The sequence below is a fragment of the Pristiophorus japonicus genome, chromosome 25 (genome assembly GCF_044704955.1).
Source record: "Pristiophorus japonicus isolate sPriJap1 chromosome 25, sPriJap1.hap1, whole genome shotgun sequence".
NCBI lineage: Eukaryota > Metazoa > Chordata > Chondrichthyes > Pristiophoridae > Pristiophorus > Pristiophorus japonicus.
The window spans coordinates 17,598,355-17,670,443 of NC_092001.1; the positions used below are offsets into that span (position 1 = coordinate 17,598,355).

Consider the following 72,089-nt stretch of genomic DNA (forward strand, 5'->3'; position numbering starts at 1 on the left):
TAGAGGTGTACCGATGGATGTGGTGTATTTAGATTTCCAAAAGGCATTCGATAAGGTACCACACAAAAGGTTACTTCCGAAGATAGAGGTACGCAGATTCAGAGGATATTTATTAGCATGGATCGAGATTTGGCTGGCGAACAGAAAGCAGAGAGTCGGGATAAATGGGTGCTTTTCAGGTTGGAAATCGGTGGTTAATGGTGTGCCACAGGGACTGGTGCTGGGACCACAACTGTTTGCAATATACATAGAGTGTAGTGTAAAATAATTTGCAGACAACACAAAGATTAGTGGGAAAGCGGGTTGTGTAGAGGACACAGAGAGGCTGCAAAGAGATTTGGATAGGTTAAGCGAATGGGCTAAGGTTTGGCAGATGAAATACAATGTCGGAAAGTGTGAGGTCATCCACCTTGCGAAAAAAAGCAGTAAAAGGGAATATTATTTGAATAGGGAGAAATTACAACATGCTGCAGTGCAGAGGGACCTGGGGGTCCTTGTGCATGAATCCCCAAAAGTTAGTTTGCAGGTGCAGCAGGTAATCAGGAAGGTGAATGGAATGTTCGCCTTCATTGCGAGAGGGATGGAGTACAAAAGCAGGGATGTCCTGCTGCAACTGTATTGGGTATTGGTGAGGCCGCACCTGGAGTACTGCGTGCAGTTTTGGTCACCTTACTTAAGGAAGGATATACTGGCTTTGGAGGGGATACAGAGACGATTCACTCGGCTGATTCCGCAGATGAGGGGGTTAACTTATGATGATAGATTGAGGAGACTGGGTCTTTACTCGGTGGAGTTCAGAAGGATGAGGGATGATCTCATAGAAACATTTAAAATAATGAAAGGGATAGACAAGATAGAGACAGAGATGTTGTTTCCACTGGTAGGGGAGACTAGAACTAGGGGGCACAGCCTCAAAATACGGGGGAGCCAATTTATAACTGAGTTGAGAAGCAATTTCTTCTCCCAGAGATTTGTGAATCTGTGGAATTATCTGCCCAAGGAAGCAGTTGAGGCGTGATCATTGAATGTATTCAAGTCACAGATAGATAGATTTTAAACAACTAAGGGAATTAAGGGTTACGGGGAGCGGGTGGGAAAGTGGAGCTGAGTCCACGGCCAGATCAGCCATGATCTTGTTGAATGGCGGAGCAGGCTCGAGGGGGTAGATGGTCTCCTACTGTTCCTAATTCTTAAGTTTCTTATGTTTCTTATGGAGTAGGCGTCTACTACAACCAAAAACATTTTTGAAAGGACCTGCGTAGTCCTCATGGATGCGTGCCCAAGGCTTGGTGGGCCAGGACTAGGGGCTAAGGGGGGCTTCCCTGGGCGCATTACTCAGCTGGGCAAACGTGTAGCACCTGCGAACACAAAGTTCCAGATCTGCGTCTTTCCATGGACACCAAATGTGTGACTTGGCAATTGCCTTCCTCATGACAATGCCCGGGTGCTCATTGTGGAGTTCTCTGATGAACACCTCTCTGCCCATCTGGTTTCTACGCGGTTTCCCCACAGTAGGCAATCGGCCTGAATCGAGAGTTCTTCTCTGCCCTGTCCGTGGCTGCCCAGTCCCATTCAGGACACATTTCTTGACTGGAGACAATAGCGGGTCTCTATTTCTCCAGACTTTAATCTGACAGGCTGTCACGGTTGAGCCTTCACTTCCGAAAGCTTCAACAGCCATGACCATCTCAGCACCATGCTCGGTAGCCCCCTCAGTGGTGGCTAGTGGGAGCCTGCTGAGTGCATCGGCGCAGTTTTCGGTGCCCTGTCTGTGCCGAATTGTGTAGTCATAGGCGGCTAACGTGAGTGCCCACCTCTGTATGCGGGCCGATGCATTTGCATTTATGGCCTTGTTGTCGGCCAAAAGCGACGTTAGTGGTTTGTGATCTGGCTCCAGCTCAAATTTCCTGTCAAACAGGTATTGGTGCATTTTCTTTACTGCATATACACATGCGAGCGCCTCCTGTTCTACCATCCCGTAACCCCTTTCTGCCTGGGACAGACTTCTGGAGGCCTAAGCTAGCGGCTGTAACTGACACTTGGCATTGACATGCTGCAACACACACCCGACTCCATAGGACGACGCATCGTTACACAAGTTTCTTACATAGGTCATATAGCGTTAACAGAGTGTTGGAACATAACAAATTGCGAGCTCTAATAAAAGTCCTTTCCTGGCTGTCCCCCCAGACACATTCGTGACATTTGCGTAGGAGCACGTGTAGCGGCTCTAGCAGCTTGCTCAATTTGGGAAGAAAGTTACCAAAATAGTTCAGGAGCCCCAGGAACGAATGCAGCTCCGTCGTGTTACGGGGTCTGGGTGCTCTCTGGATCGCTTCCGTTTTGGAGGCAGTAGAGCTGATCCCGTCTGCTGCTACCCTTCTCCACAGGAATTCTACCTCTGGAGCTATGAAGACGCACTTCGCCTGTTTCAGTCGCAGCCCTATCCGGTCCAGTCTGCGTAGCACCTTCTCCAGGTTGTGGAGGTGTTCTTCAGTATCGTAACCCGTAATGAGGAATCGTTCTGGAAAAACCACCGTCCCTGGAATCGACTTGAGGAGGCTTTTCATATTTCATTGGAAGATCGCGGCAACCGAGCGAATCCCGAACGGACATCTGTTGTACGCAAACAACCCCTTGTGTGTCGTGATGGTCGTCAGCTTCTTCGACTCACTCGCCAGCTCCTGGGTCATGTAAGCTGAGGTCAGGTCTAATTTTGAAAAAAGTTTGCCACCGGATAGCGTCGCAAAGAGATCCTCCGCTCTCAGTAGCGGGTACTGGTCTTGGAGTGACACCCGATTGATGGTTGCCTTGTAATCACCACATATCCTGACCGACCCATCCGCCTTGAGCAGCGGCACAATCGGGCTCGTTCAGTTACTGAATTCAACTGGCGAGATGATGCCTTCCCTTAGCAGGCGGTCCAATTCGCCTTCTATCTTTTCCCGCATCACATACGGCTCAGCCCTGGCATTGTGGTGTACTGGCCTGGCGTCCGGTTTTATGTGAAGCACTACCTTGGCCCCCATGAAAGTGCCAATGCCGGGTTGAAATAATGAGTCAAATCTGTCGAGGATCTATGAGCATGATACTCGCTCCACAGAGGAAATTGCATTGAGATCGCCCCATTTCCAGTTCATGACAGCAAGCCAACTTTGTGGGTCACGACTACCGTGGCGCTGCCGAGCACCTGAATGATCTCCTTTGTGTACGTTCGTAGCTGTGCGTCAATCGGCAATAATTTTGGCCTCTTGGCCTTGGACGCCCACAACTTTTCGAACTAATTGATACCCATCAGGGACTGGCTGGCCCACGTGTATAGCTCCACTGATACTGGGATGCCATTGAGGAGCACTTTCATCATTATCGGTGGTGTCCTGGTGTATGAACTGTATACGTGCTCCACATGAACTCACTGAACATCACCTTCCAGCGATTTCCCCCAGTGTCCATTTCTGCAATTTCTGCAGGTATTTTGCTCATCTCTGCAAACTCCGGCTGAGTGTGTGCCTCGAAGCCTCCAACATGAGCTGCTGTTGGAAACAAAAGGTCTCTTGCCAGTCGATCGTCACTGACTGCCCCGTGATTGTCCTTGAGTGCACCATTAACAGGTGTTGATGGCCCCATTACTGGCCGCATTGTCCGTTGCAATGACGTGAATTGCCGTTCAGTTTGCCCTTGTCACTGTCGAACTCCCCCTCTGGGTTCGGCTACATATTGGGGCATGCCTGACTTCCCTTGGCTGCCTGGAGAACTGTGTGATGCTTTAACAATGTTGAATCTCTGTCCCAACCATTGCTTAACACAGTACCTCTCGTCTGTTCTGCTAGTGGCCATGCTCGCGTGGTTTAAATCCCAGTTTCTCGTCGCCATTAATACGTCCTTACTGTACAGTGTAAATGCACACGAGGCCCATGCTTCAGAGAAGGTCAGTCTATGACCTGTCCTTTATTCCTTAGCACTCAAGTGATGGAAGTGGGTGGAGCTTCCCCTTTTATACCTGAAGGTCCAGGTTAGGAGTGTCTCCCACAAGTTCACCACCTAGTGGTCATTGTTCTCACAGTGTACAACATCGGTCAGATTATACATGGGTTACAATGCTGGTTGAATACATGACAGTCCCGGCCTCACTCACTCTGGAGCTGGTGACGAGCGATGAGTCGATGGATTATTTGCGGCTTCGATCTGCTGTTGTGAAGCGAGGCGGAGATGCAGGATCCTTTAATAATCTCTCCCAACTCAACTGAATGCAGCCGGAACGTGCAGCTTTGAGAGGGTCTTTCTGCACCGTCAGGGCTGTAAACGGGAGGGAGTGAGAGACATTGTGTGGAGTTTGAGTGTGTACAGAACTGTACAGAGAAACCAGCCAATTTAACAGTGCTGTGAGACACTGCATTTTGTTAATAGTATAGTATTAGGCAGTCCCTCGTATCGAGGATGACTTGTTTCCAGTCTAAAAAGCGATAAGTTAAAAGGTGTTTCGATGAGAGACCTGACAATCTAGGTCCAGAACTACATGCTGAAGGGTGGAAGATGCCTGTGGGTGGATTGTTTTAACTTGGGGTGACCGTTGCACACCAACCACCACACGAGCTTGACAGAGCTAGGTCTTGGTCCAGTGGCAAGGATTACACAAGACGACCATAGACCAAGCTCTGCTGCATGGACGTAATGTGTACACATGCGCCGACTATCCATAGATCGCAGTGTGGGCTGGCCCGTGGTGTTCCTGGGCCCTCGCCTCTCCTGAGCCCCGATCACGCCGCTCCTGGGCCCCGATCTCTCACCGCTCCTCCGCCCCGATCAAAAATGGAGCAGTCAGAAACAGAAAATCAAACAGTCTCTCTTATCATGGAGACATTAAATATCAACACTGTTATTTGAAATATCAAAATATTAAACTCCAGCCTAGTTGAAGGGTTATTAACATCAGCAGAAACAAACACCAACTTTGTTGATATTGAACCATTAATGTCAATTATTCAATTTTTTCTAATATTTAATTGAACAATGTTCAAAATCTTCCCACCCGGTTTCGAACGGGGGACCTTTCGCGTGTTAGGCGAACGTGATAACCACTACACTACAAAAACACTGCGATTGACACAGTGCTAGGAACATAACCAGAGCTTTATCCTACACAGCTGGCCGATACTTCAGGAGCTGGTTTTAAGAGAATAGAAGTAAGGTGCTATATTTCGGAAGGCTGTGAGTGTGGCAGGAATTGATCTCGTGTTTCCCAGACTTTACACATAGGACCAGGAGCTGGCCATTTAGCAGCGTGTGGTTAGGATCTGGAATGAACGGCTTGAAAGGGCGGTGGAGAGAGACTCAATCTTATCTTTCAGATGGGGGTTGGATAAGTGTCTGAAGGAAAAACAATTGCAGGGCGATGGGGGAAGGGCGGTAGTTGTGGGATTCGCTGAGAGTCGGCACGGGCTCGATGGGCCGAATGGCCTTCCGTGCAGTAACCATTCCATGATTCGATAAGTTAGTGGCAAATTTCATAGTGTGGGTGGGAGCACAACATTGCAAGGGACATGGATTGAGTCGGCAAAACTAGAGGCATATGATTCAGGAGATTCGCGGGGCATGGAAATTCGGGAGTTTAATGTCTTTGAAAGGAACATTTTTGTTTTGTGCCGTTTCGGTCATTGAAATGTTTCTGAAAGGAATGTTTTGCAGAAAGGGATGCAGCATTTAACCTACTGCCTTAACACTTTCTTCTGGGTGTCAGCTCACATTTCGTTTCGATGTTATTCTTCCAGAATTGCTATTTTCTTTGGTGTTTCACAATAACCAGACCCTTTCTCTAAAGTCAGTCTCAATGTTTCCACAGGCTCCGATTGTTGTTACCAGCAATGATCATTTTAACCCAGACCCCGAAAGCACAGTGCGTAAAATGGTTTATGGTTTCAGAGTTCAATTGCATAGCACAGAAGAAATTATTCAATTGTGGAGTTCCTTCAGTTAGCATTTCTTTAATTGTGGAAAAGAAGATTGCGGGTTAATTAATGATGATTTTCCATGAAAGCAACATTAAATTAAAAGAAATGCAATCGCCCAACATGGGGCTCAATCCCACGAACCTGTAATTAATAGTCTCATGTTCTACCGACTGAGCACGCCAGGCTTCTGGATAACGCTGGATTTTATCGCTCATTGCAGCCAGGCGCCTGTTGGCCACCCGCAGCCTGGATACACTAACGTCCCAACAGCTCATTGACTGTCGGAGTGGGACCGTGCGGTGCTTCAGAAGACAGTTCGAAAAAGCAAAGTCACTGATTCCGTCCCATGTGCTCCTCCGATCAAGAATAGCAACACACGAAAAATGCTTCAATAATATTTACACCTGAGCTCTACATTTGTCAAGTAGCTGGCTCGTTGGTCTACTGGTATGATTTTCGCTTTGGAGTTGTTACTTGAAATTTGCCAGAGGTCCCGGGTTCAAATCCCCGACAAGCTCTCAGTTTACCCACGAATTTTGAAATTGCATCGAACTTTTGCAAAGAAGGACTTACATTTCTTCAACATCTTTCAGGAACTCATGGCGCCCCAAAGCGTTTTCCAGCCGTTGAATTATGTTTCAAGTGTTGTCGTGTGGGGAAATACGTGCACAAATCACCCCATACGAACCGCAACACTTTGCGAAGGAGTTCGGTGCAAAAAATCAGATATCTCAGGGACTTGGACTTTCTATGAATGAGTTCAGCTTGTCCCTGCAATCAAACTTGAAACAGCAACTGGGCTTCCATCTCACGGGAGCAGCATGTAGCAGTTAGTGAGTAGGTGACCAGGTTGATGTGCGCCGCTTTCAATCTTTGAAATTTCACCAAACAAAGAAACGGTGAATCCAACTGTCCCTGTAAGCGACAGATTGAAGGGATCGGTGCTCCAAACAGAGCAGGAAAACGCGCAGTACAATAATAGGGTCCGCAACATTAAATGTCACAGTTATTAAGCAGACAACAATTAAACATACACTTAACGACAGTAATTACACCCAAACATTGCGAATGTTCGCCGATGAACTCAAACACGTTCCAGTTCCCAGCTCAGTGCACAAATTGATCAAACATTAATCGGATTCTAAAATATCTGTTCCAAATGCCACATTTTATATATTTTCCTTATCCCTGCTACGTGACAATTGAAACTTTTAATAGTATGACCTAACACAAGTGCCCAATTTCTGATGGAAGGTCATTAACCTGAAATGTTAACTCTGTTTCTCTCTCCACATATGCTGCCTAACCTGCTCAGTGTTTCCAGCTTTAATCTTTTTATTCTCCAAACTTATAATCAGAAAACCACTTCCCTTGTCATCTAACTACACTCCTTCCTGATATGTAGCCTTGTCCTACAAACCAGGCTCCTTTCGGATAATTCAGGCATTCATTGGAATTATAACTTCTTAACGATAACAATTATGTGAAGTATGTAACTCTGTAATACTTGCCAGCAGAGGGCGCGACTTTTGGATTCCTAATGGTCACCTGCCCACACGTGCAGGGCCAGTATGAAAGGTTGGCTACCATGTTGTTCAGGCACCCTGCAGTTGTAATAAAGAAGACTAAGGTCACACTATGTTTAGCTCACAGGACTCAGCCTCGGGGAGTTCTTCGATACACAACAATTGGCGACGAGTAACAGAATACGAACCTTTACACAACCATGGCTGCTGTTGGAATATTAGAGAGATCCATAGAGGGTGATGATTGGGAAGCCTTTGTCGAACAGCTCGACTAGTACTTTGTGGCCAACGAGCTGGAAGGAGACACTAACGTGGCCAAGCACAGGGCGGTTCTCCTCACTGACTGTGGGCCTAAAATATACACCCTCATCAAGAATCTGCTCACACCGACAAAACCAACGGAGAAGGAATATTCAGAGTTGTGCACACTGGTTTGGGACTACCTCAAGCCGAAAGAGAGTATCCTCATGGCCAGATATCGTTTTTACATGCACCATCGCTCCGGGACCAGGACCTGGCGGATTATGTCACCGGCGGAAAGATCTTGAAAACTTGACAATGGTCCGAATACCTGACTCCTGTTCCGAATTCTTACATTCTTATGATATCTTGACCTTTCACAGAAGAACAAACTCTCCTCTGAACATGCATGAGAAAGCTCCAGAAAATATTTTCCCCCGAGGTGCATTCACGTGTGAGGCGAACGTGTTAACCGTTACACTGCGGAAACATCTCCACTTTCAGCAGCAGATTACCAAAATTAAACCCAATGAGATCGGGATAAAAGTTCCTCACATGCTCAGAGCAAAATATATGATTGATGGTCTACAAAAGAATGAACAAACTTCAGCACCAGGTCACACGGAAATGTTAAGCGAGCAGGTGGACTGCTGAATCGCACTTTTAAGGAGTTGGTGGTGACAAAATAAATGGGTTTCGCTTAATGATTAAATGTAAGAAATGGGACATAAACTCACATCTCCAGAGGAGACAGTGACTTGAATACAGCACTTTAGACCGCTCGGCCATCCTGACTATTCAGTGCTCTGTGTGGCCACCTGCAGGTTGATTTTGAACTTTTGTGTCCTGTCACATGAAATAAATGAGGGCAGCAGGCGTATCTCTGCCTGACACCGGGGAAACAGTGAGTCAGGCCTTGGAGCAAGGGTTTGGTTATTTCGACACAGCAAAGGAAATATTAATTCTGGAAGAACAATATCCAAAAGAACAATGACCAGTGAGCTCCCGCTGTGCTGATCGGGAATGTGTTGGCTCTACTTAAACAACTTCTGTCCCACACTGAAAGTTCTCACTCCTTCTCCTCCGGCGCCCTTTACAGAAATGTCACCAATCACCCAGCCACCGTGTTCAATTCCTCACAGTGGGGCCACAGAGGCTCCGACCATCTCCCTGCGATCAGCGAACTCACTCAGTTTACAAAATTAAACCCCAAACATGTGCCTGGCAAAGGGCAGGAAAAGCAAGATAGTCTGTAAGTTCGGTCTATCATAGAAAGTATTGGTATTCATGGTGATTACAGCAATTATTAATCGTCTCACAGACCTCAATTATTTTTATGCGATGAAATAATCGAGGATTGAAACCAGGTTAGTGCGCTGGATCTTAACTCCTTGACCACCAGGGAACAGTTACGATACATGTCGATATATTAATATATATTTATATATGAACCTGAATGTCAATGGCTACCTACCTAGACCTCGTGGTGCCCACGGTCGTGTGTCTAAATTTGAGTGAGAGAAACGGTTCCACATTGACACCTGTCATGTGTCCTACATGGTTATTGCTTTTACTATTAGAAGTTGTGCACCAGAGGGCACTCAAGTGGGAGACTTGTAGCTTACCTGTCCTGGTGTGCCTGGCCTAGTACAAAAGGCAGACCACCAGGTGTGATCCTCACTCTGTGGTTATTAATAGAGGACTAAGGTCACTACAGTTCAAGCATGACACATTGTCTCGTGGAGTCATCATCAGAGCATCTGAAGGTATAACAATTGGCGATGAGATTACGGACCTTCACACGAAAATGGCTAACCTTGGTACGTTGCAGCAGTTCGCCGATGGTGATGATTGGGAAGCCTTTGTGGAGAGGCTCGACCATTAATTCACAGCAAACGATCTGGCAGGTGACAACACGGTCACACTGGCTGATAAGTGCAGAGCTATCCTGCCAACCAGTTGTGGGCCCACCGTCTATGGCCTCGTCAGGGACTTGCTGGCACCAGCGATGATAATGACCAAGACGTACGAGGAGCTTGTAACACTGATCCAAGAGCAACTCAAGCCCAAAGAGAGCATCCTCACAGCCAGACACCGGTTTTATACACACCGACTGTCCGAAGGCCAGAAGATCACGAAATATGCTGCAGACCTCAGGAGGCTGGAAGCACCGTGGGATTTTGGTGACCACCTCACCGAATCACTGCGGTATATCTGTGTCATCGGAATCGGCACGAGGGCCTCCTTCTTAAGCTACTGTCAGCGGATACCACAGTCACACTGCAGAAGGCCATCTCCGTGAGCCAAACATTAATGACCTCGACCTGTGGCTCTCGGCGGATGACTCCTCCTCAGGTCTCAAACCCGGCAAGTACTGTACATAGAGTGGTGCCTTTTGGAGGCTGGATTATAGAACGTGAACCTTCTCAGGGGAGAGAGAACAGACCCCCGAGTCCCTTAACGCAGACTCAATGGTCAGATCAGCCATGATCTTATTGAATGGAAGAGCAAGATCGAGAGGCCGAATGGACGACTACTGTTCCTATTTCGTATGTTCTTATGTTAATCATTGAAGGAGCTTGAATCATTGATGAAGTTTTCTTCCCTATCTGACTTTATACACTCTGTGTTTAGGAGACTGGTTTAAAATATTCACTGCTCATGCGACAAGAAACCTTGGGCGACTTTTGTTCAATATATTTGCAGCAAAAGTAGCCTCCAAAATAATATTTCCACCTGGGCTTGAACCAGGAACTTTTCGCATGTGAGGTGAATGTGATAACAGCTACACTACAGAAACGTTGTGGTTAAAGCAATCTTAGTAATATATCCAGAGATTTAACCTACACAGCTGGCCGATACTTAAGGAGCTGGTTTTACGAGAATAGAACGACGGTGTTGGAGTGGATTTTCAGACATAGCAAAGCATGATGGGGTAAGCCACCACGAAATGAACTTTGTACCAAGAAGCCTATCTGCTGTCCCTGATATGAACTCTGCAGCAACAAGTGATTCCTGGCCAGGTGCAGGCCACTGTTTCATCGAAAGCTTTGCAACAGAATAACGAAACACAAAATAAGATAAAGAGGAAGAGTTCCAAACTCGCACCATGCTATCAGATTTCACTAACACTAAAAAGTTGAATGCAAATGAATTGCGTTGCCATATGGATCGATTGGTTGTATGTAAATGAACTTAAATGATTGTATTCCGCCCCCTTCTAAACTGCTTATAACCCCGCGGCACAAGGCACTCGGGGAGATCGCTGGATCTCAACTCTTCTCCCAGAGCTCTGTTAGCAATAACGTTGTCTCTCTTACCTTACCAGAGTCTATGTGAATTTATTTTCACTAACAGTGGATGCAGAGAGGATGTTTCCACCGATGGGGAGACTAGAACTAGTGGCATGATCTTAGAATAAGGGGCCGCCCATTTAAAACTGAGATGAGGAGGAATTTCTTCTCTCAGAGGGTTGTACATCTGTGGAATTCACTGTCCCAGAGAGCTGTGGAAGCTGGGAAATTGAATATATTTAGGACAGAAATAGACAGTTTCTTCAACAATAAGGGGTTAAAGCGTTATGGGCAGCGGGCGGGGAAGTGGAGCTGAGTCCATGATCGGATCAGCCATGAACTTATTCAACTGTGGAGCAGGCTCGAGGGGCTGGATGGCCGACTCCTGCTCCTATTTCTTATGTTCCTTTGACTAATACACATCAACATCCTGGGGGCTGTCATTGATGAAGGAGATGTGGGCAAGCCTGGCTAGATCAGTCTGTGGTGCATGAGATTTTTAATTTTAAGGTCATGCGTTCGAGCCCCACCTTGCATGAATTATTTTCCTTAAACTTTTATGTTACTTTCACGGGAATTAACCCACACATTCAAAAAGGAGTTAGATATGTCCCTTATGGCTAAAAGGATCAAGGGATATGGAGAGAAAGCAGGAAAGGGGTACTGAGGGAATGATCAGCTATGATCATAGTGAATGGCAGTGCAGGCTCGAAGGGCCGAAGGGCCGACTACTGCACTGTTTTCTATGTTTCTATGTTTCCCCTTGTGGGGGAATCTAGAACTTGGGGGCACAGTTTCAGAATAAGGGGTCAGAAGAACATAAGAAGTCGGAGCAGGAGTAGGCCACATGGTCCCTCGAGCCTGCTCCACCATTCAATACGATCATGGCTGATCCCCATAACCCCTTATTCCCTGACCGTTTCAAGGTCGCCCATTTAAAACGGAGATGAGGTGGAATTTCTTCTCTCAGAGGGTGGCGAATCTTTGGAGCTCTCTGCCCCAGAGAGCTGTGGAGGCTGAGTCATTGAATATATTTAAGGTGGAGATAGACAGATTTTTGAACGAGGCCATATGGATTCAATTGGAGAACAGAAAAGTAGCGATCACACGACTGGAAGTGTACGAGAGACCCCGGAACATCCAGAGGGAGATATTGGGTCTGGTTATTGTGATTCAGCAAGGAAACTATCGATCCTTGAGGACAAATACTCTGTTCCAAAGGAAACGGACCCAGCCTCTCCAATTGATCAGTTAATTAATGATGTTTTCCCGTGAAAGCAACATAAACTTTTAACAAAACTTACTCACGCAACGTGGGGATGGAACCCACGCCTCTGAGATTAAGAGTCGCATGCTCTATCGACTGAGCTAGCCGGGTTTGGCAAAAGTGGAATCCTTGACGTATGTCAAATGTTGTGGGTGGATTAGTGATGATTGAAATCATGATTGAGTATCTCACAGACTTGAATTTTGGAGTTCCTTCAGTTAGCATTTCTTTAATTGTGCAAGAGAAGATTGTGGGTTAATTAATGATGTGTTTCCATGAAAGCTGCATTAAATTAAAAGAAATGTAATCACCCAAAGTGGGGCTCGGACCCACGAACCTGAGATTAAAAGTCTCATACTCTACCGACTGAGCTCGACGGGATTCTTGCCAACGCAGTTTTTTATTGCTCATTGCAGCCAGGCGCCTGTTGGCTCCGCCCCATATGTTGAAACTTGCTGTTGAAACTTGTGCTGTGTTTATCACGTTTGCTTTGCACGCAAAATTGGCCTGGTTCAATCCCGGGCAGAAACATTATGCTTAACCTTTCTGTGGATGAACAATCCGGGCGAGTTTAGTCTCCCGGCAAATGCTGCCTGACCTGCTGAGGTTTCCAGCATTTGCTGTTTTTATTTGCTATTTATTCTCCTCGCAAAAGGGCTGCCTTATTTATTAATTGCTCTTTATTTCACTTCAATAAATGGATAACTTTGACTGAGAGAAAACGGATCCTTTTGCGTGTGAGGCCAACGTAATATCCGTTACACTGCAGCCCATCAAAGGACGAGAAACCACTGAAAACAAAGGATGAGTTGACAGATATCAGGGGCAGTGCAGTCTGGTCAACGTCAAACCCTCCTTTCTTATTCAGCAGTGGCATGAACGGCGGTCAGACGCCACAAATTTTAATTGAAGACACAAATACAAGTAACACTTGCAAATCTTTTCATTGTAAAATTCTTTCACTTTATTTGAAATCCTATTGGGTTGAATCTGCAAATATGCACAGTGGGATTGTATCTTCACAACTGATTACATTTTTTGTGCACGATAGGTATAACCGGTGCTGTTAAATTTGATAAATGTTGCCCCAGATCACTGAAGACTTTGAACCAGAAAGCTAAAATACAGTGTGTAAAATGGGATATGGTTTTCGAGGTAAGATGCAAAGCACAGGAAAAATGATTGAAGTATGGACTGTTCCAGAGTTAGCATTTGTTTGATTGTGCAACAGAAGGTGAGGGGTTAATTAATGATGGTTTCCCGTGAAAGCAAGAGAAAAGTTTCAGATGAAATCATACGGTGCCTGTCAGGTGAGCGCTGCTTGTGACATCTGGTGGGAATGGGCGGGGATTTTAAAGACCCTTGTATTGCAGAATCTTCATATAGACGAACATCGCCAAGTCACTGTGTAGGTCTCATGGTGCAACGGTAGTGTGTCTGACTCCAGCTCAAAGAGTTGTGTGTTCAAATCCCTTCGGGGTCACTGTTCTCTTGGATATTTTTATTCCAGAATTAATATTTCCTTTGCTGTTTGGCAATAACCAGACCCTTGCTCCAAGCTCTGTCTCACTGTTTCCCCGGTGTCAGGCAGACATACGCATGCACCCCTCATTTATTTCATGTGACAGGACACAAAAGTTCAAAATCAACCTGCAGATGGTCACATGCAGCACTGAATAGTCAGGATGGCCGTGCGGTCTCAGGTGCTGTGATCAGGTCACTGTCTCCTCTGGAAATGTCGGTTTAGATCCCACTTCTGACATTTCTTATGTTTAATCATTAAGCGGAACCCATTTGTTTTGTCACCACCAACTCCTTAAAAGTACGATTCAGCAGTCCACCTGCTCGCTTAACATTTCCGTCTGACATGGTGCTGAAGTTTGTTCATTATTTTGTAGACCGGCAATCAGATATTTTGCCCTGAGCATGTGAGGAACTTTTATCCCGATCTCATTGGGTTTAATTTTGGTAATCTGGTGCTGAAAGTGGAGATGTTTCCGCAGTGTAACGGTTAACACGTTCGCCTCACACGCGAAAGCACCTCGGGGGGAAATATTTTCTGGAGCTTTCTCATGCATGTTCAGAAGAGAGATTGTTCTCCTGTGAAAGGTCAAGAGATCAGAAGAACGTAAGAGTTAGGAACAGGAGTCAGCCATTCGTGCCATTTTCAAGTTTTCAAGATCTTTTCGCCCGGTTTCAGACCGGGGATCTTTCGTGTGTGAGGCGAATGTGATAACGACTACACTACGGAAACACTGTGATAGAATCTATCTTAGGATAAAACAACAGCTCTAAACCTACACAGATAGCCGAGAATTCAGGAACTTGTTTTCAGAGAATAGAATGATGGTGCTACATTAATGAAGGCTGTAAGTGTAGCCTTCGACAGCGTGGATCATTTTCCACGCCTCGGGAACCTACTATCAGCAAGGGCAGACATCGATGACGAGGTCCAAAACGGCCTCCAGTGTGCCAGCACATCATTCGATCACCTGAGGAAGAGAGTGTTTGAAGACCAGGACCTCAAATCTGGCACCATGCTTATGGTCTGCAGGGCGGTGGTGATACCTGCTCCGCAGTATGGCTCCGAGACATGGACTATACACAGCAGACATCTCAAATCACTGGAGAAATACCACCAGGGCTGTCTCCGCAAGATTCTGCAAATCCCCTGGGTGGACAGACGCGCCAACATCAGTGTTCTCGCTCAGGCCAACATCCCCAGCATTGAAGCACTGACCACACTCGACCAGCTCCGCTGGGCGGGCCAGATTGTCCACATGCCCGACACGAGACTCACTAAGCAAGCGCTCTACACAGAACTCCGACACGGTAAGCGAGCCTCAGGTGAGCAGTGTCATTTATTTCACACTACTCTATATAACTGTACCTTACCATGCTATACATGACTGTAAATAGATATGACCTGTAACCACAAGCATACGTTACCACCAGGGGTGCACTTGCAGGAGACACTGCATACCTGTTCCACACTGGTATATAAAGGCATGTCTCTGGCAAGTGTGGCACTCAAGAGCTGTGAAATAAAGGTGCAGGTCCAGAGTGACCTTGACTTCAGCATGTACTGCAGGGTGAGGACTTTACAGTGGCGACGAGTTATGGGATCACGGAATCCATAGAATAGCTACCAACGGCTCAGATGAGAAATATAAAGCCGGAGACAATTGGGAGGACTTTATAGAAAGGCTCCAGCAAAGCTTTGTAACGAAAGACTGGTTGGGCGACAATAAGCCAGACAAGAGAAGAGCCCATCTCTTGACCAGCTGTGTCTCGAAAACATACGCCTTACGAAGGACCTGCTGGCACCCGAGAAACCAGCAAGCAAGTCGTTTGAGGAGTTGAGCACACTGGTGAGAGACCACCTGAAGCCAGCGAGCAGCCGACACATGGACAGACACAGGTTCTACAACTACAGACGCTGTGTGGGCCAGAGCATACCAGACTTCGTGGCGGAACTTCGGACGTTGGCGAGTTTATGTGACTTCTCCAATGAACTAAGGAGAGAAGTACTGCGAGACTTTTTTATTGAAGGAATAGGCCACACAGGCATATTCCGAAAGCTTATAGAGACCAAGAACTTGAACCTAAAGGCAGCAGCACTGATCGCACAGACATTCTTGGAAGGAGATGAATTAATAAGGTTGATCTACACTGCGGATACGACAACTAACGAAACATAGGAACAAGGGGTTCACAGCGTGAAACAAGCCGCTACCCCCACACACAGACAAAGGCAGGAGAGCAGGCCTTCAACAGCAGGCAGTGGCCCCAGAAGCCATCAAGGGCCACATGGACGTCCTTTCACACCTCATCAACCCACAATGCGAGCAATCAACTGCAGACTGAGAGAAGCTCAAGAGAGATTAGCCAGACGCAGCTCATCCTTCGGAAACAATGGAAGCGGTCTGTTAGAGATGTGGGGGAAGGCACTCAACAAGGGGGTGTCGATTTCAGCATGCTGTTTGCAGAAACTGCAACTATACAGGACATCTGGCTCACGTGCAAAAAAACAGCAGCTCGGCTGGTATACGAATCAGAATGGTTGGAAAGCGGACCAGAAGAAGTTGGGGACAGTGCCCGGGACACCGATGTACAGCGGGTCAACACGATCAATGTCCACTGTTCTTACAACAAGACGCCTCCCATAATGATGAGGGTCCTAGTCAACGGGATACCCGTCAACATGGAACTGGACACGGGAGCAAGTCAATCCCTCATGAGCATCCAACAATTTGAACAGCTGTGGCCGCACAAAAGCGACAGACCAAAACTCACAAGGGTCGACACCAAACTAAGGACCTATACCAAAGAAATCGTCCCAGTCCTTGGCAGCGCCATGCTCTCTATCACACACAAAGGGACAGTGAACCGATTTCCGTGTGGAATGTCCCCGAAGATCTCCCAGCATTGTTGGGAAGAAGCTGTCTGGCAAAACTAAAATGGAAATGTGATGATGTGCACAGCATGCCGTCAGAGGAACGGACCTCCTGCTCAACAGTTCCAAATCGTTTTGAACATCTCTTTCAGCCTTCAAAGGGGCGAAAGTTGAAATCTGCGTCACACAGGATGCCAGACCGGTCCGTCACAAGGCTAGAGCTGTGCCTTATGTGAAGAGGGAAAAGATTGAACACGAACTGGACCGGCTTCTTCGGGAAGGCATTATCTCACCCGTGGAATTTAGCGACTGGGCAAGTCCCATCATCACCGTCATGAAGCCTGATGGATCCGTACGGATCTGTGGGGATTATAATCTACCATAAACAGTGTCTCCCGACAGGACCAGACCCCGCTGCCCAGAGCGGAGGATCTATTTGCCACATTGGCTGGAGGAAAACTTTTCTTGAAACTAGATCTCACTTCTGCGTATATGACGCAAGAACTGACCAAAGAGACTAAGCAGCTCACCACCATCAACACACATCGAAGCCTTTTCACGTACAATCGATGCCCATTCGGCATCAGGTCGGCAGCTGCTATATTCCAGCGCAACATGGAGAGTCTGCTCAAGTCCATCCCGGGGAAGGTTCTATTTCAAGACGACATACTTATCACGGGCAGGGACACCGACTCCCATCTCTGCAATTTGGAGGAAGTACTAAGTCGATTGGTTCGGATAGGCCTAAGAGTTAAGAAATCCAAGTGTCTGTTTCTCGCGCCCGAGGTTGAATTTTTGGGCAGAAGGATTGCCGCTGATGGAATCCGCCCAACAGATTCCAAAACAGAAGCAATTCGCCTGGCACCCAGGCCCCGGAATTTTCAGAACTGTGCGCCATTCTCGGGCTACTCAATTACTTTGGGAACTTTATGCAGAACTTAAACATGCTGCTGGTGCCTCTCCATGTGCTACTCAGGAAGGGGTGCGATTAGTTTTGGGGGGACACCCAGGGACGCGCCTTCAATAAGGCATGCAAACTTCTATGTTCCAACAGTGTTTTGGTTTTCTTTGATCCAGGTAAAAAGCTAGTTCTCACATGTGATGCGTCAGTGTATGGGGTCGGGTGCGTTTTATAACATGTCAATGATGCGCGTAAATTAAAACCCATAGCTTATGCCTCCAGTTCACTTTCGCGGGCGGAGCGCGGGTACTGTATGGTTGAGAAGGAGGCGCTCGTGTGCGTGTACGGTGTCAAAAAGATGCACCAATACCTTTTCGGGGCCAGTTTCGCGTGAGAAACTGACCACAAACCCCTCACATCCCTGCTATCCGAGTGCAAGGCAATAAACGCCAATGCCTCGGCGCGCATTCAGCGGTGGGCTCTCATGCTAGCGTCTTACGACTATACAATAAGTCACAGACCAGGCACAGACAACTGTGCCAACACACTCAGCAGGCTATCCCTGGCGACCACGGAAGGGTCCGACGAACAGGACTGTGAGATGGTCATGGCAATCAATGCATTTGAATCCACAGGTTCACCTGTGACGGCTCACTAAATCAGAGCTTGGACGAGCAGCGACCCCACGTTATCCTTCGTCAAAAGATGTGTTTTAACTGGTGACTGGGCAGAGGCTCGTGATGCCTGCTCCGAGGAGATCAAACCTTTCCTTGGGCGCATGCATGGACTATCACTACAGGCAGACTGCCTGATGTGGGGCAGCCGAGTAGTTATGCCCATGCGAGGTAGAGAGGCGTTTGTCCGGCACCGTTCAAGCCGGCCTCCAATAGACAGGCGGAGCGAGCAGTGCAAATCGTGAAACAAGGGATGCTAAAAATCCAAGGTCCCATGCTGCAGAGCCGCCTGTCGCGACTGCTGCTGACATACAGACCTCGTCCGCATTCGTTGACTGGGGTTCCCCCGCGCAACTATTGATGAAACGAACCTTAAAGACGAGACTCCCTTTAATCCTCCCAGACATGCATGAAATTGTTGAGGCAAAGCGCCGGAAGCTAACTGAGTACCATGACCGAAATTCGAGGGGGAGGTGGAATGAGATAGGGGACAAAGTGTTTGTGCTGAACAATGGCCGGGTTCCCAAATGGTTTGCAGGGACAGTAATAGATAAGGAAGGAACAGGCCAATCTGGTACAAATGGACAATGGCCAAGCCTGCCGGAAGCATGAGAGACTGAAACTATAAAGAAAATAATACCTTGGGGAAGGGCTATGTCATGTATCTCACACTATTGTATATAACTGTACCTTACCATGCTATACATGACTGTAACTAGATATGACCTGTAACCACAAGCGTTCTTTACCACCAGGGGTGCACTTGCAGGAGACACTGCATATCTGTTCCACACAGGTATATAAAGGCAGGTCTCAGGCAAGTGTGGCACTTGAGAGCTGTGAAATAAAGGTGCAGGTCCAGAGTGACCTTGACTTCAGCATGTGCCACGTGTAAGTCTGTACTGCAAGGGTCAGGATTTTACAGGCAGAGGAAATGTTTCGGGCACACCCTCAAAACCTCCCTGATAAAATGCAACATTCCCACCGGCACCTGGGAGTCCTTGTTCCGCGGGTTGAGTTGCCTGTGCTGCATGATAGATGCCGGATCGATCATCCTCTGCCACGTGGTATGTCACAGCACGTTTGCACATTCACTGGAGGTACCTCATCGTTGTGCAGCCTTTGCACACGTAGTGCTTGAATCGACATTGATGGGCACGATGATCACCCCCGCAGCACTAACACGGTGCTGATAGATTCACATTCATCCACGATGGCGCACTCTGAGTCATCACAGGTATTGCAGCCATAGACATACAGGCCCTGCCATAAGCAGTTCGGCCTGCTAGCGACATCATTTTATGCACAGTACTTGCCGGTGAGCTTCGATGTTGAGAAGGTATCTGTTTGGTGTTCTCGTCCGTGGCCATGCATGCCTGGGCGATCGCGATGGCTCTGCTCAGGTCTAGAGTTTCAGCAGCCAGCAGCTTTCGAAGAATGACCTCGTGGCTGATGACCAGCACGTAAAAGTCCCACAGCATTTGCCCCAACGCAGCTCCAAAATCGCAAGGTCCCGCGAGGTGTCTCAGGTCGGTGACATAATCCGCCAGGTCCTGGTCCCCGGAGCGATGGTGCGTGTAAAAACGATATCTGGCCATGAGGATACTCTCCTTCGGCTTGAGGTAGTCCCAAACCAGTGTGCACAACTCAAAATATTCCCTCTCCCTTGGTTTTGTCGGTGTGAGCACATACTTGATGAGGCTGTATATTTTAGGCCCACAGATGGTGATGAGTACCGCCCTGTGCTTGGCCACGTTAGTGTCTCCTTCCAGCTCGTTGGCCACAAAGTACTGATCGAGCTGCTCGACTCAGGCTTCCCAATCATTACCCTCTGCGGATCTCTCTAATATTCGAACAGCAGCCATGGTTGTGTGAAGGTTCGTATTCTGTCACTCGTCGCCAATTGTTCTGCAAAGAAGAACTCCCTGAGGCTGAGTACTATGATCTAAACTTAGTGTGACCTTAGTCTTTTTTACTACAACTCCAGAGTGCCTGGCTAGCTCAGTCGGTAGAGTATAAGACTCTTAATCGCCGGGCCGTGGGTTCTACACCCATGTTAAATGAATTATTTTCCTTAAACTTTTAAGGAGCTTTCACAGGAAAACATCATTAATGAACCCATAATCTTCTTTTGCACAATGAAAGAAATGCGAACTGAGGGAGAGTTGATCATTTAATCATTTATTCTGTGCTCTGTATAAGAACACAAGAACCTGGAGCAGGAGTCGGCCATTTGGCCCTTCGAGCCTGCATTCTTTTGCACTGAAACAAATTATAACCGTGTTTTTAAATGAGCAGTGCAAGATATTTAGAGGGCACATTTCAATGCTTCACAAACCATTCCTTTCGCGACAGCCACCCAGGATCGATTCCCGGTTTGAGAAGTAACTTTGATATCATTGTTTGTAATTGAATTGGGGTCATTTTATTCAGTTCGATGGATGTCCCAAAGCACTTCAGAGTGGTGTCCAAACAAATGAGTTTGTAATTAAAAACACTGAATGTCAGGATTGAGATTTGAACCCACGCCTCCAGAGGGGACAGTGACCTAAACGCAGCGCCTTCGACCGCTCGTCCATTCTGACTGTTGGATATTCCAGTTGCAAGTTATTACACTGGAAAGTTTCAGAACGGGCAGTTGTTCAGTGTTGCTGGAAGGCCCAGTGACCGGGATATCCTCTCCCCCGGGGTTTTCCTGAGCCTGTGCTCGGTGTCCGACGAGCTTTGACACGGGTCCGAAGTAGCTTACATGTGTCGGCTGCTTGCTGGCTTCAGGTGGTCTCTTACCAGTGTGATCAATTCTTCAAACGACTTGCTTGCTGGTTTCTCGTGTGCCAGCACGTCCTTCATTAAAGCGTATGTTTTCGAGCCACAGCTGGTCAAGAGATGGGCTCTTCTCTTGTTGGCATTATTGTCGCCTAACCAGTCTTTGGTTACAAAGCTTTGCTCGAGCCTTTCTATAAATACCTCCCAATTATCTCCAGCATTGTGTTTTTCGTCTGAGCCGTTGCTCACCATTCTTTGGATTCTGTAATCCCGTAACTCGTCGCCACTGTAAAGTCCTGACCCTGTAGTACAGACTCACACGAGGCACATACTGAAGTCAAGGTCACTCTGGAGCTGCACCTTTATTACACAGCTCTCGAATGCCACACTTGCCTGAGACCTGTCATTATATACCTGTCTGGGAAAGGTATCCAGTGTCTCCTGCAAATGCGCCCCTGGTGTAAGGTAAGTTTGTGGTTACAAGTCTTCTCTGGTTACAGTCATGTATTGCATGGTAAGGTACAGTTATGTACAGTAGTGTGAGATACATGACAGTATTGGTATTCATGGTGATTACAGCAATTATTAATCGTCTCACAGACCTCAATTATTTTTATGCGATGAATTGATCGAGGATTGAAACCAGGTTATTGCGCCAGATCTTAACCCCTCGACCACCAGGGAACAGTTACGATACATGTCGATATATTTATATATATTTATATATGAACCTGAATATCAACGGCTACCAACCTAGACCGCGTGCTGCCCACGGTAGTGCGTTTAACTTTGAGTGAGAGAAATTGTTCCACAGTGACACCCATTTCATCTTTTGTTCCCTTTTAAACACAAGAAAGTGATTCAGGGGAATAAATAGAGAAATCATAGCACACGGTTATAGACAAGAGAAAGAGAGAAGGGGAAAGATACTGTCCCCTCGCTGAACTAATGCAGAAACCCCTCTGCTGTGCTCGGGGTGACCACCCACAGCCTGTATACACTGACGTCCCAACAGCTCATTGACTGTCGGAATGGGACTGTGCGGTGCTTCAGAAGACAGGTCGAAAAAGCAAAGTCACTGATTCCATCTCATGTGCTCCTCCGATCAAGAATAGCAACACACTAAAAATGATTCAATAATGATTACACCTTATCTCCACATTTATCCAGCAGTTGGCTCGTTGGTCTAGGGGTATGATTCTTGTTGGGGGGTTGTTGCTTGAAATTTGCGAGAGATCTCGGGTTCAAATTCTGGACGAGCCCTCAGTTTACTCAAGAATTTTGAAATTGCATCATACTTTTGCAAAGAATGACTTGCATTTCTACAACAACTTTCAGGAACTCATGACGCGCTAAAGCGCTTTACAGCCGTTGAGTTATGTTTGAAGTGTTGTAGTTTGGGGAAAGATGTGCCCAAATCACCCCACACGAACCGCAACTCTTTGCGAAGGAGTTTGGTGCAAAAAATCAGGTGCCTCAGGGACTTGGACTTTCTATGAATGAGTTCTGCTTGTACCTGCGTTCAAGCTTGTAACACTAACTGGGCTTCCATCTCACGCGAGCAGCGTGTAGCGGCTAGTGAGTCGGTGACCAGGTTGATGTGCGCCGCTTTCAATCTTTGAAATTTCACCAAACAAAGAACCGGTGAATCCAACTGTCCCTTTAAGCGACGGATTGAAGGGATCGGTGCTCCAAACAGAGCTGGAACACACGCAGTGCAGGAATATGGTCCGCAACATTAAATGTCAGAGTTATTAAGCAGACAATAATGAAACATACACTTAACAGTACTTACACCCAAACTTTGCGAATGTTAGCCGAAGAACTCAAACACGTTACAGTTCCCAGCTCGGTGTACAAATTGATCAAACATGAATTGGATTCTAAACTATCTGTGCCAAATGCCACATTTTATATCTTTTCCTTACCACTGCTTCGTGACAATTGAAACTTTTAATCGTATTACCTAACACAACTGCCCAACTTCTGATGGAAGGTCATTAACCTGAAACGGTAACTCTGTTTCTCTCTCCACAGATACTGCCTGGCCTGCTCAGTATTTCCAGCATTTAATCTTTTTATTCTCCAAACTTATAATCAGAGTATCACTTCCCTTCTCATCTAACTACGCTCCTTCCTGATATGTAGCCTTGTCCTACAAACCAGGCATCTTTCGGATGATTGAGGCATTCAATGGAATTATAACTTCTTAACGATAACAATTATGTGAAGTATGTAACTACGTAATACTTGCCATCAGAGGGCGTGACTTTTGGATTCCTAATGGTCACCTGCCCACACGTGTAGGGCCAGTATAAAAGTTTGGCTGCCATGTTGTTCAGGCACTCTGGAGTTGGAATAAAGAAGACTAAGATCACACTAAGTTTAGCTCACAGGACTCAGCTTCCTGGTGTTCTACTTTTCACAACAATTGGCGAGGATTTACCGAATACAAACCTTCACACAGCCATGGCTGCTGTTGGAATATTAGAGAGATTCACAGAGAGTGAAATAAATGAGGGCAGCAGGCGGATCTCTGTCTGACACCGGGGAAACAGGGAGACAGACCTTGGAGCAAAGGGATATGGATGGAGACGGCAAAACTCGAGGCATCTGATACAGGCGAGTCGCGGGGCGTGGAAATTCGGGAGTTTAATGACTTTGAAAGGAACATTTTTGTTTTGTGACTTTTTGTTCAGAGAAATGTTTGTGAAAGGAATTTTTTGCAGAAAGGGATGCAGCATTTAACCTTCTGCCTTAACACTTGTTTCTGGGTGTCAGGATTACATTTCCTTTCAATGTTATTCTTCCAGAATTAATATTTCATTTGCTGTTTGACAATAACCAGACCCTTGCTCCAAGGTCTGTCTCACTCTTTCCCCAGTATCAGGCAGAGATACGCCTGCTGCCCTGATTTATTTCATGTGACAGGACACAAAAGTTCAAAATCAACCTGCAGGTGGCCGCACACAACACTGAATAGTAATTATGGCCACGTGGTCTAAGATGAGGTGCGCTGGTCACTATAGATAGTATTCGAATCCTATGTCAGACATTTTTTATATTGAATCATTTGGCAGAACCCATTTGCTTTGTCACCACCAACACCTTAAAAGTGCGATTCAGCAGTCTACCTGCTCGCTTAACATTTCCGTCTGACCTGGTGCTGAAATTTGTTCATTCTTTTGTAGAACGACAATTATTTATTTTGCCCTGAGCATGTGAGGAACTTTTCTCCCGATCTCATTGGGTTGAATTTTGTTAATCTGGTGCTGAAAGTGGAGATGTTTCCGCAGTGTAACGGTTAACACCTTCTAGTTTTTTGAGTTCATGCTCAACTTTCTCCTTCAGTGCATATGGTACGAAACGGGGCTTGTAGTAAACCAATCTAGCGTCCTTCTGTACCCTGACCTCGCCTTGAAGCCTTCGATCGGACTGTCCGTTTCGCAGAACACCTTTGGATACTTCTTGATAACCTCATCCGTTGATGATAATCTCGCTTCCACACAGGAAATCTGAGTACAATCCAGCTTCAGTGAGCTTAATCAATTTAATCCTTGTAAGGCAGACTTGTCTCTTTTCACTACTATTAGAGGCAAGTTCTGAAATTGATCTTTATATTTCACCGATCGGTACAGTGATGTGACCAACCACAGGTATTTACTCTCCCGAGTAGCCTCGCAGCTCTATATTGGGTTTCTCCAGTTAGAAATCACGCAATTTGTCGCGGTACAGTGACTCCGGCATTACACTCACGGATGTACCCGTGTCAATTTCCATTGGTATCTTGAATCCAGCAACATCGATGTGGATTTTGATTCTTTCCGAATCATTGTCCGTTAAAATCTTGCTCCTGATGATGTGTAACTCTAACATCTCATCCTCCTGTTGTTGGTCTTCCATACTATGTAGTCTCTTGGGATTTCTATTCATAGCTTTGAACGCTGGACTCATAGCTTTAACAACAGGTTTTTCCCTTCAGTCAGCATGCCTTCGCAAGATGCCCAGTCTTTCTGTCGAAGAAACACTCTGCATTCACGTGTGGACAACTTTGAGCAATGTGTTGTCCCAGGCACCAACAGCACGACTTCGACGCTCTGGTAGAATTTCCAGTTTCTGAGGCTTTGGGCTCCCTTATTATACCTTCAAATGCTCTGATAATGACTCCACGAGACAATGTGTCGTTCTTTAACTGTAGTGACCTGAGTCCTTTATTGATAACCTTTATTGGTGGCCTGACTTTTATACTAGGCCAGGCACACCTGTGCAGGTAAGCTACAAGTCTCAACCCCCCGCAGTGCCCTCTGGTGGCACACCTTGTAATAGTACAAGCAGTCACCATGTAGAACACATGACAGGTGTCACTGTGGAACCGTTTCTCTCACTCAAAGTTAGACGCACGACGTTGGGCGCCACGAGGTCTCGGTCGGTAGCCAATGACATTCAGGTTCATATATAAATATATATAAATATATCGACATATATCGTAACTGTTCCCTGGTGGTCGAGGGGTTAAGACCCGGTGCACTAACCTGGTTCGACATGTATCGTAACTGTTCCCTGGTGGTCGAGGGATGAAGCCCCGGCGCACTAACCTGCTTTCAATCCTCGATCAATTCATCGCATAAAAATAATTGAGGTCTGTGAGACGATTAATAATTGCTGTAATCACCATGAATGCCAATAGCTTCTGTGATAGACCGAACTTACAGACTATCTGGCTTCTCCTGCACTTTGCCGGGCACGTGTTTGGGGTTTAATTTTGTAAACTGTGTGAGTTCGCTGATCGTGGGGAGACGGTAACAGCCTCTGTGGCCCCACTGTGAGGATGTGGAAGTGAACACGGTGGCTGGGTGATCCGTGACATTTCTGTAAAGGGCAGCGGAGGAGAAGGATTGAGAACTTTCAGTGTGGGACAGAAGTTGTTTAAGGTGAGCCAACACATTCCCGATCAGCACAGAGCGAGCTCACTGGTCAGCTCCTCGCTGTGGGGACTGTTGTACTAGAGGTTTCTGTAGTGTAGTGGTTATCACGTTTGCTTTACACGTGAAAGGTCCCTGGTTCAATCCCAGGCAGAAAAATTATGTTCAAAGTTGCTGTGGATGAACAATCGGAGGCGAGATCAGTCTTCCTGCAAATGCTGCCTGACCTGCTGAGATTTCCAGCATTTGCTGTTTTTATTTTCCTGGCAAAAGGGCTCCCTTATTCATTAATTGCTCTTTATTTCATCAATAAATAGATAACTTTGAGTGAGAGAAAACGGATCCACCGGGGACCTTTTGCGTGTGAGGCCAACGTGATATCCGCTACACTGCAGCCCATCAAAGGGCGAGAAACCACTGAATATAAAGGATGAGCTCAGAAATATCAGGTGCAGTGCAGTCTGGTCAATGTCAAACCCTCCTTTCTTATTCAGCAGTGGCATGAACGGGAGACAGACGCCACAAGGTTTAATTAAAGACACAAATACAAGTAACACTTGCAAATCTTTTCAGTGTAAAATTATTTCACTTTATTTGAAATTCTACTGCGTTGAATCTGAAAATACATACTGTGGGATTTTATCCTCACTACTGATTGTATTTTGTGTGCACGGTAGGAATAATCGGTGCTGATAAATTTGATAAAAGTTGCCCCAGATTCCTGGTGTCATCGGCAATGAACACTTTGAATCAGAACGCTAAAATACAGTGAGTAAAATGGGTTAACATGCATACGAACATAAGAACATAAGAAATCGGAGCAGGAATGGGCCATACGGCCTCTCGATCCTGCACCTCCATTTAATACGATCATTGCTTCTGATCATGGACTCAGGTCCACTTCCCTGACCGCTCCCCAAAGCACAGGCCAAGTGATTGAAGTATGGAGTGTCCCTGAGTTAGCATTTGTTTGATTGTGCAAAAGAAGGTGAGGGGTTAATTAGTGATGCTTTCCTGTGAAAGCTAGAGAAAAGTTTTCGAACAAACCATCCGATGACTGTCAGGTGAGCGCTGCTTGTGAAAACTGGTGGGAATGGGCGGGGATTTTAAAGCGCCTTGTATTGCAGAACCTTCATATAGACGAACATCCCTTAACTACTGTGTAGAGCTTGTGGTGCAACGGTAGTGCGTCTGACTCGAGATCAAAGGGTTGCGTATTCAAATCATGTCGGGGTCACTTTTCTTTTAGCAATTGCTGTTTCACAATAACAGACCCTTGCTGCAATGTCTGCCTCACTGGTTGGCAGTGGTAGAAACATCGGAACATAGAAAATAGGTGCAGGAGTCGGCCATCCGGCCCTTCTAGCCTGCACCGCCATTCAATGAGTTCATGGCTGAACACGCAACTTCAGTACCCCATTCCTGCTTTCTCACCATACCCCTTGATTCCCCTAGTAGTAAGGACTTCATCTAACTCCTTTTTGAATATATTTAGTGAATTGGCCTCAACAACTTTCTGTGGTAAGGTTGGGGACAGCATCAAACAAGAAAGAAGCGATGTGTGCAGTGGTGGGACAGCAGTTATCATGGGTGACTTTAATCTACATCGTGATTGGGCTAACCACATGGTAGTAATGTGGTGGAGGAGGATTTAATGGAGTGTATTATGGATGGTTTTCTCAACCCAGAAGAGAGCTGGCCATCCTTGACTGGGTGATGTGTAATGAGAAGGGACTAATTAGCAATCTTGTTGTGCGAGGCCCCTTGGGGACGAGTAACATAATATGGTAGAATTCTTCATTAAGATGGAGATTGTCACAGTTAATTCAGAAACTTGGGTCCTGAACTTAAGGAAAGGTAACTTTGAAGGTATGTGGTGTGAATTGGCTAGAATAGACTGGCCAAGGATACTTAAAGGGTTGACGGTGGATAGGCAATGGCAAACATTTAAAGATCACATGGGTGACTTCAGCAATTGCACATCCCTGTCTGGAGTAAAAATAGAACGGAGAACGTTGCTCAACCGTGGCTAGCAAGGGAAATTAAAGATAGTGCTAAAACCAAGGAAGAGGCAGATTAATTGGCCTGAAAAAGGAACAAACCTGAGGACTGCGAGAAATTTAGAATTCAACAGAGGAGGACTAAGGGTTTCATTAGGAGGGGGAAAATGGATTATGAGAGGAAGCTTGTTTGGAACATAAAAACTGACTGCAAAAGCTTCTTTAAATATGTGAAGAGAAAAAGATTAGTGAAGACAACTGTAGGTCCCTTGCAGTCGGATTGAGGTGAATTTATAATGGGAAACAAAGTAATGGCAGACCAATTGAACAAATACTTCAATTCCGTCTTCACGAAGGAAGGCACGAATAACCTTCCAAAAGTACTAGGGGACCGAGGGTCGAGTGAGAAGGAGGAACTGAAGGATATCCTTATGAGGTGGTAAATTGATGGGATTGAAGGATGATAAATCCCCGGGGCCTGATAGTCTGCATCTAAGAGTACTTAAGGAAGTAGCCCTAGAAATAGTGGATGCATTGGTGATCATTTTCCAACAGGCTATTGACTCGGGATCAGTTCCTATCGACTAGAGGGTAGTTAATGTAAAACCACTTTTTAAGAAGGGAGGGAGAGCGAAAGCGGGTAATTATACACTGGATAGCCTGAATCAGTAGTGGGGAAAATGTTGGAATCAATTTTTAAGGATGAAATAGCAGCGCATTTGGAAAGCAGTGACAGGATCGGTCCAAGTCAGCATGGATTTATGAAAGGTAAATCATGCTTGACAAATCTTCTGGAATTTTTGAGGATGTAACTAGTAGAGTGGACAAGGGAGAACCAGTGGATGTGGTATATTTGGACTTTCAAAAGGTTGTTGACAAGGGTCCACACAAGAGATTGCTGTGCAAAATCAAAGAACATGGTATTGGGGGTAATATACTGACGTGGATAGAGAACTGGTTGGCAGACAGGAAGCAGCGAGTTGGGATAAAAGGGTCCTTTTCAGAATGGCAGGCAGTGACTAGAGGAGTGCCTCAGGGCTCAGTGCTGGGACCCCAGCTCTTTACAATATACATCAATGATTTGGATGAAGGAATTGAGTGTAATATCTCCATGTTTGCAGATGACACTAAACTGGGTGGCTGTGTGAGCTGTGAGGGGGACGCTAAGGGACTGCAGGGTGACTTAGACAGGTTAGGTGAGTGGACAAATTCATGGCAGATGCAGTAATATGTGGATAAATGTGAGGTTATACACTTTGAGGTCAAAAACGTGAAGACAGAATATATCTGAATGGTGGCAGATTAGGAAAAGGGGAGGTGCAATGACACCTGGGTGTCATGGTTCATCAGTCACTGAAAGTTGGCATACAGTTACAGTAGGCAGGAAAAAGGTAAATCGTATTTTGGCCTTCATAGCTTGGTGATTTGAGTATAGGAGCAGGGAGTTCTTATTGCAGTTGTACAGGGCCTTGGTGAGGCCTCAACTGGAATATTGTTTTCAATTTTGGTCTCCTAATCTGAGGAAGGACGTTCTTGCTATTGAGGGAGTGCAGCAAAGGTTCACCAGACTGATTCCCGGGATGGCTGGACTGACATATGAGGAGGGACTGGATCAACTGGTCCTTTATACATTGGAGTTTAGAAGGTTGAGAGGGGATCTCATCGCAACATACAATATTCTGATGGTACTGGTCAGGTTAGATGCGGGGAGATTGTTCCCGATGTTGGGGAAGTTGGAGCAGGCTCGAGGGTCGAGATGGCCCACTACTGTTCCTAATTCTTATGTTCTTATGTTCTTATAGCAATTCTGGAAGAATAACATTGAAACGAAATGTGACCTGACACCCAGAAAGAAGTGTTAAGGTAGAAGGTTAAATGTTGCATCCCTTTCTGCAAAAAATTCCTTTCACAAACATTTCTCTGACCGAAACGGCACAAAGCAAAAATGTTCCTTTCAAAGTCATTAAACTCCCGAATTTCCGTGGCCCGCGAATCTCGTGAATCAGATGCCTCTAGTTTTGCTGACTCAATCCATGTCCCATTGCAATGTTCTGCTTCCACCCACACTATGAAATGTGCCACTAACTTATCGAATCATGGAATGGTTACAGTACGGAAGGCAATTCGGCCCATCGAGCCCGTGCCGACTCTCAGCGAGTCCCACTCCCCCGCCCTTCCCCCATCGCACTGCAATTGTTTTTTCCATCAGACACTTTTCCAACTCCCATCTGAAAGATAAGATTGAGTCTGTCTCCACCGCCCTTTCAAGCCGTGCATCCCAGATCCTAACCACTCGCTCCTGTTCCAATGTGTAAAGTCTGGGAAACACGAGATCAATTCCTGCCACACTCACAGCCTTCCCAACTATCGCACATTCATTCTATTCTCGTAAAACCAGCTCCTGAAGTATCGGCCAGCTGTGTAGGTTAAGGCTCTGGTTATGTTCCGAGCAACATGTCAATCGCAGTGTTTCTGTAGTGTAGTGGTTATCATGTTCGCCTAACACGCGAAATGTCCCCGGTTCGAAACCGGGTGGAATCATTTTCGACATTGTTCAATTAAATATTAGAAAAAATGGAATAATTGACATTAATGGTTCAATATTAACAAAGTTGGTGTTTTTTTCTGCTGATGTTAATAACCCTTCAACTAGGCTGGAGTTTAATATTTTGATATTTCAAATAACAGTGTTGATATTTGATATCTCCAAGATTAGAGGGACTAATTGATGTCCTGTTTCTGACTGCTGCATATTTGATCGGGGCGGAGGAGCGGTGTGAGATTGGGGCTCAGGAGAGGCGAGGGCCCAGGGACAGCACGGGCCAGCCCACACTGCGATCTATGGATAGTCGGCACATGTGTCCACACTCGGTCCATGCAGCAGAGCTTGGTCTGTGGTCGCCTTGGGTAATCCTTGCCTCTGGACCAAGACCTAGCTCTGTCAAGCCCGTGTGGTGGCAGGTGTGCAACGGTCACCCCACGTTAAAACAATCCACCCACAGGCATCTTCCACCTTTCAGGATGTAGTTCGGGACCTAGATTGTCAGGTCCCTCATCGAAACACCTGTTAACTCATCCCTTTTTAGTGTGGAAACAAATCATCCTTGATCCGAGGGACTGCCTAATACTATACTATGAACAAAATGCAGTGTCTCACAGCCCTGTTACATTGGCTGGTTTCTCTGTACAGTTCTGTACACACTCAAACTCTACACAGTGTCTCTCACTCCGTCCCGTTTCCAGCCCTGACGGTGCAGAAAGACCCTCTCAAAGCTGCACCTTCCGGCTGCTTTCAGTTGAGTTGTGAGAGATTATTAAAGGATCCTGCATCTCCGCCGCGCTTCACAACAGCAGATCGAAGCCGCAAACAACCCATCGACTAATCGCTCGTCCACAGCTCCACAGTGAGTGAGGCCTGGACTGTCATGTATGCAACCAGCATTGTAACCCATGTATAATCTGACCTAATTTGTACACTGTGAGAACAATGACCACTTGGTGGTGAACTTGTTCGAGACATTCCTAACCTGGACCTTCAGGTATAAAAGGGGAAGCTCCACCCACTACCATCACTTTAGTGCTAAGAAATAAAAGACAGGTCACAGACTGACCTTCTATGAAGCATGGGCCTCGTGTGCATTTACATTGTATAGTAAGGACGTATCAATGGCGACGAGAAACTGGGATTTAAACCACACGAGCATGGCCACGAGCAGAAACGACAAGAGGTTCTGTGTTAAGCAATGGTTGGGACAGAGGTTCAACATTGTTAAAGCGTCACACAGTTCTCCAGGCAGCCAAGGGCAGTCAGGCATGCCCCAATATGAAGCCAAACCCAGAGGGGGAGTTCGACAGAGACAATGGCAAGCTGAATAGCGATTCACGTCATTGCAAGGGACAATGCGGCCAGTAATGGGGCCATCAACACCTGTTAATGGTGTACTCAAGGACAATCACGGGGCAGTCAGTGACGATCGACTGGCAAGAGACCTTTTGTTTCCAACAGCAGCTCATGTTGGAGGCATGGAGGCACACACTCAGCCAGAGTTTGCAGATATGAGCAAAATACATGCAGAAATTGCAGAAATGAACACTGGGGGAAATCGCTGGAAGCTGAAGTTCAGCGAGTTCATGTGGAGCACGTATAAAGTTCATACACAAGGACGCCACCGATAATGATGAAAGTGCTCCTCAATGGCATCCCAGTATCAGTGGAGCTAGACACGTGGGCCAGCCAGTCCCTGATGGGTATCAAATAGTTCGAAAAGTTGTGGGCGTCCAAGGCTAGGAGGCCAAAATTATTGCCGATTGACGCACAGCTACGAACGAACAAAAGGAGATCATTCTGGTGCTAGGCAGCGCCACAGTAGTCGTGACCCACAAGGTCGCTTGCTGTCATGAACTGGAAATGGGGCGATGTCAATGCAATTTCCTCTGTGGAGAGAGTATAATGCTCACAGATCCTGAACAATATGACTCATTATTTCAACCCGGCATTGGCACTTTCATGGGGGCCAAGGTAGTGATTCACATGAACCCGGACGCCATGCCAGTACACCACAAGGTCAGGGCAGAGCCGTGCGTGATGCGGGAAACGATAGAAGGCGAATTGGACCGCCTGCTAAGGGAAGGCATCTTCTCGCCAGATGAATTCAGTGACTGGGCGAGCCCGATTGTGCCGGTGCTCAAGGCGGATAGGTCGGTCAGGATATGTGGTGATTACAAGGCCACCATCAATCGGGTGTCATTCCAAGACCAATACCCGCTACTGAGAGCGGAGGACCTCTTTGCGATGCTATCCGGTGGCAAACCTTTTTCAAAATTAGACCTGAACTCAGCTTACATGACCCAGGAGCTGGCGATTGAGTCGAAGAAGCTCACCACCAGCACGACACACAAGGGGTTGTTTGAGTACAACAGATGTCCTTTCGGGATTCGTCGGTTGCCGCGATCTGACAATGAAATATGGAAAGCCTCCTCAAGTCGATTCGAGGGACGGTGATTTTTCAAGACGACATCCTCATCACGGGTTACGATACTGAAGAACACCTCCACAACCTGGAGGAGGTGCTACGCAGACTGGACCGGATAGGGCTGCGACTGAAAAAGGCGAAGTGCGTCTTCATAGCTCCAGAGGTAGAATTCCTGGGGAGAAGGGAAACAGCAGACGGGATCAGCTCTACTGCCACCAAAACGGAAGCGATCCAGAGAGCACCCAGACCCCGTAACACGACGGAGCTGCATTCGTTCCTGGGGCTCCTGAACTATTTTGGTAACTTTCTTCCCAAATTGAGCAAGCTGCTAGAGCCGCTACACGTGCTCCTACGCAAAGGTCACGAATGTGTCTGGGGGGACAGCCAGGAAAGGACTTTTAATAGAGCTCGCAATTTGTTATGTTCCAACACTCTGTTAACGCTATATGACCTATGTAAGAAACTTGTGTAACGATGCGTCGTCCTATGGAGTCGGGTGTGTGTTGCAGCATGTCAATGCCAAGTGTCAGTTACAGCCGCTAGCTTAGGCCTCCAGAAGTCTGTCCCAGGCAGAAAGGGGTTACGGGATGGTAGAACAGGAGGCGCTCGCATGTGTATATGCAGTAAAGAAAATGCACCAATACCTGTTTGCCAGGAAATTTGAGCTGGAGCCAGATCACAAACCACTAACGTCGCTTTTGGCCGACAACAAGGCCATAAATGCAAATGCATCGGCCCGCATACAGAGTTGGGCACTCACGTTAGCCGCCTATGACTACACAATTCGGCACAGACAGGGCACCGAAAACTGCGCCGATGCACTCAGCAGGCTCCCACTAGCCACCACTGAGGGGGCTACCGAGCATGGTGCTGAGATGGTCATGGCTATTGAAGCTTTCGGAAGTGAAGGCTCACCCGTGACAGCCTGTCAGATTAAAGTCTGGAGAAATAGAGACCCGCTATTGTCTCCAGTCAAGAAATGTGTCCTGAATGGGGACTGGGCAGCCACGTACAGGGCATGTCGTGAGGAAGTTAAACTATTTCACAGGCGCAGGGATGAACTCTCGATTCAGCCCGATTGCCTACTGTGGGGAAACCGCGTAGAAACCAGATGGGCAGAGAGCTGTTCATCAGAGAACTCCACAATGAGCACCCGGGCATTGTCATGAGGAAGGCAATTGCCAAGTCACACATTTGGTGCAAAGAGTAAAGACGCAGATCTGGAACTTTGCGTTCGCAGGTGCAACACGTTTGCCCAGCTGGGTAATGCGCCCAGGGAAGCCCCCACTAGCCCATGGTCGTGGCCCACCAAGCCTTGGGCACGCATCCATGAGGACTACGCAGGTCCTTTAAAAAATGTTTTTTTGGCTGTAGTAGACGCCTGCTCCATAAGAAACATAAGAAACAAAAGAATTAGGAACAGTAGTAGACCATCTACCCCCTCGAGCCTGCTCCGCCATTCAACAAGATCATGGCTGATCTGGCCGTGGACTCAGCTCCACTTACCCACCCGCACCCCGTAACCCTTATTTCCCTTAGTGGTTTAACATCTATCTATCTGTGACTTGAATACATTCAATGATCTCGCCTCAACTGCTTCCTTGGACAGATAATCCCACAGATTCACAAACCTCTGGGAGAAGAAATTGCTTCTCAACTCGGTTTTAAATTGGCTCCCCCGTATTTTGAGGCTGTGCCCCCTAGTTCTAGTCTCCCCTACCAGTGGAAACAACATCCCTGCCTCTATCTTGTCTATCCCTTTCATTATTTTAAATGTTTCTATGAGATCACCCCTCACCCTTCTGAACTCCACCGAGTAAAGGCCCAGTGTCCTCAATCTATCATCATAAGGTAACCCCCTCATCTGCGGAATCAGCCGAGTGAATCATCTCTGTATCCCCACCAAAGCCAGTATATCCTTCCTTAAGCAAGGTGACCAAAACTGCACGCAGTACTCCAGGTGCGACCTCAGCAATACCCTATACAGCTGCAGCAGGACCTCCCTGCTTTTGTACTCCATCCCTCTCGCAATGAAGGCGAACATTCCATTCACCTTCCTGATTACCTGCTGCACCTGCAAACTAACTTTTGGGGATTCATGCACAAGGACCCCCAGGTCCCTCTGCACCGCAGCATGTTGTAATTTCTCTCTATTCAAATAATATTCCCTTTTACAGTTTTTTTTCCCAAGGTGGATGACCTCACACTTTCCGACATTGGATTTCATCTGCCAAACCCTAGCCCATTCGCTTAACCTATACAAATCTCTTTGCAGCCTCTCTGTGTCCTCTACACAACCCGCTTTCCCACTAATCTTTGTGTCATCTGCAAATTCTTTTACACTACACTCTGTCCCCTCTTCCAGGTCATCTATGTATATTGCAAACAGTTGTGGTCCCAGCACCGATCCATGTGACACACATCTAACCACGGATTTCCAAACTGAAAAGCACCCATTTATCCCGACTCTCTGCTTTCTGTTCGCCAGCCAAATCTCGATCCATGCTAATACATATCCTCTGACTCCGCGTACCTCTATCTTCGGAAGTAACCTTTTGTGTGATACCTTATCGAATGCCTTTTGGAAATCTAAATACACCACATCCATCGGTACACCTCTATCCACCATGCTCGTTATATCCTCAAAGAATTCCAGTATATTAGTTAAACATGATTTCCCCTTCATGAATCCATGCTGTGTCTGCTTGATTGCACTAGGCCTATCTAGATGTCCCGCTATTTCTTCCTTAATGATAGTTTCAAACATTTTCCTACCTACAGATGTTACACTAACCGGCCTATTGTTACCTGCATTTTGTCTGCCCTCTTTTGTAAACATAGGCGTTACATTAGCTGCTTTCCAATCCGCTGGTACCTCCGCAGAGTCCAGAGAATTTTGGAAGATTATAACGAATGCATCTGCTATAACTTCCGCCACCTCTTTTAATATTCTGGGATGCATTTCCTCAGGATATGGGAACTTGTCTACCTTGAGTCCCATTAGCCTGTCCAGCACTACCCGCCTAGTGATAGTGATTGTCTCAAGGTCCTCCCTTCCCACATTCCTGTGACCAGCAATTTCTGGCACAGTTTTTGTGTCTTCCACTGTGAAGACCGAAGCAAAATAATTGTTTAAGATCTCAGCCATTTCCACATTTCCCTTTATTAAATCCCCCTTCTCATCTTCTGAGGGACCAACATTTACTTTAGTCACTCTTTGCCGTTTTATATATCGGTAAAAGCTTTTACTATCGGTTTTTATGTTTTGCGCAATTTTAATTTCGTAATCTATCTTTCCTTTCCTTATTGCTTTCTTAGTCATTGTTTGCTGTCGTTTAAAATTTTCCCAATCTTCTACTTTCCCACTAACCTTGGCCACCTTATACGCATTGGTTTTTAATTTAATACTCTCCTTTATTTCCTTGGTTATCCACAGAAAGTTATCCCTTCTCTTACTGCCCTTCTTTTTCACTGGAATATATTTTTGTTGTGCACTATGAAAGAGCTCCTTAAAAGTCCTTAATTGTGCCACCGTTTATTCAGTGTTCCCAGTCTACTTTAACCAACTCTGCCCTCATCCCACTGTCGTCCCCTTTGTTTTAGCATTGTATGCTCGTTTGAGACACTACTTCCTCACCCTCAATCTATATTACAAATTCAACCATACTGTGATCACTCCTTCTGAGAGGATCTTTTACCAGGAGATCGTTCATTATTCCTGTCTCATTGCACAGGACCAGATCTAAGATAGCTTGCTCCCTTGTAGGTTCTGTAACATATTGTTCTCAGAAACAATCCTGTATGCATTCTTTGAATTCCTTTTCCAGGCTACCCCGTGCGATTTGATTTGACCAATCAATATGTAGATTAAAATCCACCATGATTACTGCCGTTCCTTTTTCACATGCCTCCATTATTCCCTTGATTATTGCCCACCCCACCGTCAAGTTTTTCTTTGGGCGCCTATAAACTACGCCCACCAGTGACTTTTTCCCCTTACTATCTCTAATCTCCACCCACAATGATTCAACATTTTGTTCATTCGAGCCAATATCATCTCTCACAACTGCCCTGATGTCATCCTTTATTAACAGAGCAACGCCACCTCCTTTCCCTTCTTGTCTATCTTTCCGAATTGTCAGCTGCCCCTGTATGTTTAATTCCCAGTCTTCGCCATTCTGCAACCACGTTTCTGTAATGGCCACCAAATCATACCCATTTGTCATGATTTGTGCCGTCAACTCATTTACTTTATTTTGAATGCTGCGTGCGTTTAGGTAAAGTATTTAATACTAGTTTTTAATCTATGATTTTTAGTTTTGACCCCTCCTGCAGCCCCTTTATATTCATACATATTGTCCCTTCCTATTACCTTGTTGTTTACACTTACCCCAGTGCTACTCTGCTCTGTTGCCTCCTGCCTTTTGCATTCTTTCTTGGGGTCCTTTTTACCTGCACTCTCACCCACTCTAACTAGCTCAGAGCCCTCTCCGGCGTTCTGAATATTCCTCGCATTGAGGCACCGAGCTTTCAGGCTTGCCTTTTTATTCCACTTTGACCCTTTAGAATATTGATATACAGTGGCCATTTTTGGTTTTTGCCTTGGGTTTCTCTGCCCTCCACTTTTACTCATCTCCTTTCTGTCTTTTGTATCTGTCTCCATTTTGTTTCCCTCTGTCTCCCTGCATTGGTTCCCATCCCCCTGCCATATTAGTTTAACTCCTCCCCAACAGCACCAGCAAACACTCCCCCCTAAGGACTTTGGTTCAGGACCTGCCTAGGTACAGACCGTCTGGTTTGTACTGGTCCGAACTCTCCCAGAACCAGTTCCAATGCCACAGGAATTTGAATCCCTCCCTGCTGCACCACTGCTCAAGCCACGGATTCATCTGAACTATCCTGCAATTCCGACTCTGACTAGCACGTGGCATTGATAGCAATCCCGAGATTACTACTTTTGAGGTACTACTTTTTAATTCAGCTTCTAGCTCCTTAAATTCATCTCGTAGAACCTCATCCATTTTTTTACCTAAATCTTTGGTACCAATGTGCACCACGACAACTGGCTGATCTCCCTCCCTTTTCCGAATGTCTTGCACCCGCTCCGAGACATCCTTGTACCTTGCACCAGTGAGGCAACATATCAACCTGGAGTCTCGGTTGCGGCCGAAGAAACGCCTATCTATTCCCCTTTAAATCGAATCCCCTATCACTATCGCTGTCCCACTCTTTTTCCTGCCCTTCTGTGCAGCAGAGCCAGCCACGGTGCCATGAACTTGGCTGCTGCTGCACTCCCCCGATGAGTCATCCCCCTCAAAAGTACTCAATGTGAGGCCAACGTGATATCCGCTACACTGCAGCCGATCAAAGGGCGAGAAACCACTGAATTTCAAGGATGAGCTCACAAATATCAGGGGCAGTGCAGACTGGTCAATGTCAAACCCTCCTTTCTTTTTCAGCAGTGGCATGAATGGGAGTCAGACGCCACAAAATTTGATGAAAGACACAAATACAAGCAACACTTGCAAATCTTTTCAGTGTAAAATTCTTTCACTTTATTTGAAATGCTACAGCGTTGAATCTGAAAATACGCATGTTGGGATTTTATCTTCACGAGTGATTTTATTTTGTGTGCACGATAGGAAAAACCGGTGCTGCTAAATTTGATAAAAGTTGCCCCAGATGCCTGAAGACTTTGAACCAGAAAGCTAAAATACAGTGAGTAAAATGGGATATGGCTTTCGAGTTAAGATGTAAAGCAGAGGCCAAATGATTGAAGTATGGAGTGTCCCTGAGTTAGCATTTGTTTGATTGTGAAAATGAAGGTGAGGGGTTAATTAATGATGGTTTCCCGTGAAAGCAAGAGAAAAGTTTAAGAAGAAACCATACGGTGCCTGTCAGGTGAGCGCTGCTTGTGATACCTGGTGGGAATGGGCCGAGATTTTAAAGCCCATTGTATTACAGAACCTTCATAGAGACGAACATCTCCAGTTCATTGTGTAGGTCCCATGGTGCATAGGTAGCGTGTCTGACTCCAAATCCGCAGGTTGCTTGCTCAAATCACGTCGTGATCACTGTTCTTTCGGATATTGTTCTACCAGAATTAATATTTCCTTTGCTGTTTGGCAATAACCAGACCTTACTCCAAGGGCTGTCTCATTGTTTCCAAGGTGTCAGCCAGAGAATTTTTTTTATTTAAAAAAATACTTTATCCAAACCAAGTCCCCTGATGATCTAGTGGTTTGGATTTAGTGCTTTCAACGCCACGGCACGGGTTCGATTCCCGGTCAGGGAAATTGTACTTTTAATTCAAAACCTTATAAAAAAATAGTTCATCTATTTTACACATCTTTATGCATCTCCTGTGTAAAAAAAAATGAAGCATTGATTTAAACATCATTAATTAATACATAAAATTCTATTTTCATATGATATATTTTGCTCTGAGCATATGAGGAACTTTTCTCCCGATCCCATTGGGTTTAATTCTGGTAATCTGGTGCTGAAAGTGGAGATGTTTCCGCAGTGTACCGCAAATAATAAACGCCATCAGAGGCAGTCTCTCGGGATCGAGGAGGAATTGCTTCCATCCCAAAGTGAGTCCTTTGATGGCTGAACATTGCGATACGAGAGCCACAGACCTTGTTACAGGTGGGACAGACATACATCGAGGGAAGGGATCGGTGGGACTGGTTTGCTGTGTGCTCCTTCCGCTGCCTGCGCTTGGTCTCTTCATGCTCCTTGCGTCTAGAGTCAAAGAGGTCAACGCCCTCCCAGAAGGACTTTCTCCACATCGGGCGGTCTGCCGCCAGGGCCTCCCAGGTGTCAGTGGTGATGTCGCACTTTGCCAGGGAGGCTTTGAGGGTGTCCTTATAACGTTTCCCCTGTCCTCCTTTGGCTCGTTTACACTGAAAGGAGCTCCGCATAAAGACGAAACATAAACACGTAAGGATGAGGGGCCGGAGTTCGCCATTCGGCCCCTCCAACCTGGTCCACCATTCAAGAAGATCCTGGCAGTTCTTCAACAGCAAGTTCAAACATCTGGGGCGAAGCCAACAGGCGCCTGGCTGCAATGAGTGATAAAAACCTGCTCTCGATGCAAACCTGGCTAGCTCAGTCGGTAGAGCTTGAGACTATTAATCTCAGGGTCGTGGGTTCGAGACCAACGTTGGGCGATTTCTTTTCATTTAATGTTGCTTTAATGGAAAACCTCTGACCGAAACGGCACAAAACAAAAATGTTGCTTCCAAAGTCATTAAACTCCGAAATTTCCATGTCCCGCGTATCTCCTAAATCAGATGCCTCTAGTTTTGGCGACTCAATCCATGTCCCTTTGCAATGTTGTGCTCCCAGCCACACTATAAAATGTGCCACTAACTGATCGAATCATGGAATGGTTACAGCACGGAAGACCATTCGGCCCATCGAGCCCGTGCCGACCCTCAGCGAGTCCCACTCCCCGCCCTTTCCCCGTTGCCCTGCAATTGTTTTTCCTTCAGACACTTATCCAACTCCCGTCTGAAAGATAAGATTGAGTCTGCCTCCACCGCCCTTTCAAGCCGTGCATTCCAGATCCTAACCACTCGCTGCTAAATGGCCATCTCTTGTTCCAATGTATGAAGTCTGGGAAACACGAGATCAATTCCTGCCACGCTCACAGCCTTCCGAAATATAGCACCATCGTTCTCTTCTCGTAAAACCAGCTCCTGAAGAATCGGCCAGCTGTGTAGGTCAAAGCTCTGGTTATATTCCTAAGGTTGCTTTAGACGCAGTTTTCTGTAGTGTAGTGGTTATCATATTCACCTCACGCGTGAAAGTTCCCCGGTTCGAGCCCGGGTGGAAATTGTATTTTGGAGAATACTTTTGCTGTGAAATAAATTGAACAAATGTCGCCCCAGGTTCCTTGTCGCATGAGCACTGAACAATTTAAACCAGTCTGCAACATACAGAGTGAGTAAAGTCAGATAGGGGAGAAAACTTCATCAATGATTCAAAATCCTTAAATAATTAAAGTTGAGTTATTGAAGTTTCCACTGTCCCTCAGTAACAATTCTACAAAACAACGCTGTCGGTTAATGAATGGGGCATAAAACAAATAATCTTCACCCATCCCCATCCCCCGGCACACAGTTTAATTAGTTGCATGTCATTATTTTAAAGATTTTGAATGGAAGAATTATTTTCTGAATTCGTACTCCCTCTGTGAGCGCCGCATCACGAACGAGCAGGAAACACATTAAAGAGTTTAACACAATTGCTGACATTTCTTTGCTTTTTTCTTGTGTTTTTTCAGCTCTTCGTCCTTTTCAGCTCCTGACTGTGGATATTGCTGTGATTAAACCTGGACACAATGCAATGTCTGTCTCACTTTTTCCCCGGTGTCAGGCAGAGATACGCCTGCTGCCCTCATTTATTGCATGTGACAGGATACAAAAGTTCAAAATCAACCTGCAGGTGGCCACACACAGCACTGAATAGTCGATGGCCGAGCAGTATGCGGTGCTCTGTTTAGATCACTGTCTCCTCTGGAGATATTATTTTTGCACCAAAAACTAATGTGCGATAAAATGGAACAAGAGCAGTCCGGGGTGCATTGTCACATGATGTAAGCTACCTCGGATCCGGACCAAAGCTCCCCGGACACCGTGCACAAGCTCAGGAAAACAACGGGGGAGAGGATATCCCGGCCACTGGGCCTTCCAGTAACACTGAACAAGTGCCCGGTCTGAAACTTTCCAGAGTAATAACTTGTAACTGGAGTTTCTAACAGTCCGGATGGCCAAGCGGTCTAACGTGCTGTGTTCAGGTCACAGACTCCTCTGGAGGTGTGGGGTTAAATCCCACTCCTGACATTCAGTGTTTTTAATTACAAACCCGTTTGTTTGGACACCACTCTCAAGTGCTTTGGGACATCCATCGAACTTCATAAAATGACCCCACTTCAATTACAAACAATGATATCAAAGTTACTTCTCAAACCGGGAATCGATCCTGGGTGGCTGTAACGAAAGGAATGGTTTTGTGAAGCATTGAAATGTGCCATATAAATATCTCGCACTGCTCATTTAAAAACACGGTTATAATTTGTTTCATTGCAAAAGAAGGCAGGCACGAAGGGCCAAATGGCCGACTCCTGCTCCTGGTTCTTGTGTTCTTATACAGAGCACAGAACATATGATCAAATGATCAACTCTCCCTCAGTTCGCATTTTGTTCATTGTGTAAAAGAACATTATGGGTTCATTAATGATGTTTTCCTGTGAAAGCACCATAAAAGTTTAAGGACAATAATTCACCCAACATGGGGCTCAAACCCACGACCCGGAGATTAAAAGCCTAATACTCTACCGACTGAACAAGCCGGGCCTGCTTAAGGTGCATCTTCCTATCGCTGATTGCTGCCAGGCGCCTGTTGGTATCGCCCCGTGGCCTTTTCTCGAGCTTTATCTCGAGCTTCAAACCACGATACCGGTTCTCCTGAATTTCAAGGCTTGTACGGAGATCAATCACCAAAAGCCGTGTCATTAACCACAGCTGGGCCGTCAATTTTCTGATCGCAAAGTGCTTTCAGTCCTTGTCAATATCTCTTGTCTATTTGCCGGTGTTACCCGATTCTGTCGGTCTCTCTGGCTCTTTAATCTGTGTGTGGTCACCTGCATGTTGATTCTCGATGAATGCCTGTATTTGTGTCTTCTACAACAATAGAAAATGTTTCTTATATATTTCTTACGTTCTCTCCAATGCCTTGATATCCTTCCTAAATTGTGGTACTCAGAACTGTAAACAGTTCTCCAACTGAGGCCTAAACCGGGATTGAAAAGGTTTGGTACAACTTCTTCGCTGGTATCCTCTATTTCACTACATATATAGCCAAGGGCCCTGTATTCTTTTTAAACAAATTAGTAACTTATCTACCCAGCTTCAAAGAATTCTGTGTGTAAATCACTCAATCCTTCTGCTTCTCTTTTAACACAATACCATTTAGTTTATGTTTTCTCATATCACCTCCCTTTGTTTCCCATACCTTACACACAGGTACAGGAGGAGGCCCATTCAGCCCCTCGAGCCTGTTGCATAGGAACAGGAGGAGGCCCATTCAGCCCCTCGAGCCTGATACACAGGAACAGGAGGAGGCCCATTTAGCCCCTCGAGCCTGTAACACAAGAACAGGAGGAGGCTATTCAGCCGCTCGTGCCTGTTACACAGGAACAGGAGGAGGACCAAACAGCCTCTCGAGCCTGTTACACAGGAACAGGAGGAGGTCCATTCAGGCCCTCGAGCCTGTTACACAGGAACAGGAGGAGGCCATTCAGCCGCTCAAGCCTGTTACACAGGAACAGGAGGAGGCCATTCAGCCCCTCGAGCCGGATCCACCATTCAATGAGATCATGGCTGATCTGTGAGCAAACTCGATATACCCGCCTTTGTACAATCTTCCTTAATACCTTTGATCAAAATGCGATGTAAAATGAACAACTGACCTAGCACGAACTGCCCTTTGCAGAAGGGAGTTCCAAACCTCTTCCACCATGTGTGTGTTGGAATGTTTCCGAATTTCACTCCTGAAACGTCTGTCTCTAATGTTTAGATTATGGCCCCTATTCTGGGGCTCCCCAACCAGCGGGAATCATTTCTCTCTATCTACTATATCTCTTCCCTTATTATCTTTGAAAATTTTGATCAAATCAATGCTCGACCCTCTAATTTCCAGTGGGTGTTATCTCATATCTTAATTTAAACCTTGGAATCCAGGTATCATTCTGGGAAACCGACACAGTGCTCCCTCCAACGCCAATATAGCCTTCCTAAGGCAAGGCCAGTGAAAACTGAATCAAGGGATGGGTCTTACTAGATTTAATCTGATGGTTTCCAGCAGGCATTTGGTAAGGTCCCACACATCATCATCATCATCATCATTGGCGGGTCCTCGAACGAGGAAGGCTTACTTCCACATGGGTTCACAGGTGTTTCAATGAAGGACCCGATGTTCCAGTTCTGAACTCCAATCAAAGGGTGGAAGATGCCTGAAATAAATAAGGGCAGCAGGCGTATCTCTGCCTGACACCGGGGAAACAGTGAGACAGACGTTGCAGCAAGGGTCTGGTTATTGTCAAACAGCAAATGAAATATTAATACTGGAAGAAAAATATCCAAAAAACACTGATCCTAACGTGATTTGAACACGCAACCTTCTAATTTGGATTCAGACACACTACCGTTGCACCATGAGACCTACACAGTGAGCCGGAGATGTTCGTCTATATGAAGGTTCTGCAATACAAGGGGCTTTAAAATCCCCGCCCATTCCCACCAGGTATCACAAACAGCGCTCACCGGACAGTGACCGAATGGTTTGCTCGAAACCTTTTCCCTTGCTTTCACGGGAAACCATCATTAATTAACCCCTCACCTTCATTTTCACAATCAAACAAATGCTAACTCAGGGGCACTCCATACTTCAATCATTTGGCCTGTGCTTTACATCTTAACTCGAAAGCCATATCCCATTTTACTCACTGTATTTTAGCTTTCTGGTTCAAAGTCTTCAGCGATCTGGGGCAACTTTTATCAAATTTAGCAGCACCGGTTTTTCCTATCGTGCACACAAAATAAAATCACTCGTGAAGATAAAATCCCACCGTGCGTATTTTCAGATTCAATGCTGTCGGATTTCAAATAAAGTGAAAGAATTTTACACTGAAAAGATTTGCAAGTGTTACTTGTATTTGTGTCTTTAATTAAACTTTGTGGCGTCTGACTCCCGTTCATGCCACTGCTGAATAAGAAAGGAGGGTTTGACGTTGACCAGCTCATTCTTTATATTCAGTGGTTTCTCACCCTTTGATGGGCTGCAGTGCAGCGGATATCACGTTGGCCTCACACGCAAAAGGTCCCCGGTGGATCCGTTTTCTCTCAGTCAAAGTTATCTATTTATTGAAGTGAAATAAAGAGCAATTAAAGAATAAGGGAGCCCTTTTACCAGGAGAATAAATAGCAAATGCTGGAAATCTCAGCAGGTCAGGCAGCATTTGCCAGGAGACTAAACACGGGATTAAACCAGGGACTTTTCCCGTGTAAAGCAATGGTGATAACCACTACACTACAGAAACCTCTGGTACAATAACCCCAACAGAGGAGAGGTGACCAGTGAGCTTCCTCTGTGCTGAGCGGCATTGTGTGTCGGCTCACCTGAAACAACTTCTGTCCCACACTGAATGTTCTCAATCCTTCTCCTCCGCTGCCCTTTACAGAAATGTCAGGGATCACCCAGCCACCGTGTTCACTTCCACATCCTCACAGTGGGGCCACAGAGGCTCCAACCTTTCTCTCCGCGATCAGCGAAGTCACCCAGTTTACAAAATTAAACCCGGAATAAGTGCCCGGCAAAGGGCAGGAGAAGCCAGATAGTCTGTAACCTCGGTCTATCACAGAAAGTATTTGTATTCATGGTGGTTACAGCAATTATTAATCGTCTCACAGACCTCAATTATTTTTATGCGATGAATTGATTGAGGATTGAAACCAAGTTAGTCCGGCGAGTCTTAACCGCTCAACCACCAGGGAACAGTTACGATAAATGTCGATATATTTATATATATTTATATATGAATGTCAATGGCTAGCTAACTAGACCTCGTGCTGCCCACGGTAGTGTGTCTAACTTTGAGTGAGAGAAATTGTTCCACAGTGACACCCATTTCATATTTTGTTCCCTTTTAAACACTAGAAACTGAGACAGGGGAATAAATAGAGAAACCAAAGCACAGCGTTATAGAGAACAGGAAGAGAGAACGGTAAAGATATTGTCCCCACCCAGAACTAATGCAGAAACCCCTCTGCTGTGCTCGGGGTGACCACCCACAGCCTGCATAAACTAACGTCCCAACAGCTCATTGACTGTCGGAGTTGGACCGTGCGGTGCTTCAGAAGACAGGTCGAAAAAGCAAAGTCACTGATTCCATCTCATGTGCTCCTCCGATCAAGAATAGCAACACACTAATAATGTTTCAATAATGGTTACACCTTATCTCCAAGTTTACCGAGCAGTTGGCTCGTTGGTCTAGGGGTATGATTCTGGCTTCGTGGTTGTGGCTTGAAATTTGAGAGAGGTCCCGGGTTCAAATCCCAGACGAGCCCTCAGTTTACCCAAAAATTTTGAAATTGCATCAAACTATTGCAAAGAACGACTTGCATTTCTGGAACACCTTTCAGGAACTCATGACGCCCCAAAGCGCTTTGCATCCGTTGAGTTGTGTTTGAAGTGTTGTCGTGTGGGGAATGATGTGCCCATATCACCCCACACGAACCGCAACTCTTTGCGAAGGAGTTTGGTGCAGAAAATCAGGTGCCTCAGGGACTTGGACTTTCTTTGAATGAGTTCTGCTTGTACCTGCGTTAAAGCTTGTAACAGTAACTGTGCTTCCATCTCACGGGAGCAGCGTGTAGCGGTTATTGAGTAGGTGACCAGGTTGATGTGCGCCGCTTTCAATCTTTTAAATTTCACCAAACAAAAAACGGTGAATCCAACTGTCCCTGTAAGCGACGGATTGTAGGGATCGGTGCTCCAAACAGAGCTGGAACACAGGCAGTGCAGGAATAGGGTCCGCAACATTAAATGTCAGAGTTATTAAGCAGACAATAATTAAACATACACTTAATAGTACTTACACCCAAACCTTGCGAATGTTAGCCGAAGAACTCAAACACGTTATAGTTTCCAGCTCGGTGTACACATTGATCAAACATTAATCGGATTCTAAACTATCTGTTCCAAATGCCACATTTTATATCTTTTCCTTACCCCTGCTTAGTGAAATTGAAACTTTTAATTGTATTACCTAACACAACTGCCCAACTTCTGATGGAAGGTCATTAACCTGAAACGTTAACTCTGTTTCTCTCTCCACAGATGCTGCCTGGCCTGCTCAGTGTTTCCAGTATTTACTCTTTTTATTCTCCAAACTTATCATCAGAGTATCACTTCCCTTTTCATCTAACTACGCTCCTTCCTGATATGTAGCCTTGTCCTACAAACCAGGCTCCTTTTGATGATTCAGGCATTCATTGGAATTATAACTTCTTAACGATAACAATTATGTGAAGTATGTAACTATGTCATACTTGCCACCAGAGGGCGTGACTGTTGGAGTCCTAATGGTCACCTGCCCACACCTGCAGGGCCAGTATAAAAGGTTGGCTGCCATGTTGTTCAGGCACTCTGGAGTTGTAATAAAGAAGACTAAGACCACACTAAGTTTAGCTCACAGTACTCAGCCTCCTGGTGTTCTACTTTTCACAACAATTGGCGACGATTAACAGAATACAAACCTTCACGCAACCATGGCAGCTGTTGGAATATTAGAGAGATTCATCGAGAGTGAATTAAATGAGGGCAGCAGGCGGATCTCTGCCTGACACTGGGGAAACAGGGAGACGGACCTTGGAGCAAAGGGATATGGATGGAGTCGGCAAAACTTAAGGCATCTGATTCAGGAGAGTCGCGGGGCGTGGAAATTCGGGAGTTTAATGACTTTGAAAAGAACATTTTTGTTTTGTGCCGTTTTGTTCAGAGAAATGCTTGTGAAAAGATTTTTTTGCAGGAAGGGATGCAGCATTTAACCGTTAGCCTTAGCACTTGTTTCTGGGTGTCAGGATCACATTTCGTGTCAATGTTATTCTTCCAGAATTAATATTTCATTTGCTGTTTGACAATAACCAGACCCTTGCTCCAAGGTCTGTTTCACTCTTTCCCCGATGTCAGGCAGAGATCCGCCTGCTGCCCTGATTTATTTCATGTGACAGGACACAAAAGTTCAAAATCAACCTGCAGGTGGCCACACACAACACTGAATAGTAATGATGGCCGAGTGGTCTAAGTTGTTGTGTTCAGGTCACTATAGATAGTGTTCGAATCCTACTGCAGACAATTCTTATATTGAATCATGAGGCAGAACCCATTTGCTTTGTCACCACCAACTCCTTATAAGTGCGATTCAGCAGTCTACCTGCTCGCTTCACATTTCCGTCTGACCTGGTGCTGAAATTTTTTCATTCTTTTGTAGAACGACAATTATTTATTTTGCCCTGACTATGTGAGGAACTTTTCTCCCGACTCATTGGGTTTAATTTTGTTAATCTGGTGCTGAAAGTGGAGATGTTTCCGCAGTGTAACGGTTAACACCTTCTAGTTTTTTGAGTTCATGCTCAACTTTCTCCTTGAGTGCATATGGTACGGAACGAGGCTTGTAGTAAACCAATCTAGCGTCCTTCTGTACCCTGACACTCGCCTTGAAGCCTTGGATCGGACTGTCTGTTTCGCAGAACACCTTTGGATACTTCTTGATAACCTCATCCGTTGATGAAAATCTCGCTTCCACACAGAAAATCTGACTACAATCCAGCTTCAGTGAGCTTAATCAATTTCTTCCTTGTAAGGCAGACTTGTCTCTTTTCACTACTATTCGAGGCAAGTTCTGAAATTAATCTTTATATTTCGCCGATCGGTACAGTGATATGACCAACCACAGGAATTTACTCTCCCGAGTAGCGTCGCGGCTCTATCTTGGGTTTCTCCAGTTGGAAATCACGCAATTTGTCGCGGTACAGTGACTCCGGTATTACACCCGTGTCAATTTCCATTGGTATCTTGAATCCAGCAACATCTATGTGGATTTTGATGCTTTCCGAATCACTGTCCGTTAAACTCGTGCTCCTGATGATGTGTAACTCTAACATCTCCTCGTCCTGTTGTTGGTCTTCCATACTATGAAGTCTCTTGGGATTTCGACTCAGAGCTTTGAACGCTGGACTCATAGCTTTAACAAGAGGTTTACCCTTCAGGCGGCATGCCTTCGAAAGATGCCCAGTCTTTCTGTCGAAGAAACACTCTGCCTTCACGTGTGGACAACTTTGAGCAATGTGTTGTCGCAGGCACCTACAGCATGACTTCGACGCTCTGGTAGAATTTGCAGTTTCTGAGGCTTTGGGCTCCCTTGTAATACCTTCAAATGCTCTGATAATGAATCCACGAGACAATGTGTCGTTCTTTAACTGCAGTGACCTGAGTCCTTTATTGATAAACTTTATTGGTGGCCAGCCTTTTATACTAGGCCAGGCACACCTGTGCAGGTAAGCTACAAGTCTCCCACTGCAGTGCCCTCTGGTGGCACACCTTGTAATAGTACAAGCAGTAACCATGTAGAACACATGACAGGTGTCACTGTGGAACCGTTTCTCTCACTCAAAGTTAGACGCACTACCGTGGGCGCCACGAGGTCTAGGTAGGTAGCCATTGACATTCAGGTTCATATATAAATACATATAAATATATCGACATGCATCGTAACTGTTCCCTTGCGTCGAGGGGTTAAGGCCCGGTGCACTAACCTGGTTTGACATGTATCGTAGCTGTTCCCTGGTGGTCGAGGGGTTAAGACCCGGCGCACTAACCTAGTTTCAATCCTCGATCAATTCATCGCATAAAAATAATTGAGTTCTGTGAGACGATTAATAATTGCTGTAAGCACCATGAATACCAATACTTTCTGTGATAAACCGAGCTTGCAGACTATCTGGCTTCTCCTGCCCTTTGCCGTGCACGTGTTTGGGGTTTAATTTTGTAAACTGGTTGAGTTCGCATATCGCGGGGAGACGGTAGGAGCTTCTGTGGCCCCACTGTGAGTATGTGGAAGTGAACACGGTGGCTGGGTGATCCGTGACATTTCTGTAAAGGGCAGCGGAGGAGAAGGATTGAGAACTTTCAGTGTGGGACAGAAGTTGTTTCAGGTGAGCCAACACATTCCCGATCAGCACAGAGGGAGCTCACTGGTCAGCTCCTCGCTGTGGGGGCTGTTGTATAAGAGGTTTCTTTAGTGTAGTGGTGGTCACGTTTGCTTTGCACGCGAAAAGTCCCTGGTTCAATCCCAGGCAGAAACATTATGTTTAAACTTGCTGTGGATGAACAATCGGAGGCGAGTTTCGTCTCCCTGCAAATGCTGCCTGGCCTGCTGAGATTTCCAGCATTTGATGTTTTTATTTGCTATTTATTCTCCTGGCAAAAGGGCTCCCTCATTCATTAATTGCTCTTTATTTCACCAATAAATAGATAACTTTGAGTGAGAGAAAACGGATCCACCGGGAACCTTTTGCGTGTGAGTCCAACGTGATATCCGCTGCACTGCAGCCCATCAAAGGGCGAGAAACCACTGAATATAAAGGATGAGCTGACAAATATCAGGGGCAGTGCAGTCTGGTCAATGTCAAACCCTCCTTTCTTATTCAGCAGTGGCATGAACGGGACTCAGACGCCACACAGTTTAATTAAAGACACAAATACAAGTAACACTTGCAAATCTTTTCAGTGTAAAATTCTTTCACTTTATTTGAAATGCTACTGCGTTGAATCTGAAAATACACATGGTGGGATTTTATCTTCACTACTGATTGTATTTTGTGTGCACGGTAGGAATAATCGGTGCTGATAAATTTGATAAAAGTTGCCCCAGATTCGTGGTGTCATCGGCAATGAACACTTTAAACCAGAAAGCTAAGATACATTGCGTAAAATGGGTTAACATGCATAAGAACATAAGATCATGAGAAATAGGAGCAGGAGTGGGCCATACGACTCCTCGAGCCTGCTCCACCATTTAATACAATCATGGCTGATCTGATAATGGGCTCAGGTCCATTTGCCTGCCCGCTCCCCAAAGCACAGGCCAAATGATTGAAGTATGGAGTGTCCCTGAGTTAACATTTGTTTGATCGTGTAAAGAAGGTGAGGGGTTAATTAATGATGGTTTCCCGTGAAAGCAAGAGAAAAGTTTTCGAACAAACCATCCGGTGACTGTCAGCTGAGCGCTGCTTTTGAGACCTGGTGGGAATGGGCAGGGATTTTAAAGCCCCTTGTATTGCAGAACCTTCATATAGATGAACATCTCCAGCTCACTGTGTAGGCCTCGTGGTGCAACGGTAGTGTGTCTGAATCCAGATCAACAGGTTGTGTGTTGAAATCATGTTGGGGTATTGCTCTTTTGGATATTGTTCTTCCAGAATTAATATTTCCTTTGCTGTTTGGCAATAACCAGACCCTTGCTCCAAGGTCTGTCTCACTGGTTCCCCGGTGTCAGGCAGAGATACGCCTGCAGCCCTCATTTATTTCATGTGACAGGAAACTAAAGTTCAAAATCAACTTGCAGGTGGCCACACACAGCGCTCAATAGTCAGGATGGCCGGGCGGTCGAAGGTGCTGTGTTCAGGTCACAATCTCCTCTACACGTGTGTTCAGCTTGAATTCCAATTCTAACAATAATTATCATTAAATGGAACACATTTGTTTGACACCACGGCCAAATCCTTCAAAGTGGGATTCAGCAGTTCAGTGCTCGCTTAACATTTCCGTCTGATCTGGTGCTGGAGTTTGTTAAAGAGAGTCAGTGCAGAAGATTCAACCTTTCACCTTATTCCTCAGCACCACCTTCTTACCTCAGGCCAGAAAGTCTCAAGCCGTACATTCCTGATCCTAACCACTCGCTGCTAAATGGCCAGCTCCTGTTCCGATGTGTAAAGTCTGGGAAACACGAGATCAATTCCTACAACACTCACAGCCTTCCTAAATATAGCACCGTCATTCTATTCTCGTAAAACCAGCTCCTGAAGTATCGGCCAGCTGTGTAGGTTAAAGCTCTGGTTATGTTCCTCGCATTGTGTCGATTGCAGTGTTTCCGTAGTGTAGTGGTTATCACATTCGCTTAACACGTGAAAATGCCCCGCATCGCAACCGGGCGTGAGCATTGATCAATTAGAAATTAGAAAAAATGAAATAATTGACATTAATGGTTCAATATTGACAAAGTTGATTTTTGTTTCTGCTTAATGATTAAAAATAATAAACACCAGAAGCGGCTTTTGAACCCTTGTCTTCAAGATAGATTGTGAACTGAACATAGCACCTTCGACCGCTCGGCCATCCTGACTACTCACTGCTGTGTGTGGCCACCTGCAGATTGATTTGAAATTTTGTGTCCTGTGACAAGAAATAATTGAGGGCAGCAGGTGTATCTCTGCCTGACACCGGGGAAACAGTGAGACAGACATTGCAGCAAGGGTCTGGTTATTGCAAATGAAATATTAATTCGGGAAGAAAAATATCCAAAAAAACACTGACCCTAACGTGATTTGAATACGCAACCTTCTGATCAGGAGTCAGACACACTACCGTTGCACCATGAGCCCTACACAGTGAATTGGAGATTTTTGTCTATATGAAGGTTCTGCAATACAAGGGGCTTTAAAATCCCCGCCCATTCCCACATGGTATCACAAACAGCGCTCACCGGACAGTCACCGTATGGTTTATTCGAAAACCTTTCTCTTGCTTTCACTGGAAACCATCATTAATTAACCCCTCAACTACTTTTGCACAATCAAACAAATGCTAACTCAGGGACATTCCATACTTCAATCATTTGGCCTGTGCTTTGCATCTCAACTTGAAAACCATATCCCATTTTACTCACTGTATTTTAGCTTTCTGGTTCAAAGTCTTCAGGGATCTGGGGCAACTTTTATCAAATTTAGCAGCACCGGTTTTTCCTATCGTGCACACAAAATAAAATCACTCGTGAAGATAAAATCCCACCGTGCGTATTTTCAGATTCAATGCTGTCGGATTTCAAATAAAGTGAAAAAATTTTACACTGAAAAGATTTGCAAGTGTTACTTGTATTTGTGTCTTTAATTAAACTTTGTCGCGTCTGACTCCCGTTCATGCCACTGCTGAATAAGAAAGGAGGGTTTGACGTTGACCAGCTCATCCTTTATATTCAGTGGTTTCTCACCCTTTGATGGGCAGCAGTGCAGCGGATATCACGTTAGCCTCACACGCAAAAGGTCCCCGGTGGATCCGTTTTCTCTCAGTCAAAGTTATCTATTTATTGAAGTGAAATAAAGAGAAATTAAGGAATAAGGGAGCCCTTTTACCAGGAGAAAAAATAGCAAATACTGGAAATCTCAGCAGGTCAGGCAGCATTTGCCAGGAGACTAAACTCGGGATTGAACCAGCGACCTTCCCCGTGTAAAGCAAACGTGATAACCACTACACTACAGAAACCTCTGGTACAATAACCCCAACAGAGGGGAGGTGACCAGTGAGCTCCGTCTGTGCTGATCGGCATTGTGTGTTGGCTCACCTAAAACAACTTCTGTCCTGCACTGAATGTTCTCAGTCCTTCTCCTCCGCTGCCCTTTACAGAAATGTCAGGGATCACCCAGCCACCGTGTTCACTTCCACATCCTCACAGTGGGGCCACAGAGGCTCCTACCTTTCTCTCCGCGATCAGCGAACTCACCCAGTTTACAAAATTAAACCCGGAATACATGCCCGGAAAAGACAGATAGTCTGTAAGCTCGGTCTATCACAGAAAGTATTAGTATTCATGGTGGTTACAGCAATTATTAATCGTCTCACAGACCTCAATTATTTTTATGCGATGAATTGATCGAGGATTGAAACCAGGTTAGTCCGCCGGGTCTTAATCGCTCGACCACCAGGGAACTGTTACGATAAATGTCGATATATTTATATGTATTTATATATGACCCTGAATATCAACAGCTACCTACCTAGACCTCGTGCTGCCCACGGTAGTGTGTCTAACTTTGAGTGAGAAAATTGTTCCACAGTGAGACCCATTGCATCTTTTGTTCCCTTTTAAACACTAGAAACTGAGACAGCGGAATAAATAGAGAAACCAAAGTACAGGGTTATAGACAAGAGGAAGAGAGAAGGGGAAAGATACTGTCCCCACCCAGAACTAATGCAGAACCCCCTCTGCTGTGCTCGGGGTGACCACACACAGCCTGGATACACTAACGTCCCAACAGCTCATTGACTGTCGGAGTTGGACCGTGCGGTGCTTCTGAAGACAGGTCGAAAAAGCAAAGTCACTGATTCCATCTCATGTGCTCCTCCGATCAAGAATAGCAACACACTAAAAATGTTACAATAATGGTTACACCTTATCTCCACGTTTATCGAGCAGCTGGCTCGTTGGTCTAGGGGTATGATTCTCGCTTCGGGGTTATTGCTTGAAATTTGCGAGAGGTCCCGGGTTCAAATCCCGGACGAGTCCTCAGTTTAACCAAAAATTTTGAAATTGCATCAAACTTTGCAAAGAAGGACTTGCATTTCTGCAACACCTTTCAGGTAATCATGACGCCCCAAAGCGCTTAGCATCCGTTGAGTTGTGTTTGAAGTGTTGTCGTGTGGGGAAAGATGTGCCCAAATCACCCACACGAACCGCAACTCGTTGCGAAGGAGTTTGGTGCGAAAAATCAGGTGCCTCAGGGACTTGGACTTTCTATGAATGAGTTCTGCTTGTACCTGCGTTCAAGCTTGTAACAGTAACTGTGCATCCATCTCACGGGAGCAGCGTGTAGCGATTAGTGAGTAGGTGACCAGGTAGATGTGCGCCGCATTCAATCTTTTAAATTTCACCAAACAAAGAAACGGTGAATCCAACTGTCCCTGTAAGCGACGGATTGAAGGGATCGGTGCTCCAAACAGAGCTTGAACACACGCAATGCAGGAATAGGGTCCGCAACATTAAATGTCAGAGTTATTAAGCAGACAATAATGAAACATACACTTAATAGTACTTACACCCAAACCTTGCGAATGTTAGCCGAAGAACTCAAACACGTTGCAGTTTTCAGCTCGGTGTACAAATAGATCAAACATTAATCGGACTCAAACTATCTGTTCTAAATGCCACATTTTATATCTTTTCCTTACCCGTGCTTCGTGACAATTGAAACTTTTAATTGTATTACCTAACACAACTGCTCAACTTCTGATGGAAGGTCATTAACCTGAAACGTTAACTCTGTTTCTCTCTCCACAGATGCTGCCTGGCCTGCTCAGTGTTTCCAGTATTTACTCTTTTTATTCTCCAAACTTATCATCAGAGTACCACTTCACTTGTCATCTAACTACGCTGTTTCCTGATATGTAGCCTTGTCCTACAAACCAGGCTTCTTTCTGAGGATTCAGGCATTCATTGGAATTATAACTTCTTAACGATAACAATTATGTGAAGTATGTAACTATGTCATACTTGCCACCAGAGGGCGTGACTGTTGGAGTCCTAATGGTCCCCTCCCACACCTGCAGGGCCAGTATAAAAGGTTGGCTGCCATGTTGTTCAGGCATTCTGGAGTTGTAATAAAGAAGACTAAGATCACACTAAGTTTAGCTCACAGTACTCAGCCTCCTGGTGTTCTACTTTTCACAACAATTGGCGACGATTAACAGAATACAAACCTTCACACAACCATGACTGCTGTTGGAATATTAGAGAGATTCATGGAGAGTCAAATAAATGAGGGCCGCAGGCGGATCTCTGCCTGACACCGGGGAAACAGGGAGACAGACCTTGGAGCAAAGGGATATGGATGTAGTCGGCAAAACTTGAGGTATCTGATTCAGGAGAGTCGCGGGGCGTGGAAATTCGGGAGTTTAATGACTTTGAAAGGAACATTTCTGTTTTGTGACGTTTTGTTCAGAGAAATGTTTGTGAAAGGAATTTTTTGCAGGAAGGGATGCAGCATTTATCCTTTTGCCTTAGCACTTGTTTCTGCGTGTCAGGATCACATTTCGTTTCAATGTTATTCTTCCAGAATTAAAATTTCATTTGCTGTTTGACAATAACCAGACCCTTGCTCCAAGGTCTGTCTCACTCTTTTCCCGGTGTCAGGCAGAGATCTGCCTTCTGCCCTGATTTATTTCATGTGACAGGACACAAAAGTTCAAAATCAACCTGCAGGTGGCCACACACAGCACTGAATAGTAATGATGGCCGAGTGGTCTAAAGTGATGTGTTCAGGTCACTATAGATAGTGTTCGAATCCTATTTGCAGACATTTCTAATATTGAATCATTCGGCAGAACCCATTTGCTTTGTCACCACCAACTCCTTAAAAGTGCGATTCAGCAGTCCACCTGCTCGCTGAACATTTCATTCTGACCTGGTGCTGAAATTTGTTCATTCTTTTGTAGAACGACAATTATTTATTTTGCCCTGAGCATGTGAGGAACTTTTCTCCCGATCTCATTGGGGTTAATTTTGTTAATCTTGTGCTGAAAGTGGAGATGTTTCCGCAGTGTAACGGTTAACACCTTCTAGTTTTTTGAGTTCATGCTCAACTTTCTCCTTGAGTGCATATGGTACGGAACGGGGCTTGTAGTAAACCAATCTAGCGTCCTTCTGTACCCTGACACTCGCCTTGAAGCCTTGGATCTGACTGTCCGTTTCGCAGAACACCTTTGGATACTTCTTGATAACCTCATCCGTTGATGAAAATCTCGCTTCCACACAGAAAATCTGACTACAATCCAGCTTCAGTGAGCTTAATCAATTTCTTCCTTGTAATGCAGACTTGTCTCTTTTTAGTACTATTCGAGGCAAGTTCTGAAATTAATCTTTATATTTCACCGATCGGTACAGTGATATGACCAACCACAGGAATTTACTCTCCACATCATTCTACACATCATTATATTCAACATCATTCTGCACATCATTCTATGCATCATTCCACACATCATTCTAAACATCATCCCACACATCATTCTACACCACATTCTACACATCTTTCTACACAACATCATCTCCATATCATTCTACAGATCGGTCTACACATCATTATACACATCATCATTCGACACATCATTCTACACATCATTCTGCACATCATTCCACTCAACATCATTCTGCTCATCATTCTGAACATCATTCTACACGTCATTCCACACATCATTCTACAAATCATTATATTCAACATCATTCTGCACATCATTCTATGCATCATTCCACACATCATTCTACACATCATTCCACACATCATTCTACACATCATTGTACACATCATTCTACACAACATCATTCGAAAGATCATGCTACACTTCATTCTACACATCACTCTACACATCATTCTACACCTCATTCTACATTTCGTTCCGCACATCATTCTGCACTTCATTCTACACATCATTCTACACATCATTCTACACATCATTCTACGCATCATTCTACACATCATTCTACACATCATTCTGCACATCATTCTACACATCATTCTATACATCATTCTGCACGTCATTCTACACATCATTCTACACATCATTCAGCACTTCATCATTCTACACAGCATTCTTCACATGTTTATACACATCATTATAGAAATCATTCCACACCTCTTTTTACACATCATTCTAAACAACATTCTGCACAACATTCTACATATCATTCTACACATCATTCGACACATCAATCTACACAACATCATTGTGCGCAATATTCTTCACGTCATTCTTCACATCATTATACACATCATTCTACACATCATTCCACACGTCATTCTACACATTATTCCACACATCATTCTAATCAACATCATTCGATACATCATTCTACACATCATTCTACACATCATTCTATAGTTCATTATACACATCATTCCACACAACAGCATTCAAAACATCATTCTACACATCATTCTACACATCATTCTACACCTCACTCTACACATCATTCTAGAAATAATTCTACAAATCATATTCTACACATCATTTGACACATCTTTCTACACAGCAATCTTCACATCATTATACACATCATTCTGCACCTCATTCTAAATATCATTCTGCACATCCTTCTACACATCATTCTACACAACTTAATTCTACACATCATTCTACACATCATTCTACACATCATTCCACACAACATCATTCTATACATCATTCTACACATCATTCTTCAAAGCATTCTGCACATCATTCTACACATCACTCTAAACTTCATTCTATGCATCATTCTACACATCATTCTGTACATCATTCCACACATCATTCTACACATCATTCTACACATCATTCTACACATCATCATTCTACACAACATTCGACACATCATTGTACACATCATTCTCCACATCACACTACACATCTTTTTCCACATCATTATGCTCAACATAATTCTGCTCATCAGTCTACACATCATTCTACACCTCATTCTACACATCTTTCTATACATCATTCTACACATCATTATACACATCATTCTAGACATCATTTCACACCTCATTTCATTCATCATTCTAAAAAACATTCTGCACATCGTTCCACACATCATTCTACTCATCATTCTGCACATCATTCTATACATCAATCTACACATCATTCTGCACATCATTCCACACAACATCATTCTACATATCATTCTACACATCATTCTACAGATCATTCTGCACATCATTCATTCTACAGATCATTGTACACTTCTTTCATTCCACACATCATTCTACACATCATTCTGCACATCATTTTAGTCAACATCATTCTGCACATCATTCTATATATCATTCCCACATCATTCTACACATCATTCTATACATCATTCTAAACATCATAATTCTACACAACATCAATCGACACATCATTCTACACATCATTCTTCACATCATTCTACACATCATTCTGCACATCATTCTGCACATCATTCTACACATCATTCTACACAACATCATTCTACACATCATTCTACACGTCATTCCACACATCATTCTACACTTCATTTTACACAACATCATTCGAAACATCATTCGACACATCATTATACACATCATTCTACACATCATTCTACATTTCGTTCTACACATCATTCTACACATCATTCTACACATCATTCTGCACATCATTCTACACCTCATTCTACACATCATCATTCTAAACATCACTCTACACATCATTCTACACATCATCATTCTACACATCATTCTGCACATCATTCAACACGTCATTATTAAAATCATTCTACACATCATTCAACACATCATTCGACACAACATCATTCTACATTTCGTTCAACACATCATTCTACACATCATTCTACACATCATTCTACTCATCATTCTGCGCATCGTTCTGCACATCATTCCTCACGTCATTCCACACATCATTCTACCCATCATTATATTCAACATCATTCTGCACATCATTCTATGCATTATTCCACGCATCATTCCAAACATCATTCTACATATCATTCTACACATCATTCTACATATCATTCTACACAGCATCATTCTGCCCATCATTCTACAGATCAGTCTACACATCATTATACACACATCATTCAACACATCATTCGACACAACATCATTCTACATTTCGTTCTACACATCATTCTACACATTATTCAGCACTTCATCATTCTACACAGCATTCTTCACATGTTTATACACATCATTATAGAAATCATTCCACACCTCTTTTTACACATCATTCTAAACAACATTCTGCACAACATTCTACATATCATTCTACACATCATTCGACACATCAATCTACACAACATCATTGTGCGCAATATTCTTCACGTCATTCTTCACATCATTATACACATCATTCTACACATCATTCCACACGTCATTCTACACATTATTCCACACAACATCATTCTAATCAACATCATTCGATACATCATTCTACACATCATTCTACACATCATTCTATAGTTCATTATACACATCATTCCACACAACAGCATTCAAAACATCATTCTACACATCATTCTACACATCATTCTACACCTCACTCTACACATCATTCTAGAAATAATTCTACAAATCATATTCTACACATCATTTGACACATCTTTCTACACAGCAATCTTCACATCATTATACACATCATTCTGCACCTCATTCTAAATATCATTCTGCACATCCTTCTACACATCATTCTACACAACTTAATTCTACACATCATTCTACACATCATTCTACACATCATTCCACACAACATCATTCTATACATCATTCTACACATCATTCTTCAAAGCATTCTGCACATCATTCTACACATCACTCTAAACTTCATTCTACGCATCATTCTACACATCATTCTGTACATCATTCCACACATCATTCTACACATCATTCTACACATCATTCTACACATCATCATTCTACACAACATTCGACACATCATTGTACACATCATTCTCCACATCACACTACACATCTTTTTCCACATCATTATGCTCAACATAATTCTGCTCATCAGTCTACACATCATTCTACACCTCATTCTACACATCTTTCTATACATCATTCTACACATCATTATACACATCATTCTAGACATCATTTCACACCTCATTTCATTCATCATTCTAAAAAACATTCTGCACATCGTTCCACACATCATTCTACTCATCATTCTGCACATCATTCTATACATCAATCTACACATCATTCTGCACATCATTCCACACAACATCATCCTACATATCATTCTACACATCATTCTACAGATCATTCTGCACATCATTCATTCTACAGATCATTGTACACTTCTTTCATTCCACACATCATTCTACACATCATTCTGCACATCATTTTAGTCATCATCATTCTGCACATCATTCTATATATCATTCCCACATCATTCTACACATCATTCTATACATCATTCTAAACATCATAATTCTACACAACATCAATCGACACATCATTCTACACATCATTCTTCACATCATTCTACACATCATTCTACACATCATTATACACAACATCATTCGAAACATCATTCTTCAATTCAATCTACACATCATTCTGCACATCATTCTGCACATCATTCTACACATCATTCTACACAACATCATTCTACACATCATTCTACACGTCATTCCACACATCATTCTACACTTCATTTTACACAACATCATTCGAAACATCATTCGACACATCATTATACACATCATTCTACACATCATTCTACATTTCGTTCTACACATCATTCTACACATCATTCTACACATCATTCTGCACATCATTCTACACCTCATTCTACACATCATCATTCTAAACATCACTCTACACATCATTCTACACATCATCATTCTACACATCATTCTGCACATCATTCAACACGTCATTATTAAAATCATTCTACACATCATTCAACACATCATTCGACACAACATCATTCTACATTTCGTTCAACACATCATTCTACACATCATTCTACACATCATTCTACTCATCATTCTGCGCATCGTTCTGCACATCATTCCTCACGTCATTCCACACATCATTCTACCCATCATTATATTCAACATCATTCTGCACATCATTCTATGCATTATTCCACGCATCATTCCAAACATCATTCTACATATCATTCTACACATCATTCTACATATCATTCTACACAGCATCATTCTGCCCATCATTCTACAGATCAGTCTACACATCATTATACACACATCATTCAACACATCATTCGACACAACATCATTCTACATTTCGTTCTACACATCATTCTACACATCATTCTACTCATCATTCTGCGCATCGTTCTACACATCATTCTTCACGTCATTCTACACATCATTCTACCCATCATTATATTCAACATCATTCTGCACATCATTCTATGCATTATTCCACGCATCATTCCACACATCATTCAACAATCATTCTACACATCATTCGACACATCATTCTACACATCGATCTACACATCATTCTATAAGTCATTTTACACATCATTCTACACATCATTCTACACAACATCATCCTACTCATCATTCCACGCAACATTCTACACATCATTATGCAATTCATTCTTCACATAATTCTACACAACATCATTCGAAAGATCATTCTACACTTCATTCTGCACAACATTCTACACATCATTCTGCACATCATTCTACATTTCGTTCCACACATCATCATTCTAAACATCACTCGACACATCATTCTACACATCTTCATTCTACACATCATTCTGCACAGCATCATTCGAAAGATCATTCCACACTTCAATCTACACAACATTCTAAACATCATTTTACACATCATTCTACACATCATTCTACAGGTCATTCTACACTTCATTCGATACATCATTCTACACATCATTCTAAATATTTGTCTACAATTCATTCTACACATGATTCTACACAACATCATTCTACACAACATCATTCTACACATCATTCTACACGTCATTCTACACCTCATTCTACATTTCGTTCTACACGTCATTCTGCACATCATTCTACACATCATTCTACACTTCATTCTTCACATCATTCTGCAGCTCATTCCACACATCATTCTACACATCATTCTACACATCATCATTGTGCACATCATTCGACAAATCATTCCAATCATCATTCTACCACATCATTCTACACATCATTCTACACATCATTAACAAATCATTCTCCACATCACTCTGCACATCATTCTGCCCATCATTCTACGCATCATTCTGCAAATAATTCTACACATCATTCTACACAACATCATTCTACACATCATTCTACACATCATACTACAAATCATTCTACAAATTATTCTACACATCATTGCACGCATCATTCTAGACATCTTTCAACACATAATTCTACACATCATTCTACACGTCAATCTACACATCATTCTGCACAACATTCTACAAGTCATTCTACACATCATTCGACACACCATTCTACACATCATTCTACCCATCATTCTACACATCATTCTACACATCATTCAACACATCATTCTGCACATTATTTCGCAAATCATTCTACAAAACATCATTCTACACATCATTCAACGCATCATTGTACACTTCATTCTACAAATCATTCAACGCATCATTCTACGCATCATTCTACACATCATTCTACACATCATTCTACACATCATTCGACACATCATTCTACACATCATTCTGCACTTCATTCTACACATCATTCTTCACGTCATTCTAGACATCATTCTACACATCATTCTACACATCATTCATCACATCATTCTACGTATCATTCGACACATTATTCTACAAATCATTCTACACATCATTCTACACATCATTCTGCACCACATGATTTACACATCATTCTCGACATCATTCTACACATCATTCAACACATTATTCTAAACATCATTCAACGCATCATTTTACACATCATTCTACACGACATTATCCTACACATCATTCTACACATCATCATTCCACACATCATTGCACACATTATTCTACACAACACCGTTATACACATCATTCCATACATCATTCTACACGTCATTCTACACATCATTCTACACATCATTCTACACATCATTCTACACGACAATATTCTCCACATCATTCTACACATCATCATTCTACTCATCATTCGGCACATCATTCTACACAGCATTCTACACATCGCTGCACACATCATGATAGACATCCATCCAAACCTCATTTTACACATCATTCTAAACAACATTCTGCACAACATTCAACACGTCATTATACACATCATTATACACATCTTTCGAAAGATCATTCCACACATCATTCTACGCAACATTATTCGACACATCATTCTAAACATCATTCTACACGTCATTCTACACATCATTCTACACATCATTCTGCACTTCATCATTATACACATCATTCTAGACATCATTCCACACCTCATTTTACACATTATTCTAAACAACATTCTGCACATCGTTCTGCACATCATTATACACATCATTCTACAAATCATTCTACACATCATTCTGCACATCATTCTACACATCTTTCTACACATCATTCTACACGTCAATCTACACATCATTCTGCACAACATTCTACAAGTCATTCTACACATCATTCCACACATCATTCTACACAACATCATTCTACACATCATTCTACACATCATTCTGCACATCATTCTACACATCATTCTACACATCATTCCTCACATCATTCTGCTCAACATAATTCAGCATATCATTCGACACATAATTCTACACATCATTCTAAACATCATTCTACACATCATTCTGCACTCCATTCCATACATCATTCTACACATGATTCTAGACATCATTCTACACATCATTCTACACATCATTCTACACATCATTCTACACATCATTCTACGTATCATTCGACACATCATTCTATACATTATACTGCACATCATTCTACACGTCATTCTACACATCATTCTACACATCATTCTACACATCATTCTACACATCATTCCACACATCTTTCTACACATCATTCTACACAGCATTCTACACATCCTTCGACACATCAATCGACACAACAGCATTCTACACATCATTCTACACTTCATTCTCCACATCATTATGCACATCATTCTAAACATCATTATACACATCATCATTCCTCACATCATTCTACACATCATTCTACACATCATTCTACATATCATTCAACACATCATTCTACACATCATTCTACACAGCATCATTCTGCTCATCATTCTACAAATCATTCGACACATCATTCGACTCATCATTCTAAACATCATTCGACACATTATTCTACAAATCACTCTACACATCTTTCTACACATCATTCTACACGTCAATCTACACATCATTCTACACGTCATTCTACATATTATTCCACACATCATTCTACACATCATTCGACACATCATTCTATTCAACATCATTCTGCACATTATTCTATACATCATTCTACACATCATTCTACATTTCATTCCACACATCATTCTACACAACATCATTCTATACAACATTCTACACTTCATTCTACACATCATTCTACACATCATTATCCACATCATTATGCACATCATTCTACACATCATTCTACACATCATTCTGCACTTCATTCTACACATCATTCGACAAGTCATTCTACACAACCTCATTCTACACATCATTCTAAACATCATTCTTCAAATTATTCTACACATCATTCTACACATCATTCTACACATCATTCTACACATCATTCTGCGCATTATTTTACTCAACATCATTCTGCACAACATTCTATACATCATTCCACACATCATTCTACACATCATTCCGCACATCATTCTACACATCATCATTCTACACATCATTCTAAACATCATTCGACACATCATTCTACACATCATTCTCCACATGATTCTACACATCATTCTACACCTCATTCTACACATCATTCTATACATCATTCTACATGTCATTATACACATCATTCTAGACATCATTCCACACCTCATTTTACACATTATTCTAAACAACATTCTGTACATCGTTCTGCACATCATTCTACAAATCATTCTACACATCATTCTACACATCATTCTGCACATCATACTACACTTAACATTATTCTACATATCATTCTACACGTCATTGTACGCATCATTTTACACATTCTGCTCATCATTCTACACATCCTTCTGCGCTTCATTCTACACGTCATACTACACATAATTCTCCCTATCATTCTGCACATCATTCTACACATCATTCTACACATCATTCGACACGTCATTCTACACATCATTCTACACCTCATTCTACACTTCATTCTGTACAACATAATTCTGCACATCATTCTATACATCATTCTACGCATCATTCTACACATCATTCGACACATCATTCTGCAAATCATTCTACACATCATTCTGCACATCATTCAACAAATCATTATACACAACATCATTCTACACATCATTCTATACTTCATTCTACTCAACATCATTCTGCACATCATTCTATACATCATTCAACAGTTCATTCTACACATCATTCTACACATCATTCTACACAACATCATCCTACTCATCATTTTCCGCAACATTCTACACATCATACTGCACATCATTCGACACATCATTCTGCACAACATCATTCGAAAGATTATTCTACACTTCATTCTACACAAAATTCTACATTTCGTTCTACACATCATTCTACACATCATTTTACACTTCATTCGACATATCATTCTGCACATAATTCTACACATCATTCTACACATCATTCTACACCTCATTCTACATTTCTTTCGACACATCATTCTGCACAACATTCTACACATCAGTCTACACATCATTCTACACATCATTCTACAGCTCATTCTACACGTCATTCTTCACATCATTCTACACATCATTCTACACATCATTCTACACATCATTCTGCGCATTATTCTACACATCATTCTACACGTCATTCTGCACGTCATTCTACGCATCGTTCTTCATGTCGTTCTACACATCATTCTAAACAAAATTATTCTGCACATAATTCTACACATCATTTTACAAATCATTCTACACATCATTCTGCGCATTATTCTACACATCATTCTACACGTCATTCTGCACGTCATTCTACGCATCGTTCTTCATGTCATTCTACACATCATTCTAAACAAAATTATTCTGCACATAATTCTACACATCATTCTACACATCATTCTACACGTCATTCTACATTTCTTTCCACACATCATTCTGCACAACATTCTACACATCAGTCTACACATCATTCTACACATGATTCTACAGCTCATTCTACACGTCATTCTTCACATCATTCTACACATCATTCTACACATCATTCTACACATCATTATGCGCATCATTCGATACATCATTCTACACATCATTCTGCACATCATTCTACACTTTATTCTACACACCATCAATCTGCACATAATTCCACACATCATTCTATAATTCATTCTATACATCATTGTACACATCATTCTACACATCATTCTACACATCATTCTGCGCATCATTCTACACATCATTCTACATATCATTCTGCACATAATTCTACACATCATTCCATACACAATCAATCTGCACAAAATTCCACACATCATTCTACGAATCATTCTACACATCATTGCACACATCATTCTACGCATCATTCTGCAAATCATTCTACACATCATTCTACAAATCATTCTACACATCATTCGAAGCAAAATTATTCTGCATATAATTCTACACATCATTTTACAAATCATTCTACACAACATTCTACACATCATTCTGCGCATCATTCGATACATCATTCTACACATCATTCTGCACATCATTCTACACATTATTCTACACACAATCAATCTGCACATAATTCCACACATCATTCTATAAATCATTCTATACATCATTCTCCACATCATTCTACACATCATTCTACACAACATTCTACACATCATTCTGCACATCATTCTACACATCATTCTACAAGTTATTCTGCACATCATTCTACACATTATTTTACTCAACATCATTCTGCACATCATTCTGTACATCATTCTACACATCATTCTACACATCATTCCGCACATCATTCTACACATCATCATTCTACACAACATCATTCGACACATCTTTCGAAACATCATTCTCCACATCATTCTACACAACATCATTCGAAACATCATTCTCCAATTCAATCGACACATTATTCTACACATCATTCTACTCAACATAATTCTGTAAATCATTCGATACATAATTCTACACTTAATTCTACACCTCATTCTACACATCATTCTACACATCATTCTCCCTATCAATCTACACATCATTCTACACATCATTCTACACATCATTCTACACGTCATTCTAAACTTCATTCTACACATCATTCTACACATCTTTCTACTCAACATAATTCTGCACATCATTCGATACATCATTCTACACATCATTCTACACCTCATTCGACCCATCATTCTCCAAATCATTCTATATATCATTCTACACATCATCTACACTTCATTCTACATTTCATTCTACACATCAATCTTACCAACATCATTCTACATATCATTCTACACATCATTCTACACATCATTCCACACATCAATCTACACAACATCATTCGAAACATCATTCTACACGTCATTCTACACATCAGTCTTCACATCATTCTACATTTCGTTCTACACATCATTCTACACATCACTCTACACATCATTCTACACATCATTATACACCTCATTCTACACATGATTCTACACATCATTCTACACATCATCATTCTAAACATCACTCGACACATCATTCTACACATCATCATTCTCCACATCATTCTACACATCATTCAACACATCATTAACCATATCATTCTACACATCATTCAACATATCATTCTACACCAAATCATTCTACACATCATTCTACACATCATTCTTCAAATCATTCTGCACATCATTCTACACATCATTCTACTCATCATTCTGCACATCATTCTACACATCATTCTACACGTCATTCTACACATCATTCTAAACATCATTCTACACATCATTCTACACCTCATTCTACACATCATTCTACACAACATCATCTACATATCATTCTCCATATCACTCTGCGCATCATTCTACACATCATTCTACACAACATCATTCTGCTCATCATTCTACAGATCATGCTACACATCATTATACACATCATCATTCAACACATCATTCTACAAATCAGTCTACACATCATTCGACACATCATTCTACACATCATTCTGCACATCGTTCTACACATCATTCTATAAGTCATTTTACACATCATTCTACACATCATTCTACACATCATTCTGCACATCATTCTACAAATCATTCTACACAACATCATTCTGCACATCATTCTGCGCATCATTCGACTCAACATCATTCTGCACATCATTCTATACATCATTCTACATATCATTCTACACATCATTCTACATATCATTCTACACAACATTATTCTACACATCATTCTACACATCATTCTACAAATCATTCTACATGTCATTCTACACTTCATTTTACACATCATTCTACACAACATCATTCGAAAGATCATGCTACACTTCATTCTACACATCATTCTACACATCATTCTACACCACATTCTACACATCATTCTACAGCTCATTCTACACATCATTCTACACATCATTCGACACATCATCATTCTACACATCATTCGACAGATCATTCTACACATCATTCTACCACATCATTCTACACATCATTCGACGCAAAATTATTCTGCACATAATTCTACACATCATTCTACGCATCATTCTACACATCAGTCTACACATCATTCTGCACATCATTCTACACATCATTCTACAGAAGATCAATCTGCACATAATTCCACACATCATTCTGCACATCATTCTATACATCATTCTACACATCATTCTGCACATCATTCTGCACATCATTCTACATATCATTCTACAAATGATTATACAGATCATTCTACACATCATTCTGCAAATCGTTCCACATATCATTCTACAAGTCATTCTACACATCATTCTACACATCATTCTACACCTCATTCTACACTTCATTCTACACATCATTCTGCACAACAATCTGCACAACATCATTCTACACATCCTATACACGTCATTCTACACATCATTTTACACTTCATTCTAAACATCATTCTGCACATCAATCTGCACAACATCATTCTACACGTCATTCTACAGATCATTCTACACATTATTCGGCACATCATTCTACACAGTCGTCTACACATGTTTGTACACATCATTATAGACATCATTCCACACCTCATTTTACACATTATTCGAAACAATATTCTGCACAACATTCTACATATCATTCTACACATCATTGTACACATCTTTCTGCACATCATTCTTCACATCATTCTACACATCATTCTACACAAGATCATTCTACACATCATTCGACACATCATTTTACACATCATTCGATAAAATATCATTCGAAAGATCATGCTACACTTCATTCTACACATCATTCTACACATCATTCTATACATCATTCTACATTTCGTTCTACACATCATTCTGCACATCATTCTACATATCATTCTGCACATCATTCTACACATCATTCTACAGCTCATTCTACACATCATTATACACATCATTCTACACATCATCATTCTACACATCATTCGACAGATAATTCTACACATCATTCTACCACATCATTCTACACATCACTCTACACATCATTCTATGCATCATTCTACATATCTTATACACATCATCCTAAACATCATTCTACACTTCATTCTGCACATCATTCTACACATCGATCGACACAACATTATTCTAAACATCATTCTACACCACATGATTCTACACATCATCCTTGACATCATTCGACACATCATTTTACACATTATTCTACACATCATTCTACACATCATTTTACACGTCATTCAACACATCCTTCTACACATCATTCTACACATCATTCTACCACATCATTCCACACCACATTTTACACAACATTCTGAACAACATTCTGCACAACATTCTACATATCATTCTACATATCATTATACACGTCGTTCTACACATCATTCTAAACATCATTCTACACATCATTCGACACAACATCATTCTACACATCATTCTACACATAATTCTACAAATCATACTACACATCATTCCACACTTCATTCTATGCATCATTCTATACATCATTCTACACAACATTCTACTCCTCATTCTACACATTATTCCAAACGTAATTCGACACGTCATTCGACACCTCATTCTAGTCAACATCATTGTGCACATCATTCTACACATCATTCTACACATCATTCTACATTTCATTCCACACATCATTCTACACAACATCATTCTATAAATCATTCTACACTTCATTCAACACATCATTCTACTCAACATTCTACACATCATTCTACACATCATTCTACACATCATTCCACACAACAGCATTCAAAACATCATTCTACACATAATTCTACACATCATTCTACACCCACCTCATTCTACACATCATTCTACACATCATTATACACATCATTCTGCACACCATTCCACATGTCATTCTGCACATCATTTTGTACATCATTCGACACAACTTCATTCTACACATCATTCTGCACATCATTCTACACATCATTCTACACAACATCATTCTACACATCATTCGACACTTCATCATTCTGCACATTATTCGGCACATCATTCCACACAGTATTCTACACATGTTTGTACACATCATTATAGACATCATTCCACACCTCATTTTACACGTTATTCGAAACAACATTCTGCACAACTTTCTACATATCATTCTACACATCATTATGCACATCTTTCTGCAGATCCTTCTACACATCATTCTACCCATCAATCTACACAACATCATTGTACACGTCATTCTACACGTCATTCTTCACATCATTATACACATCATTCTACACATCATTCTAAACATCATTCTACACATGATTCGACACATCATTTTACACATCATTCCACACATCATTCTACACATCATTCGATAAAACATCATTCGAATGATCATGCTACACTTCATTCTACACATCATTCTACACATCATTCCACACAGCATTCTACACATCATTCTACACATCATTCGATAAAACATCATTCGAAAGATCATGCTACACTTCATTCTACACATCATTCTACGCATCATTCTACATATCTTATACACATCATCCTACACATCATTCTACACTTCATTCTGCACATCATTCTACACATCAATCTACAGAACATTATTCTACACATCTTTCTACACCACATGATTCTACACATCATTCTAGACATCATTCTACACATCATTCTACACATTATTCTACACATCATTCTACCACAATATTCTACACATCACTCCACACATCATTCTACGCATCATTCTACACATCATTCTACACATCATTCTACACATCATTCTACAGCTCATTCTACACATCATTCTACACATCATTCTACACATAATCATTCTACACATCATTCGACAGATCATTCTACACCTCATTCTACACATCATTCTACCACATCATTCTGTACATCATTCTACGCATCATTCTACACATTATTCTACACACCATTCTACACATCATTTTACACGTCATTCTACACATTCTTCTACACATCATTCTACACATCATTCCACACATCATCCTGCACAACATCATTCTTCACCACATTCTACACATCATTCTATACATCATTCTGCACATCATTGTGCAAATCATTCTACACATCATTCCACACATCATTCTACACAACATCATTCTACACATCATTCTATACATCATTCTACACGTCATTCTACACATCATTCTACACATCATTCTTCACTTCATCCTTCTACACATCATTCGGCACATCATTTTACACAGCATTCTACACATGTTTGTACACATCATTATAGACATCGTTCCACACCACATTTTACACATCATTCTGAACAACATTCTGCACAACATTCTCCATATCATTCTACACATCATTATACAGATCTTTCTGC

At 43.3% G+C, this 72,089-nt stretch overlaps 4 non-coding genes across 4 annotated transcripts; all 4 read left to right on the forward strand.

Moving 5' to 3' along the window:
* The first annotated feature begins 26,019 nt into the window (after positions 1–26,019).
* On the forward strand, positions 26,020–26,092 carry trnav-uac (transfer RNA valine (anticodon UAC)). The gene has a single exon. It is a non-coding gene; the product is annotated as a tRNA-Val (tRNA).
* A 4,309-nt stretch (positions 26,093–30,401) lies between these two features.
* On the forward strand, positions 30,402–30,474 carry trnav-aac (transfer RNA valine (anticodon AAC)). Its single transcript has one exon. It is a non-coding gene; the product is annotated as a tRNA-Val (tRNA).
* A 9,534-nt stretch (positions 30,475–40,008) lies between these two features.
* Positions 40,009–40,081, forward strand: trnan-auu (transfer RNA asparagine (anticodon AUU)). The gene has a single exon. It is a non-coding gene; the product is annotated as a tRNA-Asn (tRNA).
* A 13,867-nt stretch (positions 40,082–53,948) lies between these two features.
* Positions 53,949–54,036, forward strand: trnap-cgg (transfer RNA proline (anticodon CGG)). The gene is given in 2 exon segments: positions 53,949–53,984; positions 54,001–54,036. It is a non-coding gene; the product is annotated as a tRNA-Pro (tRNA).
* The last annotated feature ends 18,053 nt before the right edge of the window (positions 54,037–72,089 follow it).